The 72,089-nt window shown below is 37.9% G+C and overlaps 4 protein-coding genes and 1 non-coding gene across 6 annotated transcripts; 3 read left to right on the forward strand and 2 right to left on the reverse strand.

Moving 5' to 3' along the window:
* The first annotated feature begins 7,409 nt into the window (after nt 1-7,409).
* On the forward strand, nt 7,410-11,967 carry LOC143568476 (E3 ubiquitin-protein ligase RGLG2-like). Of its 2 annotated transcripts, XM_077054631.1 has the most exons (12): nt 7,410-7,620; nt 8,002-8,315; nt 8,709-8,793; nt 8,882-9,022; nt 9,101-9,214; nt 9,313-9,410; nt 10,104-10,183; nt 10,271-10,376; nt 10,894-11,021; nt 11,114-11,372; nt 11,448-11,504; nt 11,584-11,967. In XM_077054631.1, the coding sequence occupies exons 2-12, from the start codon at nt 8,031-8,033 to the stop codon at nt 11,662-11,664; spliced, it is 1,434 nt and encodes a 477-aa protein (XP_076910746.1). In that variant the 5' UTR covers nt 7,410-7,620; nt 8,002-8,030; the 3' UTR covers nt 11,665-11,967. The 2 variants fall into 2 exon arrangements, with proteins under 2 accessions (XP_076910746.1, XP_076910747.1); XM_077054632.1 differs by lacking the exon at nt 7,410-7,620 and having other exon boundaries at nt 7,988-8,315.
* Nucleotides 11,968-16,919: 4,952 nt separating this feature from the next.
* On the forward strand, nt 16,920-17,807 carry LOC143568465 (uncharacterized). The gene has a single exon (XM_077054618.1). It carries the CDS (start codon nt 16,920-16,922, stop codon nt 17,676-17,678), a length of 759 nt encoding a protein of 252 aa, XP_076910733.1. The 3' UTR covers nt 17,679-17,807.
* Nucleotides 17,808-19,010: 1,203 nt separating this feature from the next.
* On the forward strand, nt 19,011-19,082 carry TRNAT-UGU (transfer RNA threonine (anticodon UGU)). Its single transcript has one exon. It is a non-coding gene; the product is annotated as a tRNA-Thr (tRNA).
* A 211-nt stretch (nt 19,083-19,293) lies between these two features.
* Nucleotides 19,294-22,781, reverse strand: LOC143568466 (glycerol-3-phosphate dehydrogenase [NAD(+)]-like). Its single transcript, XM_077054619.1, has 11 exons — nt 22,625-22,781; nt 22,464-22,540; nt 22,303-22,375; nt 21,500-21,717; nt 21,317-21,424; nt 20,889-20,952; nt 20,223-20,260; nt 20,011-20,131; nt 19,886-19,940; nt 19,759-19,807; nt 19,294-19,676 (listed from the first exon to the last, which is right to left on the reverse strand). The coding sequence occupies exons 1-11, from the start codon at nt 22,743-22,745 to the stop codon at nt 19,494-19,496; spliced, it is 1,107 nt and encodes a 368-aa protein (XP_076910734.1). The 5' UTR covers nt 22,746-22,781; the 3' UTR covers nt 19,294-19,493.
* Nucleotides 22,782-58,295: 35,514 nt separating this feature from the next.
* On the reverse strand, nt 58,296-59,380 carry LOC143568467 (BAG family molecular chaperone regulator 2-like). The gene is made up of 2 exons (XM_077054620.1): nt 58,837-59,380; nt 58,296-58,739 (listed from the first exon to the last, which is right to left on the reverse strand). Exons 1-2 carry the CDS (start codon nt 59,096-59,098, stop codon nt 58,525-58,527), a joined length of 477 nt encoding a protein of 158 aa, XP_076910735.1. The 5' UTR covers nt 59,099-59,380; the 3' UTR covers nt 58,296-58,524.
* Between the last annotated feature and the right edge of the window lie 12,709 nt (nt 59,381-72,089).

Genomic DNA, 72,089 nt, shown 5'->3' on the forward strand with positions numbered 1-72,089 from the left:
AACTCTAAACGCGTGACGACCTCGTAAACCGTGTCAACCCGACATTCTGCCTCGAAGTGCGTGCACGACCAGGCGACTCCCGAACGTTGCCTCGATTTGCGTGCTGAGGAGTTGTTGATCAAGATTCTCAAACTACGTGCAAGCGTCGAAGTGCTACCCGAGAATCTATAAAATAATAAGCTAAGCAAGGTATGAGTTCTGCCCAAATAAAATATTATTATTCCAAAGGCTTAGACCCTAGTCGAGGGTATAGCCTAGACCTTGATCAAAGTATAACAATTAAATAAAATTTCTTTATAATTAAGAAATACAAAATAGTATAAACAAATATTATAGTAAATATATAGTTTCTTTATGATTAAGAAACTTAAGCTTTTACATTTAAAGATATAGTTGAAATTTAATGAAAAGTAAAAGTTTATATATAAAGGTTATAGTTAAAATAGTTTTTCTTTATGATTAAGAAACATAAGATTTAACATACAAGGGTTATAGATAATGACGTTTCTCTAGAAGAAGAAACATATCATAGACATTTCTTCTTGAAGAAGAAACGTGGCACATGGTTAGCAAATATAGAGAAAGATTTCATATAAAAAATATTTCATTCAAACAAAAGATCAATCAAGGTTTAAGTTATCAAACTAGACTAAAAGTCTATAGCCGGATTAAGAGACGATCCGGGTATTTACATAAACCTATTTTATTATAGGTCAATCATACAATCAATCAGTCAATCATTCATTCATTCATTCACAAAGTTTTCAAACGAGATCACCACATCATTCAGAACAGACAATCACAGGTGAATACGTTAAACCTTTTTCAATCAAGATAAACGGGTTGTTTATCTTAAACAAAGACAGTCAAATAAAGATTTATGGGATTACGTGTTCCCTATTAAAATACAAGATAGAAAATAAAAACAACTCAGACCGAGTACACATGTGTCTGGATCCAAACATAATCAATCTAGTCTATCAGTCAAGGCTACGTGGCTGCAGACTAGAGGTCATAATAAAAGTTCTCCAAAGGGTATCAACTCCCGGAGAGCCGTAATTTTGTGTGTATGACAGTGGTACAAATCCCATAAATAATAGACGTTTCTACTGAGATTGTTTCACGAAAACTATCTTGTCAGTCAAAGAAAGATTTATAAAATGTTTTTAGAGTCAACGATTCACCAGCATATCGCTGACGTATTTTCCCCCATGATTACAGGAAATAAAAATTAGTACATGTAGCAAGGAATTAGAGCCACTCACGGAGATAGATGCTCGTAAGGTAGAGATGGCTCAGTTTTAATATTGCAAACAATATTTAAACAAGTTTTATAAAATCAAACAAGGTTTATAGATCAAACCCTAGAATATCTATTATTCGAGAAGCTTGCTATTAAATCATATATTCTATTATATTTTACAAATCAACTAATGTTTCAAAATATAAACTAAAGACTTCCGCTAAAACTCTGATATATTTTCAAAACAGGTACCAACTATTGATCACACACCTAGGCCCTAAGATGGGGTGTGACATTTTTCAAAGCAAATGACACATATCTTTTTATCCAAAAGATAATAGCAACTTGCAAGAGCCTTAGAACTAACACGTGTATTATTAGTCACCTGTTTTAGTTGGTGGAAGAATACAAAAAAAGGACTATTAGCAATGCTATGTTTTAATCATGAAACCAAAGATGGTTAGAGCTACGTAAAACATGAATTCCTTAATTAAACTTCAAGCAAAGTTTTAAGCAAACTTTAATCATGAGTTAACTATCTACTTTTAATCAAGAATGAAGCGGTTTTATAGCAAGTATTGCTTGCTTGAGGAAAATAAGTGGTACTATTTCAGTCTTCAAACACGTTTGATTAGCTAAACGAGTCATGTTCTTGTCGATCTGATGTATTGGTGGCTAGTTGTGTGGAACTTAGAAAGAAACAAAAAAAAGCAAACTAAAAACATAGAACAGAAACATAAAACCACTCATATGGTGTAAACTATTAAATTTAGGCTTAAACATGTCTCAAATAAGATTGGAACCCAAAACATTTTAGTTGAGACTCATACTCTTTTGCCACTAGGTCAAACTAGTTGCTATGTAATTGATTTTAAACATTAAATATAAATATTGTTTTTTATAAAAATATATATATTTTTAAATTCCATGCCTAGCAGGATGTCAGACTGAGGGCCATCGACCATCCAGCCCCCCGGCTATATAACTAGAAAAGTTGTGGGGGGAAATAGAGCCATAAATGGTAAGTTATCTTATAGAAATAATACTAAAGTCCATCCAAATTCCTAGATTGTTTTTCCTTTACTTTTTTCATTTGACTTACAGATTGATGTAGAAAGGTCAATCAAATACATTTATAAAATACATTTACTAGCAAGGACAAGTAAGGTGTCGAATTCACAGAGAGTTAGTGGTAAATGCTAATCAAGTTCAATATTTAATAACTAATTATGCTAGGCGGATAGACGATGTCAAGCAGATTAAATGTTGACTTGGTTGCAAAACAATTAGAGAACAAGTAACCAACTCTAGATTTCAGTTGGTGAAGCAAACTAGACCAATTGAGTAAACCTATTTGGAAAACTCGTTTGATTACACATTTTATTTTAATTAAAAGACTAGATATTTGACCTTATGGATTGACAGAACTTAATCCAAGGAATTGGTTTGGATGAATAATAACCTAATTGATTACCAGTTTTAGGGTTTGATAAATGCAATCGGCTTAATGGTTAAAGATAAACGAGTCAATGACTCTAAGAACCTAATCCTAAAAGTTGATGACCACAAATCAAATAACTAATAAAACTTTAAAGCATTCAATTACGAAAAACTATTTAAAGGCACAAACAAACATCAAAAGTTAACTAACCGAATGGTCAATCAAATCCAAATCCAATACTGTAACATCCCTAAACTTTGGATCCAAATTTGATAACTTAGGAAAGTTGAGGGATCAAAAATAATATATAGACAAGTCATGAGAAAATATTAAATAAGGAAATATAAGAAAAATAAGGAAATAAAAATATTTCATAAGTTAAGTTTTCCCACATAAAGAAAATAATAAAAGGAAACTCCATCCCACATGAAAGGATGTAAGAAAGTGTAAGCACTTTACTTGGTATAAATAAGGAATATAAATTCCATCCCACATGGAAAGTGGTATAGAAATGGAAGCTCTTTATAAGGAAGAGATTTTCCATAATAATATTCTTTTAGGCATAATATGCACCTAGTGGTCCTAGCAGAGGGTGCGGAGCACTCGACGAGCACGGGCACGGGCTTGGGCGAGGACGAAGGGCGCAATGTGGCGCTTTGATGGCGCACTTTGCACGCTCGCATCGCCGCGGCCCGCTTTGAGAGCCGCCTTAGTATTTTTAGACAACGAGAGTTAGACCCAGACATGACAAGCTAATAAAGTTAAGGGACTAAAACTGAAAAATAATATCCAGGGACCCATCACGATACGCGATGAGTCCAAGGACACGGCCATCGCGTATCGCGAAGGTTCGTGACGACTCAGGGACACGTGTCACACCCAGGTGACACGTGGCAGCACAGCAGGCCACGTGGCGACACGTGGAAGACGTGTCAGGCCACGTGGCGACACGTGGCATTCATGAAGAAATGGCGGCGTCGCGATACATGACGCAGTTAAAAGAGGATACGCGATGGGACTCAAAATCAACTATAAAAGGGGAGGCTCCCCATTCCCCTCACACCTCCCACACTTTCTCTCTCTAGAATTACACCTCTCTCTACCTTGTTTTACGTGACAAGCACCGTTTTGCGTGCCACCGGCCCGACAATCATCACCTCGTAATCCGTGCCAGATACTTGGTGTTTTCCTTGAAGTGCGTGCCACCCAAAAGTAACCCAACATTCCGTCTCGAAGTACGTGCACGACCCGATGACACTTGAATATCATCTCGATTTGCGTGCCAAGAAAGGTTGATCAAGAAAGCCTCGATAAACGTGCATATAGAGTAGAAGTGCTGCCCGTATAAACTTAGGAATATCTAACTTCGAATACCTGTGCGAGTTAGGGGTTCTGCCTAAGTTATTATTATATTATCATAAATGGCTTAGACAAGCAAGACAAGATAGAAGATTGGAGAAATAGTCATTAGATGTTATCTGATGGCTCAAATATTTTTTATTAATATATTATAAAGAATCATGTTTTATAATGAAAGATATTTGAAATATCAAACAAGTATTTAAACCCGAGCTTTCAATTATTATAATATTATATTAGACTTCCGCTGAAAAAAATTTATTTTCTTAAACATACTTTGTAAACATTGAAAGGATATTGTAATCCAACATTTTATAAATGAATATTTATAACTAAAGACTTCCGCTAAAATAAAACCCGCAACTCTGATGTATTTACAAAACAAGTACCAACTATTGGTCACACGTGTCACACCCCACTTTAGGGCCTAGGCGTGTGACCAAAGTTGGTACCTCTTTTGTAAATACATCAGAGTTGCGATTTATAGCGTAAGTCTTTAATAAAATATTATTACTTTGAAAACTTATTAAAAGGTCGGGTTTAAATACCCGTTCATCGTTTACAATACATTTCTTTAAAAAAACATAACTCTTTGTAATATTTTGAATTAAAATATCTGAGCCATCAGATAACATCTAATGACTATAACTCCAATCTTCTATTCCTTCTTGCTTGTATGTTCTAACCTTTCTTGTTTCCCTGTAACATGGGTGGGAAAATACGTCAGCACAAAGCTGGTGAATAACGCTGACTCTAAAATATCTTTTCAATACCTTTGTGAAACCAACAATAATACCTTTGTGACTACTCATTAGGCACCCAACTAAATTGTGATCAAATTACCCTAAGTACCATGTATAATTAATTATATACACAATATCATTTCTCTGAACAGTCCCGTATACCTTCAAAGGCATGTTGATGATATGCATGGCCTCTGAAAAATGCCGAGTCACCATGTATGTTTGGATCCAGACACATGTATACTCTTAATCAGAGTGTCCGTTTCTTATTATTGTACACAAAGTTTTAAGGATTCGTAAATCCTATGCAAACATATGGACTCAATATAAAAGGTTTGGGGCGTATTCACCTTGTCTGTTTATAATCAGTTTCTGATACTGATTCCTGATCTCTGTTCTCTTCCTCTTGTTTTGTTACCTCGGACCTATAGTACGAGAATAACCTTTGTATAAATAACTATATCAGCGATCTAGCTTTAGACCTTTAGTCTATTTCGCATAGCTTTTAACCTTGATAAAAACATTTGGACCTTTAGTCCTTTTCTTTATTTACCATTTATATGCTACGTTTCTTCTTCAGAAAGAAACGTCTATTCTGAGTTTCTTCTTCAAGAAGAAACATTAATTCATAATTATAATCTCTTATACTATATTTCTTAGTCATAAAGAAATATTATTTTGACTATAACCTTTACTTAAAAAAGATTATATTATACTTATTCGTAATCAAGGTTCAGCTATAACTTCGACTATGGTCTAAGCCATCTATAATAATAAAATAATAACTTATGCAGAACCCCTTACCTTGCACGGGTATTCGGAGTTAGATTTCCTAAGTTTATACGAGCAACACTTCTACTCTATATGCACGTTTATCGAGGCATTCTTGGTCCACCTTCCTTGGCATGCAAATCGAGGCAATGTTCGGTCGCCGGGTCTTGCACGTACTTCGAGACGGAATGTCGGGTTTCTTGAGTGGCACGCACTTCGAGGAAACACCGGTATTTGGTACGGATTATAAGGTAATGATTGTCAGGTCGGTGACACGCAAAACAGTGTTCGGCACGCAAACCGAGGTAGAGAGAGTAAAAATCTAGAGAGAGAGTGGAGAGGTGTGCTGCAAATGAGCCGATCCCTTCCCTATTTATAGCAAATTTTGGATCCCATTGCGGTACGCGATGGGTTCCTTTTTCAACACTGTCGTGTACCGCGACGGGTACCTTTCTGCATGCCCGCCACGTGTTCTGACACGTTCTGCCACGTGTCTCGTCGTTTTGCCACGTGTCACCAGAGTGTGACACGTGATCGTGAGTCATCACGGCCCATCGCGTATGTCTTGTCTTATTTTTGATCCCTCAACTTTCCTAAGTTGTCAAATTTGGATCGAAATTTTGGGGATGTTACAACACGCCTAGGCCATAAGTCGGGGTGTGACAAATACCAAGGTTTAAAACATCAAAAGTCTAACCACAATCACAACCCTACTCCTGTAGATGGCTACAAATAGTTTATCCTTGCATCTTCACATTGATAAGCATGATTATGGAGTGAAAGGATGAAAGCATGTATGATTATAGTGATCGCTAGGTGTTAGAATGGTGTATGATGGTTCCAAAATCACCCGAAGATGTTAGGATATCAAGAATTATCGATTTAGGGTTTCTCCCGACTTAAATATGGAGCAAAAGAAGCCCAAAACACAAATTCGTCAGACCTGGTCGTAGCCTACGGCCAGGTCACCGTAGCCTACGCCAGGGTCGTAGGCTACGGCCTTCAGCCTCTGCTTTACGGCTCCTATTACTCCATTTTCATATTCTTCTCATCAAGCAACCCAAAATTCATATATTATGGGTTCAGTAACTCATTTTCTAGCCCCGGATATGCCCGTTTTACTTTAGATGCGCACGAATTACTTCCGAACACCCCTCAATTGCTTCCTTTTTGCCCGTAACTCAATTACTTGTCATCCTAAGTGCTCCAAATTTGTTCTTTTTAATCTCCGAGCACATGTAAACATAGAACCACTCAAAATACTCGTGTTCGATACATATAAACAAGCAAAATACACGAGATTACACACTATAAACACATGCTTTCAACCACATATCACTTACCGTAGCGAATCAACTCGTTATCAACCGAGTTCCCACAGTAATGCACATGCACAAATTTTTGTTTTAATTTTAAATCATTTTTTTTAAATTAGATTAAGCTAATGAGACTCATGTATATTTAATAAGAATATTTTATTTACTGTTTTTTTATGTCTCGGAATATATTATTTTTGTTTTATATTAAAATTTTAAAAATAAAAAATTCAATGAAGCATTTAATTGAAACAACTAGTCAACGAAAACAACCAAATAATAACTCATATACCTAGTATATCAAATTTCTTCCATAGATGATAGAACCCAATTGACTCTCACTTTCTTTCGGCACGACAATATCCAAAGAAAGGCTTAAAACTTTTATTTCCTCCGGGATATTAATAATTGAAATTGTTATATTATATACATATATTCTATCCAATTTCACTATCATCACAAAATAAAATATATCCATATTCTAGTGAACGTGTGGCCTAGAAGTCAACTAAACACTCAATTCAAATGATTTTATACTAAACATAATCAATCAAAAGCAACCAAGAAAGAAAGAAAGAAATTGCGTAGACTTTCTTTCTCTTCGTTTATTCCCACCATGTGCTGTGCCTTCTTCCATTAAACAAACACTAACCAATCAATTCGTCTAAAAAGCACTATTCCTTTTAGCAGACAGCCGGAATCAATCCGCCATTGATACCTTCTACCACAACTGCTAACACTATCCAGGTTTATAATTCTAATACGCATTTAATTTCAGATCAGATTTCAGATCTAGTTTGATTATTACCTTGTAATAATAATAATAATTAGTCATTAATAGCGTAAGCGGTAGGTTGACGTGCAACCGACTAATTCCGCTATTTCTATCTTTTCATGAATAATAATAATAATAATAATAATAATAATAATATCGATTTCCAAGTCGTACACGAAATTATTATTAATGCGTGTATAAGTATAATGTCGGCGAAGTTTCTCCGTAACCGCCTCTTAGGGTTTTACTCTCGTGAATTTGTCAGTCAGTCGTCTTTTAAATTCCAGGATACTTTTCTATTTCTGTTGCCGATTAATAATAATATATATTATGTATTCGTATTCATTCTGCAGAGAGAGACTTAGATAGATAATTTGTATTGATGGGGGGAAAGAGTTCAAAAGAGGGTAGTTACAGGCACTCATCATCGTTCCAATCGAGCTCGTCGTTTACCGGAAGCCAGTACGGGAGTAGTCCTCAGCAGTCTTATTCGTATCCACCGCAAAACATTCAGAATTATCCCGTTCAGGAGGCGTATCCCGCGTATCCACAGCACTATGCAGCACCTTTTCCTTCAACTGTTCCTGCACCCGCTCCGTCTAGACCGCAGAAGAAGCTTGACCGGAGGTATTCCAGAATCGCAGATAATTACACTTCTTTGGAACAGGTAGAATTGCTTCAAATGGTATATTAGTTGTATGTATGGATTGATGTCGGATGATGTATAATTTGTATGTATTATGATTTATGATCCTGTGGTCAGTCGGTCCATGTCAATCGTGTTATTGTATTAAGATAATAATATTATACAATTGGATTTTGTCTTTACTATTTGGATTAATCATTGAATCTGGTGATTCTCGGAGATATCTTTATCGAAAATACGTCATGCTTTTGTAATATTATGCAAGTTAGTGCTAATAATTTGTTTCTTTTGGTGGAACTTTTATAATGGTTACATTAGTGTAAACTATTACATTTATGTGTATTGTTTCTTATATGAGTTATAAAAGTTCATTATGAGTAGAATGATATATAGATACTTTCACTTTTTGTGCAGGTGACTGAAGCTCTTGCACGGGCAGGACTTGAATCTTCTAACCTTATTGTCGGTATTGATTTTACGAAGAGCAATGAATGGACCGGTAAGTCGGTAACTATATTATCCTTGTCTTTTTCTGTTAATCACAATACTTAAAGAAAAACATGTTAACTATTTATTGGCTAAAACAGGTTCAAGGTCTTTCAACCGAAAAAGCCTACATTATATTGGAGATGGTTTGAATCCGTACGAGCAAGCAATAACTATTATTGGGAAAACATTAGCTGCCTTTGATGAGGATAATTTGATTCCATGTTATGGTTTTGGAGATGGTATATGACTTTGATTATAGTGATAATCTTTGTCTTAAATCTTAGATATTGCATTTTGATTTTGCTACCAACTTGCAGCATCAACGCATGATCAAGATGTTTTCAGTTTTTATCCAGAAGAGAGATTTTGTAATGGCTTTGAAGAAGTATTGAGTAGGTACAGAGAAATCACCCCCCATTTAAAGCTTGCAGGTTTGATATATACTTTATACACTTTTTTATATTTTGCCTTTTATGTAATTGTAGCTGGTGGTTCTTTTATACTCTGTTCATTCGTTATTTTGTTACAGGACCAACATCATTTGCCCCTGTTATTGAACAGGCTATGACTATTGTTGAGCAAAGTGGGGGCCAGTATCACGTGTTATTGATTATCGCAGATGGGCAGGTACTTCTTAGTACCTGCCCATCCAAGATAAAAAATACTCTTACAAGCTAAATTTCATATACTCTTACGTGTTATTGATTAGTCATGGATTAATTTCATATATACTCTTACAAGCTTGAGAATTTTCATATATACCCGACCAAGATAAAAAATATCATAAACACCCAACTTTAAGGAATTTGATCGACATCGACGATAAGCAAGTGAACTAAACCATCGTCTCTCCTCATTTGTTCTCTGGGTGTCAGATAATCTAACGATCGAATCTTTATGTTCGAATCAGATAATCGAAACAGGTATTATTGCATGATTATCGAACGATAAGCAATCTAAATTTTGAGAAAACCATTGTTCATGGGTAAAAATTAAAAAAAAAATATCAAGTCAAAAATAGCTAAAAGAAGATTAAGATAAAAATGGGCATAGAAATTTTTTTTGAAGTTAAAGATGATATATATGAAATTTTTTAAGTTTTAGAAAAATAAGGGTAGACTGGTCATTTATTAATTTTTTTAAGAATTGTCTAAATTTGATATTTTAATTACTTTGCAAGGGCATATATTATATTTTTAGTTTTGCATGGGTATATATGAGATTGTCCAAGTTTGTGGGGTATACATGAAATTGCCCCCTTTATCTTTCTTCGGTATGAATATAATATGTATAATAATTTCTAATTATATTATCGAGCAGGTAACAAGAAGTGTCGATACCGAGCCTGGCAATTTAAGTCCACAAGAGCAAAGAACCGTAGACGCCATAGTTCAAGCAAGGTGTTTGTTTGCAAACTTTTGTATGCATTATCTTTTACAATTAAAGTTGTTCATAATGAAATATAATTCCCTTTCTTTTGTTTTTAGCAAACTTCCACTCTCGATTGTGTTAGTTGGAGTTGGAGACGGGCCTTGGGATATGATGAGAGAATTTGATGATAATATCCCTGCTCGCGACTTTGATAATTTTCAGGTAAGCAAAAATTTCACGTTCGGTGTTATTTCCAGGCTTGTAAATGAACACGAACGGAGCATTTGTCTGTGTTCGTTTTTATAGCTTTAACCGAACAAACGATCGAGCACGAACAATTAAACGGGTAGTGTTTCATGTTCGTTCATTAAGAAAATGAGCGTGCTACTGATTATCTATGTTCACTTGTTAATAGTGTAAACGGACGGTTCCAAACATAAATGAACAACATAATTGTTCATGTTTGGCTTAAAAGTTCGATAAAACTAGACTAAATTGCAACGGACCTAAATGAACGTAAACAAACGAATAAACTCAAACAAACGTAGAATAACGAATATAAATGAACGAACGTTCACGAACTTAAATGAAAAATCAAAATGCGTTCATACTCGTTTGTTTCACTAAATGAACAAAAAAAAACGTTCATGTTTGTTCGTTTATTAAATAAACACATAAACGATTATCGATCATACCTTGTTGATATATGCTCTTATGTTATTTATTTTTTGTATGTTAGTTTGTTAATTTCACGGAAATCATGTCAAAGAATGTGCCTCCAATACGAAAAGAGACGGAATTTGCTCTCTCAGCTTTAATGGAAATTCCAACTCAGTATAAAGCAACAATTGAACTGAATATACTCGGGTAACCAACATAACTCAGAGTCAACCCGTTTATAAGTAAACAGGTTAAGTGTAACCACTACTTAACCGTCTTTATTTTGTTTGAATTTACAGTGGTCGGAAAGGGGTTTCTCCTAACAGGGTTGCACTTCCTCCACCGGTTCATGCATCATCTTTTAGCAGCTCAAAACCGTCACATTCAAGTAGCTTTCAGAAGAGCTCACTGTCAAATTATGGTCAAACGAGTCCTGTTCATTCTGCTGGGCCTTATTATGGTCAAAAGAGTCCTGTTCATTCTGCCGGGCCCTATTATGATCAAATGAGCTCTCAGAGCACGAGCCCACCTGTTTCAAATTCTACATATGACAATCAGGTACAAATAGCTCTGCTACATATGATGATCAGATGATCAAATGTTATCATATGCTTATATTTACATATGTTGTAGGTATGCCCCATTTGTCTCACTAACCCGAAGGATATGGCGTTTGGCTGTGGTCACCAGGTACTGGATTATCTTCATTTGTGCTCATTAAAGTCAACTGGATCTGTATAGTCAACTCTGTTATGTGTGTTTTTTGCAGACATGTTGCGAATGCGGTCAAACTCTTCAATTGTGCCCTATTTGCCGAAAATCAATTGAAACCAGAATAAAGCTCTACTAGATTTAGGATGTGTTTGTTTGCCATATGCTGTTCTAACTTGTTTTGGTTCAAGGTCAAAATGTTGGTTCTCTGTTTTGTGATTTTAAATTTGTTTGATTGAATTGTTTTGTGGATTGTAAATGAAAGTGGGCGTCAATGTACAGCCCTCCGTTTGATTTTTTATTTTATTGATGGTATTTGATTCTTTAGCCTTTTGGGGGATCGAGTTCACTCTACTGTCTTTGATAATAGTTTGATGGCCTGCGTTCATTAGAAAGATGATTATGAATATAATTCGAGCTCCATATATTGGCCTTTTGTTTCACCACTTGTAATCTCCTTGCTAGACGTTGCTGTGTACTTGCATGTTGTAAAACACCTTGGTGGGGTTCCGATTCTGGCATATACCAAGGGTCATTGGGAGTGAGGAGTTGATCTGTGCTTGTCATAGTATATATGGTGTTGACTGTTGAGTTCTGGGGTAGCCGTTAATTCTACGTAGTCGTTTATGCGGGGTAGACTACGTTATTCGGCTACCGCTATTCCCTGATCTGGACCTGATGTGTGCTTGATGACCCCGACTTGACGGATGGTCTTGAACTGAACTTAACCAAATCTTGATGAATCGGACTTGACGGGCGGATGGGCAGGGTTTACCTGTTGACATCAGTAGACAAAACTAGACATGATATGATGATATGATGATATACCACTAATGCAATCTATCTATACTATTAAAACTAGAGGTGGCAATGTTGCTTATGCTTATGTTTATATATGCTTACGCTTATATATTCGCCAATGTGAGTGGGTTGGGTTGGATTTGGGTGATGGGTCAGGATGGGTATGAGTCAGGATGGGTATGAGGTCAAGATGGATTTTTAAAATAGAGGGTTATGATGGATATGGGTCAAGATGGGTAAAGCTAAACCATCTTGACCCAAGTGAAGGTTAACATACAAAGGGTTTTAAAAACATCTCAAAAAAATATTAAAAAAAACTATTAAAAAAATAATAACTCAAAATATAAATAAAAAACACAAAATGTAAAACAACTAAAATGTTTCCCACGTCATTCTCGTTCATTAAAAAATCCGTTTTGTACAGGTTCAGGTTCGAGTTTTTTGGGGTTTTTTTTTCCGGTTCGGTTTGTTTTTTTTTTTCATTTCGGTCGCTTTCGTTATTTGCTCGGTTTCGATTTCTCGGTTTTTTCGATTTCAGTGTTGTTTTGTTTTAGTCAGTTTTTTCGGTTTCATTCCGTTTTTTTTTGTTTCGTTTCGATTCATTTTATTTTATTTTGGTCGGCTACGTTTCAGTTTTTTTGTTTCGTTTTGGTAAGCTTTTTGATTGCATTTCGTTTTTTTTGTTTTGTTTTGGTCAGTTTTTCGGTGTCATGTCGGTTTTTTTGGTATCGTTTTGGTCGTTTTTTCTATTTCGGTTCAGTTTCGTTTATGTTTTTTTGTTTCATTTTGGTCGGTTCGGTGTTTTTGGTTCGTTTTAGTCCGGTTCTTAAATTTCATTTAGTTTTTTTATGTTTCATCTAGTTTTTCAGTTTCAATTTAGTTTTTTTTTTGTTTCGTTTCGGTCGTTTTTCTATTTCGGTTCAATTTCGTTTCAGTTTTTTTGTTTCGTTTTGGTCGGTTCAGTGTTTTTGTTTTTTTTTGTCAGCTTTTCAATTGCATTTCTCTTTTTTTTCGTTCTGGTCGTTTTTCTATTTCAGTTCAGTTTCGTTTTGGTTTTTTTGTTTCGTTTCGGTCGATTTGGTGTTTTTGTTTTGTATTGATCAGCTTTTCAGTTGCACTTAGCTTTTTTTTTTGTTTCGTTTTGGTCAGCTTTTCGGTTTCATATCGTTTTTTTTATCGTTTTTCTATTTCAATTCAGTTTCGTTTCGGTTTTTTTTTGTTTCGTTTTGGTCGGTTCGGTGTTTTTGTTTTATTTTGGTAAGCTTTTCAGTTGCATTTCGGTTTTTTTTGTTACGGTTTGGTCAGCTTTTCGGTTACATATCGGTTTTTTTTGTTTCGTTTTGGTTCTTTTTCTATTTCGATTCAGTTTCGTTTCGGCTTTTTTGTTTCGTTTTGGTCGGTTCGGTGTTTTTGTTTTATTTAGGTCAGCTTTTCAGTTGCATTTCGCTTTTTTTTGTTTCGTTTTGGTCAACTTTTCGGTTTCATTTCGGTTTTTTTGTTTCGTTTTGGTCCTTTTTCTATTTCGATTCAGTTTTGCTTCTGTTTGGTCGATTCGGTGTTTTTGTTTAGTTTTGGTTAGCTTTTCAGTTGCATTTCGCTTTTTTTGTTTCATTTTGGTCAGTTTTTCGGTTTCATTCTGTTTTTTTGTTTCGTTTTGATCGTTTTTCTATTTCGGTTCAGTTTCGTTTTTGTTTTTTTGTTTCGTTTTAGTCGGTTTGGGGTTTTTGTTTTATTTTGATCGTTTTTTGGGTTTCGGATGAGTTATGTTTCGCACGTGATAGTTTTGGTATTTTAAATTAGATAAATTTTGGATAACTTGGATATTTTGTTTGGACCCATCTTAACCTATAAATGAAACTCACTTGTATATTTCCAACCCATCCTGACCCACTTGAAGAATTTCTATGATCCATCCTAACCCATATTACTTTTAAAGTTTATCTATCTTAACCCAAAACAATCTATTTGGGTTGGGTTTGCCACCCTTAATTAAAACAATTGAGATTGAGTCCACATGACCCTTTCCTATTGGCCTATTTCCTATGTTCTCAATGATATCATTCACTTATCTAATTTTCTAAACAATAAAATAAATCAAAAACAATTTCATTAATTTCCTAACCCATTTGAATATATATGGATTGATCATTGACTAACAATTTCATTAATTCCCTAAATAAAAAAGAATTGACTATTGACTATATTGAATACATATGGAATATTGAATATTGAATATTGAATGAATATTTAATATTGAATTGAATATTAAATATGAATATGGATTACCCACCGGTATACTATACCTGTTTTCACATCCCTCGGTCCATTCTTTTTCTTTCATAATATGGAAACTCTTTTAACCTAATCGCCTAAATCAAGTATTCCTTATCTTCCACCGATCTCGAGCTTCATTTCATTGAATCCGGCAAATCAACCTTTCACATCGATGTTCCTGTTCAACGTCTGGAAGTTTACTCTTAGTGATTTCGTCCGATCTATGCGTCTTCACCATTGATCGACCACATGTCGGCTCACTAAACCATTAGGTATTACATAGTATCTACAATTGTTATTTTGTTTGACAACTTTTGTTATGTTCATTGACAAGAAACGAATTTTTATTTTTTGGATTTCATAATATATTTTTGCCGCACACCAGGTGTTATACCAATTTTCAGTTTGTTTTATTTTGATTAGTATGTTTAATTGATATTTGATCTATATGATTTAATATAAAATTACCTACCCAATGATTACAATTTAAATTTAAATCATATCATAATTTGGGTCTATTTTTAGATATATTGGAATTGATTCATATAATTTAATTGATTGATATGATTTATTAGTCCACGGTTGAAAAAAATTCCTAATTTTATGCTCTAAATTTACTATTTTTATACCTTCCTTTGTTCCTTTGTTATAGAACAATCCCAAAATTCAAACACATTCTATTTATCTATATATACTCTCATCTGCACATAAATATTATCACACCTTCTCACTGTCTTGATCAAAATATTATTTGTTTCTTTGCAAGGTTTATAATTTTGTTCCTACTTATATATTTTATTATTTTTATTTGTTTCGTTCAAAGTATAATTGTTCATTATTCAATGTCTAATCATTTCTTAAATTTGAATATTTCTTAAACAGGAAGATGAAACCATCAAACAATACAATGTTAAATCAGTTGGATGTGACTAACAACGATTGTGTTCTCAAGGTTCGTATATTGAAACTATGGCATCTCAAGGACAACAACAAACCCGGAGAAGATTGGTCCATAGAGATGATTTTTTAAGATAAAATGGTATTCTTATATACAAAAATAATTCTTATATAAAAAAACTTAATTTATCATAATCCGGTTTTTTTGTTTTTGTTCCTCATTACACATTGTAATAATTATTTTGTTCCTCACATTAATAATGTAACAGGGTAATAGAATTCAAGCTTATGTATGACGTTTGGCTTGGTGAGAATAGGTCTTTGATTGTTCGGAAGGCTTCACTTGGAGCAAATCGGTCCACTTACCGATATGTTGACTGCCCACACAAGCTATGCTTCACTGTCGAAACTCATCTTTCAAATTCCTATGAGTTTAAAGGTCACCTATATGGTTTGTCGTTTGTAAGCTTTGATAGTATAGTTAAAACTTTTTAATAATAAATTTTTAATTTAAGCTTTCCATAAATTACTTTTATATAACATTTTTATAACTAACTGTCTTTTGAACTTTCCATCATTGACAATTTTTTAATATTGCCTTTTGACCGATTGATTGAGTTGGTGCCCAACTGGGTGTTGACAGAAAGGACCATATACACACTATTTCTTGCAAAAAGGATTAAAATTCTTATATGCAACATTGGGCTCGTCGGTGATACACATATGGTAAATGAGATATGGATGCCGATGACAAAATGATAAAAAGTTGCCCAATGATGAGAAGTCCGAAGATTGTGCATGGCTCGAGGAGATAGATAAGCCATTAAGCTCGTTGGCTTAGTGGTGGTTGGAGCACCGTACAACGGGCCAAAAATGTTTCGAGAAGTGATGCGATCGTATCATCGGGTTCTTTGGTTATCGGAGATCTTGTACATAATTTGAGCATAAACATCTAAAAAGATGCCTCTTTTTAGCCAGATCGACCACATTATTAAAATAATTAATTTGGTCGATCTAGCGTTGGAAAAAAGTATTCTATCATAAATGGGGAAATAAATAGGGATCTTTGTACTTTCTTGAGTTGTTTTTGGACCAAGATATTTGTTTCTATAAATGTTGTTTTGGTTTAGTATTTCTTGTGATGATGATTTTGCTATATAGTATGTTTCTTGACAAACAATATATTTTTTAGCTTCGCCACTGAAGATCCATATGAATATAAATTCGTAGTAAGATTAGAAATGTCCACAATAAGTTGTTTTAAATCAATCATACCCATTTTCATAACACTTATGACCACACAAAAATATATTGTGCAGTCACAATAAACCCCCCCTCATCCATCATTTGTACATTGGAGGATTGTACACAGCAACAGAGTTTCCATCATTTCCCCCCTTATCCATCATTTCCAGTCTCCACATGAACACCCTTCAACCAACCTTCAAATGGAAGCCAATAAAATCATCATCAGCAGGCAACATCAAACGTACGGTTCTCACAAAACAAGGCAGAACCAAACTCAACATAACTCCCGACAGAGACTTCTACGCCTACCCAAGATTCGTAACCCACGTGGACAACAACTTCATCGACACACTAACCAGCCTTTACCGACACCGCTTAACCCCAGACTCCGAAATCCTGGACCTCATGAGCTCATGGGTTAGCCATTTACCTAAAGAAGTTAACTACAAGAAAGTAGTTGGTCATGGGCTCAATGCACAGGAGCTAGCCAAGAACCCCATACTCGATTACTTTGTGGTTAAAGATCTTAACCAGGATCAAACCTTTGAGTTTGATAATGCTAGTTTTGATGCCGTGTTGTGTACAGTTAGTGTTCAGTATCTTCAACAGCCCGAAAAGGTTTTCGCTGAGGTGTTTCGGGTGTTAAGGCCTGGCGGGGTGTTTATTGTGAGTTTTAGTAACCGGATGTTTTATGAGAAGGCGATTGGTGCGTGGAGGGAAGGGACCGGGTATAGTCGGGTGCAGTTGGTGCTTCAGTATTTTCAATGTGTTGATGGGTTCACTGAGCCGGAAGTGGTGCGAAAACTGGATGATGGGGCTAAGGGAGATGGGTCGGGTTTCGGGTGGATCAAAGGGGTTTTGGGATTGTTGTCGGGTTCGGATCCGTTTTATGCTGTTATTGCTTATAAGAATTTTAAACCGATATATGATTGATCGGTTATTAGTTTGTTGAACGCTTGTTAATTTTAATATAGATGAAAATAAATTTTGTACTTGGCAATTGCATTATGTAATGCAAGCTATAGTCTAGAGGTATTAAATGGGTCGCGTTAGTGGGACACTCGGAAAAACACGACAGGTCAGAAGTTGCGGCGGATATATGAGTACAAACAAGACACAAGTTTTTATAGATTGACACAAAAACACACAGACTCGAAAAATGTATTTTATTTTGTTATTTTTGTATATTAATACTCTAAACTTACAAATTGGGTGGCTGGTGTGGTGGCTCTTTAAGATCGAGATTCCCAAGCTTGTGCAAACTAGAGAAATATAAGCATTAAGCAGTGCAAAATTGGAGATCGGTTTTGGAGGCCAGGATCCTTTTTCGGTTGGGCTTGGGGTTGGGTTAAAAATCCAGTTTCTAATGTTGAAAGGGCTGAATGGGAGAGTTGCATCCGGTTGATTAATGCTGCTAGTTGGAAGGGGGCTCGGATTCGTGGGTTTGGTTGGGTGATTTGAATGGAAGCTTTTCAGTAAGGTCGGTTAAAAGGTTGATGGCCAAAGAGAAAGAAAACTCAAACATTTATACTTTGAATTGGTGTAAGTAGGTTCCGCTTAAATGTAACATTCATGTTTGGAGAGCGGAATTGGATCGAATTCATACAATGGAGGCTCTAGGAAAAAGAAATATTCCTGTGGCAAATTCGAGGTGTTCTTTTTCTGGGACGAGTGTGGAAACTGCTGACCACATTTTTACAAATTGTTTGGCGGCTACTATCATTTGGGAAGGAATTTCTTGATGGTTCATGGTGTCTCCTTTTTTGGCATCTTTGGTGAGAGATTTCTAGACATTGCAAAAGCTTCTAGCCTGGAAGCTCAAAAGAAGAATATGATGCACGGGGTTATCATGATCTCGTGTTGGAGTATATGGAATGCGAGAAATGAACAAATTGTCAAGGTAAAGAAGAGAAGGCGAAAGAGATGGTGAAATCAAGTCGTTAGGTTTTCTTTGCTATAAACCTAAATTGAAAAGAACGTTAGAGTGGTTTGAATGGTTTAATTTAAGTTTCATATAGTGGTGTGTTCTTGAGGCGTCTCTTCAAGTTGTAGAGGGCGTCTGTGTTTTGGGTTTGGTTAGTTGGTTATTTATAAAGTTTACATTTAAAATTAAATAAAACAGAGATGTATATAAAATAACAATGTTTAACCTAATACTCATTTTTATTTCTTGATATAAAGTATTTCATTAATTTAAGCTGTAACATTATTTGGTAAAAGAAAACAGATAACATTTAAAATTCATGAAAACATGTTAACAAACCAGCCCCTATAGCTCAGTGCTAGAGCGCCAGTCTTGTAAACTGGAGGTCTGTAGTTCGATCCTGCATGGGGGCAATTTTTTAATACTTGTGCTAAATTTTTTTTAAATAAAATATACAGATTAAAGGTTGCTGAACATTAACCCAAGAAGAAATCAACTCTAATTAACGGTTTCAGTAAACAGACTAATTAAAAAGCCAAAAATGAAGCTACTTAGAAATCATAATTTTGTCAAACTTGAATTTTAAGATAAGAACAGAACTTGGAACAATAATAAAATGGGGTTTTCATGTATGATTGATTAATCTTGAAACAGGAAAGAGAAACAACAAATAAGCTTTTCCAGATACAAGATCACTTTAACAATATCTTCCTGTGTAGAAACATTTATCTACTTTTTGATTCACCAAAATTTTTTAAAACCCAAAATATCAACTATTCAAAACAACTTCAGCATTACATATATAAAGATAAGAGTCATGTAAGTCACGGAAGTGAATCTGGGCCACCCACGGAAGATCTCTTAGGCGTTTGTGCACTGTACTCAACAATGGCAGACGGTGGAAGACGACCAACACAAATTTCATGAATCCTTGTGAATAATGGAAACATCTCTAACCAACCTTTGTGTTTCAAAACCTCGTACACCTCTTTGGCAGTTGAGACGCCCTTCAAAATCAACGTGTACATGCAGTTTCAGCGGTTTTGGTATGCAAATGCATTTAAATTTATATAATATAATCGGAAGTACCTGCAACTTTTGTCCCTGCAACATCTCAGCTTCAAGATCATCAAAAGACCTATATATCATCACAAATAAATAAAGATCATATAACCATTCTGTTTGTAATAAAATGTTAAAAGACGAAAAACAGAACCTTTTGCCATCGCTCTTAGCATATGCCTCTGCACATCTCCTGTTTCGCCCTCCAACTGCCATAACAAATTCAAAGCATTCTCATGACAATAAAAACAAAAAAGAAAAAAAACTGATCATCCTTACAGCAGGTTGTTATAAGATCAGCAACACCACAGCTTTCAAAAAACGTGCTATCTTTAACCGTAGAGAATAAGAGCTTTGAAAGGCCTTTCATTTCTTTCAATCCAATTCTCATTATTGCAGCCTGGAATCAATAATAATTGTATAGTCAAGATAATAAGAAACTTTATTTATCAATGCTTAATTTCAAGACTTTAAAAAGTTTTTGTATTTACCTTAGTATTATTTCCCATGTCTAATCCATCCACAAACCCTGTTTAGAACACATTAAAATCCGTAAATTGTAATCAATATAGCTGACTGACTAACTGATAATTAATACATAGGCTTGTACACGAACTGAACCTTTAGTGAACGGCTCATGAACCGTTCAGCAATAAGTTTGTTTCTGTTGGGTTATTTAATGAATATACAAACATGAACTGGAGTTTTTGTTCATTTAAATTAAGTTAGGTTTGTTCCTTTACGTTCAATTATGTTGGTTTAAGCTTGTTAGTTTACTTTCGTTAATATACTCATCTGAAATGTTTGGCCCAATTTAGTCTAGTTTTTATAACTTCTTAGGTCCAACACACTGTTCACATTGCTTTTAACTGGCTTTAGCTGAGGTATGCCCATTCATCTACGTTATCCGTCCGTTTACATTCGTGAACTGTCAGTTAATATTGGTTACGAACAAACATAAACGAACACAAGCATGTTAATTTTTCTTAACGAACGAACACCAGCAAGATAACCCTGTTCGTTTAGTTCGTGTTCGATCGTTTGTTTGGTTGAAGTTAAATGAACAATTACAACATGCTCTATTCGTGCTCGTTCAGTTCGTTTACAAGCATAAATTTATACAGAAAAACAACTAATAGTAAAAATAAAAATCGAACCTGCTGCTATGGCAACCACATTTTTCAAAGTCCCACATAATTCAACTCCCTCCACATCTTGACACTGTATTTGAACAAATATGAGAGATGTCTTTACTACATTAATATATAAAAACCACAAAATTAGGGCCAATGAGCGCTTAAATGAACGTTTGAAAGTGATTATCTGGTTGTTGTGACTTCGTGTTTTCTTTAATACTAGCGGCAACAAAACTAATTATCAAATGATAGAAGCAAAATTACTTATATACCCTTAACACCGTGTATTTAAAAAAGAACTCTGTAAATAACCAGAATTTGTTAAACATTCAACACCATCAAAACTGATTATCTAATCTGGTTATTTTATTTGATAATTACTTTCAAATGGCACATTCAAATCCAATCGGTCAATAAATAACTGCTAACGATTAATTAATTGTACTTACAGCTGAGACCGCAAAGTAAGGAGTGGTGAATAATTTCACCCAATTTTCTGCAATCTCTCGGTTTCCTCTATATCCTACAGTTGCTTCACTAAATTTCTCAACTGCAATCTGCTTATACATCATTAGGCGTTAAACATTATGAAATTTGACTAATACTTTTTTAAAAATTTAGTCAACCATCACCTCGTTAGCGATGTTAGCACCCATAAGAACACAACAGTTAACGCCTAATTGTTGTGAAATTAGAGTGGAGATCATACAAGGACCTTCTTTCTTGACTTCCATTCCTTTTATTAAAGAAATTGCTTGAGCATCATCCTTAATCTTTCCAACTAATCTCTTGCAAATACCCTCCATAAATTGATGTGGGGTCACAAACACCAACATGTTTGCATCACTCACTGAAAAATATTAATCAAATTACATACATGTAAAGAAAAAACCTAAATTTTATATAAAAAAATCTTTATAAAGCGCTTTCTTCCCTGGAATTCAAGAACTTTAAAAGAATAATAAAAAAAAATCATCTTCTTCTATCCTTCACTTCAATATTATTAACCAAATAAATTACATACAAACATAGGAAGAGCCCTAATTTTTATAAAATCAAATTTATAAAACATGTTGTTCCCATGAATTTCAAGATCTCTAAAACAAAACAAAACAAAACAAAACAAAAAAAAAAGTCATATTTTTCTATCCTTCATTGCAATATTCACCAAACAAATTATACACAACTTGTATGATACAAGAATAGAAAGAACCCTATTTTTTTTTATATATAATCATCTTTATGAAACATACTGTTCCCATAAATTTCAAGAAACCTAAAACAATCCAAAAAAAGTAATCTTTTTTAAGGCAGAGAAAAGAATGTGTATGGTATGCACGTGACAATAAATAATAATAATAATAATAATAAGAAGAATATAAATTTCATTGTTTTGGCAGAAAGTTGATGATGACAGGTGATGATAGCATAGTACCGGCATTTTCAAGATCTGGGTCAGCCACAACATTAGACCCAAGCTTAATCCCAGGTAAATATTTCACATTCTCCTGTTAATCAACAACCCAAATAAAAAAAATCAAAACTTTATACAAAATCAAGAATCTTGAAAATAAAAAAAAAATAAAAATCAATTACATTGGTACGATTGATGGCTTCGGTGAGTTTTTCACCAGAGGGTAATGTTTCTTCAAACACCCACATCTTCACTTCATCTATTAAATAATAATCCAACAAGATCAACACATAACATGGGTTGGTGAAAAGATATAAAGAAATGTGATTAAAGAAAGACAAACCGTGAAAAGATGGGAGGTTGATGGTGTTGGAGGCAATGAGCTTAGAGGCAACGCTGCCCCAATTGCCGCTTCCGACGATGGAAACCTTAAATTTTGGTGGGTCTTCATCATTAGGAGCCATGGAGAAGAAACGAGAGAGAGGTGGAATGGAAATGGAAATGTGGGAATTGGAATGTAATAATAATAAGGAGCGAAGAAGACGGTAGAATTTGGGCGGAGAAGGCATACACGTAATCGTCGGCAGTTTCGATGCTTAAGGTTACAAACACAATGCTAAAACTAGGGCGATGTCATCTATACCAAACATTATGGAACTTTTTTTAATCAATATTATTTTTCTTTTGTAGTAATATGGTAGTGTAAAAATAAAAAAAAGGAGTGGATTTTTGTTGTATATACGCGTTTTTGGAATTTAGTTTATGTAATTAAATATTTTCTTATTAATTTGTCATTTGTGGTATTTTCATATAGTGGTACGGAGCTTGAGTTTCTCAATCAATAGAGACCCAGGTTTAATTTCCACTTACAAAACTTTGTGGGGAACATGAATGGCTCAATGAAGGAAGACTGAAGTTTATGTGATTTCCAGCTCGATCCTGAGGGCATACAGGTTTTACCATCAGTGGCCATTCCGGCGGGTGGGTTTTCCCCGAAACTGGAGTTAACTTGGATGCGCTTAAGGGCTCCGTACGGCTCTGTTAGGCCAGCTGGCGGTGACGCTTTACCATTGGGTCACCCCATACGAAGTACCTAGGCATTCTATGTTTGTTGTCAGTTTAAAAAAAATTGTTATTTGTGGTTAAAATCTTAGAACGCTATGATTTTCTTAATTTCATTAGTAGGAAAACTTTTAAATGATATCAATATTTTGATGGGGTGGTCAAGAAGTTTTTTTTAGGGTTTCCTTCTAGTAGTGGCGAAACTTGACCATAGTCACAGACCCAAAATTTTCAACTCAACGATTTAGTTCGGGTCGGGTCATACAATATAAAATTTAAATATTTAATTTTTCCTTGTATTATTCAAAGTTCAAACTTTCTTTTACAATAATAAAAGAAACAAAAACTAGTTAATTTTTTAATAAAAAAAGACCTAAAATATTTATGATAATGCGAATAGAAGAGTGAGTACCTAAAAAAAGAATTACATGCTTGTGACTTTGTTCATCATCCTTTCTTTTAAGGAAAAAATAATGAATAGTATCTGTTGGGTGAGGATTTTTATCCTCGGAATTAAGCATAACCTGAGGATGTTGACTTAAGCTGTTATTCTGAGGAAGGTACGTTGACTAATTCAATTGTCCTATATTATCTAATTGTTTTGCAGATAAGAGCACGTGTTAAATATGTTTATAAGAACGTCGATTGCAACGGAATACTACTTGAACTTCTTCAACAAACAACGTGGGCAGCAACGGCTTGTTAAAGACTTAGTCTAGGGTTTCCGGAATAATCGGGATATCAGTTGTAAATCTCTTATTATATATTGAGCTGATAATATCGATAGGTCACACACAACTCACTTGTTAGCTACTAGTACTCATTGTATCACTTAGTTCATGATCACTTATCAGCTCCAACCTTTGTAATCACCGATTTCGTTATTAATAATATTGACGGTGATAGTTTTCACCATCCGGGGGTTTTTTGTGCCGGAGATCATAATAATCAAGCGTAATTCAACCAAAAGTTAAGCTCATAATCTTTAACCGAAGATATTCGACTAAAGATTACGTTGTAAACTCTTGACCGAAACGAAAATTATCATAATCAAGGGCTTTTTCCCTCGTAATCATATCTTTGTGTTCGATATCACCATCATTAAGCACTTCACCTCATGCACTAATTTGATCAAAAGTTGCTTTGCCAATTTTTGACCGAAACAATTTGGCGCCCACCGTGGGGCAAACGGTGCTTTGATCATTATTTATTCTCAAACGAAACCCTACTCTCAATATCCACAACATGTCTTCACATCCCAAGATTATTTCATATTCTGCCGCAGCCTCAGAATCCTCAGCGAAACCTTCCATGCCTCCTCCTCCTTCTTTTGTTGTTATTCCAAAGAAACCTGACAACATTCAGAAGAAAGCTGCTACTCCAGTATTTTCGGGATCGAGATCATCCCCCCAGGATCCCGTTATGGTATCTAATAATGAACTTTTGTCTATTTATAAGCGGTTACAGGAACAGATGGATCGCCAGAACAAGACCAACCATATGCTGGTGAAGGAACTAGAAGATATCAGAAAAGCCAAGAAGCCGGCGGACGAATTCACGCCATTAATCCCGAGATCTTTGGATTTCACTCCTCCAGGATCCTCAGGATTGGTGCGTCCAGAGTCAACCACGACGTACAACCCTAGATCCTCGCTCTTCCAACACTCAGGATCCTTAGGATTGTCACAGTCGGGGGGATCCTCAGGATTGTTCCAGCAATCCGGATCCTCAGGATTGTTCCAGCAATCCGGATCCTCAGGATTGTTTCGACAGTCCGGATCCTCAGGAGTGTTCCATCAGGCTGGTCCTTATCAGCAGGCATTATCCTCAGGATTGTCGCAGCATGGAGGATCCTTAGGTCCTTATCAGCAGGAGTTATCCTTAGGATTGTCGCAGTAGGAAGGATCCTTAGGTCCTTATCAGCAGGTGGTATCCTCAGGATTTCCGCAACAAGCAGGATTCTCAGCATTACCTCCATCAGGGTCCTTCGATCCTCAACAGCCATTTGCTCAGACTCAGCAGTTTGCAGGGTCCTCCGAGATACACCAAGGAGACTTCATCCCGATGCAGGCTAACACCTCGACCACTCCATTTGTCACTCCAGGAAATACTATGTTTGGGAATACGAGCTACATCGCCCAAGCCGCTCCTCAAAATGTTAATCATGGTAACTCTTTCAATACAATTCATTTAATGCTAATCAAGGATTTTTGCAGGATGCAGGCATAAATCCGGGCTTAGCCCGAGAATTGCAGAAGCTAAAGGACATGATATCGAATGTCTCTGGCATAATCCATCCCATAGCTAAAGTTCCCACTGATAGTCACAGGATATCCCGGTTCGTGCCATCAATTAGCGACGTGCAGATCCCAAAACGGTTTCAAACCCCAAATATGAAACTGTATGATGGCTCGACGGATCCTGAGGAACACGTCGCACAATATAGAGAACGTATGGAGATAAATCCAATCCCTATGGAAATCAAAGAAGCATGTCTCTGCAAAGGGTTTGGGTCTACCTTAACCGGAGCAGCCATGAAATGGCTACTGAGTATTCCTCCTAACACTATTAATTCTTTTTCTCATTTAGTTAACATGTTTAATAACCAGTTTTCTTGCAGTAGAACTTTTGAGAAAATGGCAGGTGATCTTTATAGGGTTACCCAGAATCCTAGGGAATCCTTGAGAGATTTCATTACCAGGTTTAGTAAGGAGTCGCTGGAAATTCCGAACCTAAACCCAGCTTCAGCAGTGGAAGCTCTCAAGTTGGGATTAGAAAAAGGCTCCTCTTTCTATGATGATCTCGTTATGACTCCATGCAGGTCATTAGACGAAGCAAGAAGCAGAGCTCTGAGGTTTATCAGGCTAGAAGACGACAAGAAAAACTCTAATGTCGATATCCCAAAATATGATCAGACGAACAGGAAATTCGAATCCAAGGGAAAATCACATAGAGCAAAGCCTTACTACAAGCCTGATAACCCCAATATTAATGCAGTAGATGAGGAAAATGATGAAGAATATCCTAAAATCTCTGAATATTGTTTTTCTATTGATATTGGTGGATTAATGTGTGCCATGCAGGATATAGGTGAAAAAGCCAGGTGGCCAGGGAAAGTGGAGAGACCAGGAGCATGGAAAGACAAATCAAAATGGTGTGCCTTCCACGAAGACTTTGGGCACCTGACTGATGATTGCATTACACTCAGAAGGGAGATCAGCTATCTTCTCAGCAAGGGCCACCTGAAAGAGCTACTTGGCAAGAAGAAGGGAAGAGAGCAGGATCCCGAGAAAATTCCTGAAAAGCCAACTCCTCCACCAGCGGATGCAAGAACAATCATGTTCATATCCGAAGGATCCGACATCTGCGGAACCTCTTATTCTGCTGCAAAGAGAAATGCTGACCAAAGAAAGTTAGAAGTGGTTGACAGGCCAACAAAGACATCTATTCTCACTAAAGAGAGGATTATATCCTTCGATGAAAGCGATAGAGTCGATGTTCAAGATCCTCATCATGATAGTTTGGTAATAACTTTATATGTGGCTAACCATTATGTTCGCATGATCCTCATAGATGGCGGAAGCTCTGTCAACATTATTCAATTAGACGTGCTGAAAAAGATGAATATTCCTGAGGATGAGATCATCCCCAGTTCCTCAGTATTGGTTGGATTCAATGGAGAAACTAAAAACACTATTGGGGAGATTAAGCTCCCAATATATGTCGAAGGGGTAAATAAAATGCAAAAATTTTGTGTTATTGACTGTTTATCTTATTGCAATATTATATTAGACAGGCCCTGGATACACGAGATGAAAGCAGTCCCATCTACTTATCACCAATGTGTAAAACTCCCAAGTCCGTGGGGAGTTATCAAAATCATCAGTGACCAACAAGACGCCAAGAATTGTCACACCTCTTCCATGAAATGTACTGCCAAACCCCAGCAGGCGTAGCAATTACAGAAGCCAGCACGAGGCGTAATGGAGGCCAGGGAAAAAGAAATTAAAGAAGTACCTCTTTATCCCGAGGATCCTGAAGTCAAAGTGTTGATAGGAACAAGCATTCCTGAGGATATTGAGTCAAAATTGCTTGATTTCCTCAAGTCAAGGCGATCAACATTTGCATGGGAACATGAAGATATGACAGGTATTTCCAAAGATATTATAACACATAAACTTGGAATTGATAATTCTTTCAGGCCAATCCATCAAAAGAGAAGAAAGTTTGCATCTGAAAGAAACATAATCATTCAAGAGGAAGTAGAAAGACTCTTGAAGGCGAAAATGATTAGGGAAGTTCAATATCCCCGATGGTTAGCAAATGTGGTGGTTGTACAGAAAAATAATGGCAAATGGAGAGTTTGCGTAGATTTCACAGGCTTGAATAAGGCTTGTCCTAAAGATCCATTCCCTCTACCATACATTGATTCAATGGTGGATGCTACAGCTGGTCACGAGATGCTGACATTTATGGACGCATCCTCAGGATTTCAGCAAATCCAGATGGAGCCCTCAGATCAAGAAGATACGGCCTTCATGACTCCCACAAGTATTTATTGTTATATTGCTATGCCCTTTGGACTTAGAAATGCAGGTGCAACCTATCAAAGGTTAGTTAACATGATTGTCAAAGAGCAACTGGCGGACACAATGGAGGTCTATATTGATGATATGGTGGTGAAGTCCAAAAAAGCTGAAGATCACCTTCAAGATCTCAAGACAACATTTGATATCCTCGACAAATGAATCCTTCGAAATGCCATTTCGGAGTGAAGGTTGGCAAATTCTTGAGATACATGGTCACCAAAAGGGGGATAGAGGCGAGTCCAGAACAAATACAAGCTATCCTAAATCTGAAATCCCCAGAATCGGTCAAGGATGTTCAAAGGCTGACCGGCAGGATAGCAGCGCTCAACAGGTTCATATCCAAATGCAAAGAATTTTATGATATCCTGAAGAAAAACAAAAGGTTCGAGTGGACCAATAAGCATGAGGAAGCTTTAGCATCCTTAAAAGCTTATCTTTCTTCTCCTCCTCTACTGGTAAAACCCGAGGAAGGTGAATCTCTATCTCTATATCTTGTTGTATCAAATAATGCTATAAGTGCAGTTTTGGCTAAGGATCTCGAAGGTCAGCAACACCCCATATATTATGTAAGTAAAAGCCTTTTGGATGCTGAAACCAGGTATTCTTATCTTGAGAAATTAATTTTAGCCCTTATTATGGCATCTACTAAACTTAGACATTATTTTGAAACTCACCCTATATGTGTTAAAACTAACTATCCTATTAAGTCTGTTTTGAGAAAACCAGAAATGTCAGGTAGAATGGCAAAATGGCCAGTAAAGCTAAGTGCATATGATATAACATATAAACCTAGGACTGCTATCAAATCCCAGGCATTAGCAGATTTTGTGGCTGATTTCACCAGTGAGCTTAAAGAAAAGGCAGACTTGGAAGTCCAACAACTTGAAGAAACAAAAAATAAGTGGACTCTATACACTGATGGTGCTTCAAATGTTAGAGGAACAGGTCTCGGGATTCTTCTGAAATCGCCACGGGGGGACATTATACCTCAATCCATATCCTGCGGATTTCAAGCCACAAATAATGAGGCAGGATATGAAGCTTTGATAGCAGGATTACAACTAGCAATCGACATGAAACTCAGGTTTATTCAAGTACATGTTGATTCATTATTATTAACTAATCATTTTAATGGTTCATATACTGTTAGAGGAGAAAGACTAATGAAATATCTAGAGCTAGTAAAAAAACTAGCAAAGTGTTTCGAAATATTTAATATTTCGCAGGTACCTAGGGAAGAAAATGTTGAAGCAGACGCCCTAGCATATTTAGCTTCATCCTTCAGGTACCAGAAGGTGTCAAGATCCCTATCATACACATCCTGAGCCCATCAATAGAAGAGCAAGGTGTCAATGAAATACCAAAAGATGACGAAGATGTGGGAGTCAAGAATCCTGAGGATAATGAAGATTCTTGGATTATCCCAATCAGGAAATATATTCAGGATGGCGTTATCCCCAAGGATTAAAACTCAAGAGCTTTTCGCACAAAGGTAATCCCATATACTATAATGAATGATATATTAAACAGAAAATCTCTTGTAGGACCATATCTTAGGTGCTTGGAGAAGGCAGAAGCTCAAGAAGTTCTTCAAGATATCCATGATGGGGATTGTGGAAACCACGCTGGGGGCAGAGCACTATTCTCCAAAATCCTGAGGATGGGGTATTTCTGGCCAAGGATGAAGAGGGACACTATGAATTATTCTCAGAAATGTGATGCATGCCAGAGACATAGCAACATTTTACACCAGCCAGCAGAACCATTATATCCTATTATATCCCCTTGGCCTTTTATGAAGTGGGGAATGGATATCGTGGGGAAATTACCAAGAGCTCCAGGAGGAAAATTTTTTATGTTGGCTATGACAGATTATTTCTCGAAGTGGATCGAGGCAGAAGCCTTTGTTCAAGTCAGAGAAAAAGAAGTTATCTCATTCATCAAGCACAATATCCTGACCAGATTTGGGATTCCGGCAGAGATAGTATGTGACAATGGCTCGCAATTCATTGGCAAGAGAAAAACTAACTTCTGTGCCAGTTGGGGAATCAAGATGATCACATCAACACCTGTCCATCCTTAAGCTAATGGACAGGCCGAATCGAGCAACAAAATCATCATCAATAACCTGAAGAAAAAGTTGGGATCTAAGAAAGGAAAGTGGGCCAAGGAACTACCTTTCGTTCTTTGGGCAGATATAACCACTTCAAAGAATGCTACTGGTCAGACTCCTTTCTCATTAGTATTTGGAGCTGAAGCAGTTATCCCCACAGAAATGGTTATCCCAACGGCTAGAGTCACTCATCAAAATCCCGAAGATAACACTCGAAGTCTACTCAAAGATCTAGATGCGGTAGAAGAACTCCGGGATTTGGCAAAGATCAGAATGGCTTCTTACCAACAAAAGATAGCAAAGTCATACAACAAGAATATCAGAGTTAGAAGGTTTCAAGAAGGGGATTTGGTTCTCCGAAAAGCTTTTCAAAATACTACCAATCCTACGGATGGGAAGCTCGCACCAAAGTGGGAAGGTCCTTACCTGATCGATTCGGAAGCAGGAAAGGGGGCATACAAGTTGTCTACTTTGGATGGTGACTTACTACCAAGGGCTTGGAATGATATACATCTCCAAAAATATTTCATGTAAGATTTCTATCCCGAGGATAACTGTTATACTAAACAGTCAAGGTATGTACTCAAACCTATACTTTTATTTATTTTTTAATATTATTATTCTTCAAACATGGTACTGACTTAAGCATCGGAGGGGTGTTAGCAAGGCTAACACCCACCCCTCACTTAGAGTTGACTGTTTTGTAGATATGAGGGATTCTCATATGGAATAAAATTAACAAGGCCTTCGTCGCCAGTTTCTAAGGGCCCTGTCGCCAGCTCATTCCTAAGGTATGAGAGGTTTTCACTTCTTCTAAGGTTAAAGAGATCTTCATCTCTTCTTAAAATCGCCTGTAGAGCACATTTATTCAGCCTTAGTTTGAGAGGCGGGGCCAGCACATGAAATATGGTGACTTGTTACCTCGTTATCCTCGGCTATTGGTTTGGATCTTGAGGTTTAAGGGATCTTCGTCTCTTTTTAAGACGCCTATAGCGCATGATTTATTCGGCCCTAGTTTGAGAGGCGGGGCCAGCACATGAAATATAGTGATTTGTTACCTCGTTATCCTCGGCTATTGGTTTGAATCACAATTTTATGGTAGACGTACCATAATCTAAGGTTAAAGAGATTTACATCTCTTCTAAAGGGCCTCGTCGCCAGTCCATTCTTAAGGTTTAAGAGATTTACATCTCTTCTAAAAGGCCTAGTCGCATGTTCGTTTCTAATGGTTTCAGAGATTTTTCATCTCTTCTCAAGGGCCTTGTCGCCAGTTTATCTAGGCCTTGTCGCCAGAATTTCTAAAAATATTTTCAGGATAATGCTAATGTCACAATTCTATTGTTGTATCCTCAGGATTAGGGGAATATTCTAAACAGTGATTTTATTGCAAGGATAAGACGGTCTGGACAATTTCCAGACTAATCGATACACGGTTCTGGTATGATTTACTATTTGCAAGAATTTTATCTTTTATATTATTTAAAGTTTATGACTTAATATTGGTTCGCTGGTAAAACTTAAACTATTACTAAGAGATTTTTCACGAAACTTAGATTTTTCTAAAAACGGAAAAAAATGAAAGCATGCCAATATAAGTCATAAAAAGTTGTACTAATATTATAATACAGAAAAAGATAGTCCGGGTTTCACTCAAAACGGAGCCCATCCGCCCGAACTATCATAGTTGTTCTAAAATGCAGAAAGTAAAAGACGGTTTGGGTTTTGTCCTGAAACCAGGATCCCTCCACCCAAACCATTATCCTGAACCTAATACCTTGTCCTTACACAACCATAATAGAAATTGTTCAAAACAACCATTGAAAATACATAAAAACAACCTGGAAACCAGGTTCAAACCTTTCCACCTTCGACATCGTCACCTTCCTTCTTCTCCAAATCCGTCGCCTCTCCAGCCTTAATCTCCTTTACATCCTCACCAGCTCTAGCATCCTTGACCACTTCAGAAGTCCCAGCCGTCTCATCCTCTTCAAGCTTCTCCCCCTTAGCATCTTGAGCTTTTTCTTCCAAGCTGTAGAATTCCAGGAGTCCATCACTTGACCTTTTGCTTGCACTTCCTCAGACATTTTGATCATCGACTCCAAGATACTGGCAGCTGCACACTTCTTGGCCTCTTCGAGAAACTCAGCCTTCTCCGACTCAAATGAGGCTTTGAGATCTGAAATATCTTTATCCTTATTTTTGAGCAGCTTGTCCTTTGTGTCAATAGCTTGTAGGAGGTCGGCGAGCTTGGCTTCAGCCTCTCTCTTGGACAGTTCAGCATCCTGGGATATCTGACGGTAATTTTCGGCTTTCTGTTATCCCCAAATTAACATTAGTTTTTCTACAGATTACTATTTTCAGGATAAAACGAGAATACTTACTATTCCGAGGAAGTTAGCAAGAGCTTGAAGTTTCTCTAGAGCATCAGTGGAGATCATGTCAGCAAAGGCCTCGGTCTCAGCTGAAGTGGTAGCTTCTCTCTTCTTTTGTGCAGCGCTTTTCTGGCGAGTTGTCTGGATTCTCACCGATGGAGAAAGTGTCTTGGAATGTTCTTGCTTCACCACAGGCCTATCCTCAATGAAATCATCCAAATCAACTAAGCTAAAAGATTTTGGCTTCGGCAACTCTACACAATGATTTATCTAGTTATTTTCAAGATAACAAAATCCCTAGAAAATCTAATATCCCCAAAATACTTACCAGAAGTCATGCTCTCAGCGGGTTTTGCAGCAATCACGCTTGTTTCTCCTGTTTCTTCCTCTAACCAAAACTCCCTTTCCTTTGCTGGAATCTTGAACAATGCCTTGAGCCTTTTCTTCGTGTCCTTCCTAAGCTTTATCAAGTCCTCAAACACCACTGTCAAGAAACAAACTATATCAAAATAAATCATTTGCAAAAAGAAGCTTTATCCTACAGATCTCCTACCCTTATGAACCCATTTGGTAGGCAAGCTCATCCCATCAGGAATAGAATCCCAGCGGACGAAAAAGAAGTGTTTTTTCTAATCAGGGTCGCTACCAGACACCTTAGGAACCATGTAAAGATGGCTGGACTTGGATTGAAGGCAATAGCGAAAGGATCCATGGGTTCGAAGGTTATAATTTGCGTCAATCTCAGGCACACCTATGGATTGTCCACGGGTTTTTTTCAAACGATCTATCGTTTCCAAAACCCTCCACACCATTGGCATGACTTGTGAATACGAGAATCCGGTCACATCAAAGAACTCTTGTACGGGCGGGGAAAACGGATATGAAAGGCAATCGAAAAGGGGTAATAGAAAAAGCAGGTCCAGGTTTTAGAAGAAAAATCGGCCTTGACTTTGGGATCGTATGGCCTAATGACGGTTTCGGCAGGTAGTTAACCCGATTCTTTCAGAAACCTAACATCTAAATCTTTAAAAAGACATTGGTCTTCGTCGGTCGCCGGAATGAGACCTTGGTCGACGAAATCATCTGAGGTTGCGAAGGAAAAAGGATTGGGCGCCCGAGGGGTTCTCTTTCTCATTATCGTTTGGTTGGAAGGAAAATATCAAGAAAATAAAGAAGAAAAAGAAGAAGGACTGAGCTGGCTTTGAATCGATGGAAGAAATATTGATTTGAGATTGGGAAATGGTTTAATTATAACCTGGAAGGGCGGTTATAGGCTTTCCTCGATCCGCGTACATGTCCTTTCAGTTGACAGAAGATATTTTACTTTTCAAAATTTGAAATTTTTACAGCTGTCCCTCCTTATCTGTAAAAATTGGGGGCAATTGTTGGGTGCGGATTTTTATCCTCGGAATTGAGCATAACCTGAGGATGTTGACTTAAGCTGTTATTCTGAGGAAGGTACGTTGACTAATTCAATTGTCCTATATTATCTAATTGTTTTGCAGATAAGAGCACGTGTTAAATATGTTTATAAGAACGTGGATTGCAACGGAATATGCTTGAACTTCGTCAACAAACAACGTGGGCAGCAACGGCTTGTTAAAGACTTAGTATAGGGTTTCCGGAATGATCGGGATATCAGTTGTAAATATCTTATTATATATTGAGCTGATAATATCGATAGGTCACACACAACTCACTTGTTAGCTACTAGTACTCATTGTATCACTTAGTTCACGATCACTTATCAGCTCCAACCTTTGTAATCACCGATTTCGTTATTAATAATATTGACGGTGATAGTTTTCACCATCCGGGGGTTTTTTGTGCCGGTGATCATAATAATCAAGCGTAATTCAACCAAAAGTTAAGCTTATAATCTATAACCGAAGATATTCGACTAAAGATTACGTTGTAAACTCTTGACCGAAACAAAGATTATCATAATCAAGGGCTTTTTCCCTCGTAATCATATCTTTGTGTTAGATATCACCATCATTAAGCACTTCACCTCACGCACTAATTTGCCAATTTTTGACCGAAACAGTATCTTCCTTTCCCATGATTTATCTAATTATTAAAAAGATTCTATTATATTGAGTTAAACCAAAATTTCACCATACAATACCAATTATAAGCTTAATCGGTCGATTTCCCTAAATCCTCAATTCCATAATTATAAACCATAATTTTATAATCCTTGAACAATAATCATTATAGATGCAATACAATGTTTAACAACTAAACAATGGTGAATAATAAACTAAAATTTAACAATTACCTTGTTGATATTACTCGGTGTTGTGACGTGTGTGGTGTCTTCAAGGCTAAAGGCGTTATCATGTGTGTGGTGGCTGGTGGTCTCCAAGGCAGTGGCTGACAGTGGCGGGTGGCGGTGTGTGCTTAGTTGGTGCCCGATGATCTCTAGTGAGACAATGACTTAATTTCTTAACTGAATGAATTTAGATGGTTTCTAAACCTTAACCCACGGGCAATACCTTTTTTTAAACAAGTTTATTATTATTGTTACAAATAGCCTCTTCAAATTTGGGTTTTATAAAAACAAAACTTTTAGTATTTAACGAGTTTTGTTAAAAATGTGAGGTTTTATAAAAACAAAGATCAAACGTGGGGTTATAAAAAAAATCAGTGATGGCAGTTAGCTTTTTGAATAAAATACATTGGTAGTTGATTGATGTTAAAAGGTCAATTAAAAACATTTATAAAATACCTTACTAGCAAGGGCAAGTAAGTGTCGCATCCACAGGAAATCAATGGAAAGTGCTAATAAAATTCATTATTTATGAAATATTAAACTAAATGGACAGAGGATGTCAAACGGTTTGAAATATTTGTTAAGTGAAAACAATGTTACTTTGATTTGTAAACAATTATGAGGAAATAACCAGTTTCCAGGTTTCAGGTTGTGAAGTAAGTTGGACAAGTGATTAAACCTATTTGGAAATCTCTTTGCTTGAATCAATAAGCAAAAGACTAACTATTTGGCTCTGCTGATTATCAAAACTTAATATGAACAATTGGCACAACTGAATAATAATCTAATTAATTACCAATTTTAGGTATTAATGAATGAAATCAATGCTATGTTAATGATAAACGGGTCAATGACGATAAGAACTCAATCCTAAATGTTGATGACCTCAAACCAATTAACTGATACAATCTAAGCATTCAATTACGAAAAACTGTTTAAGCACACAAACAAATGTAAAGATTCAACTAACCGAATGATTAACCAAACCCAAATCCAATATTATGGTTCAAAATACCAAAAAGTCAAACCACAAACACAACCCTACACCCGGAGATGGTCATGGAAGCTTTAGCATAGCATGAGCATCTTGGAAATCTTAATTCTTGGTTGAGATGATGAGAGCATGGATGTTTGTGGTCATTGGTAGGTGCTAGGATGGTGGAGAATGGCCCCAAAATGGCCCTTGGTGGCTAGGTATGAAGGATAACCGACTTAGGGTTTAACCGAACTTAAATATGGAAGAAAATAAGCCCAAAACACACTTCCCGTTAGACCTGGCCGTAGCCTACGGCCAGGCTTGGCCTCTGCATTACGGCTCATATTATTCCATTTTCATACTCTTCTCGTCGAGAAACCCAAAATTCATATATTATGGGTTCCGTAACTCATTTCTAGCCCCTGATATGCCCGTTTTACTTTAGATGCGCACGAATCACTCCCGAATGTAACACCCTTGGCAAACACAACATTGTCCCACTCTTAGGCTATCCCACATCGGCCGTGGAGAAGAGAGATCACTGGTTCATAAGTAATGTCCTGCATCTTCAATCACCAACGCGTTTAGGCAACCAAAAACAAATCCGTGAGCTCTTCGTGGGCAGAGCGGACAATATTGGTGGTGTGAGGGGCCGGATGTTACAGTTGGTATCAGAGCCACTCTTGTGCCGTTCGGGATGTTGGGACACGCCTCATCGAGGACGATGAGTCCAAAGGGGGGTTGTCTGTAACACCCTTGGCAAACACAACATTGTCCCACTCTTAGGCTATCCCACATCGGCCATAGACAAGAGAGATCACTGGTTCATAAGTAATGTCCTGCCTCTTCAATCACCAACGCGTTTTGGGCAACTAAAAACAAATCCGTGAGCTCTTCGTGGGCAGAGCAGACAATATTGGTGGTGTGAGGGGCCGGATGTTACACCGAACACCCCCGATTGCTTCCTTCTAGCCTATAACTCGATTCCATGTCATCCTAAGTGTTCCAAATTAGTTCCTTTAAGCTCCGGATACCTGTAAACATAAAACCACTCAAAGTACTCGTGTTCGATATATAAAAACACTTAACATACATGAAATTAAACACTTAAAACACATTCTTTTACCCACACATCAGTGGTGCGCTCAATACCTATAAATTTTTTTGGATAAAAATCGCAGAATTTACTCTATTAACCGAAAAATGGCAGTGGCCGGGGTCACCCTGGTCACCATAAACCTTTGCCCTTGTTTCAAGGTTTGAATTTTGAGTCATGTACGTTCTGAAATATGGGTAAGGGGATTCAAAATTGGGTAATTGGATATGACAAATGTTATGACCATTTATGAGACATTGTTGCCATTACATCCAACTTTTTTAAAGAAAAGAAATGCTTTAAATATGCTAAATTTTTAGGGAGAAACATACATCAACTTGGCTCTAATTGGGTAATTTCTATTCTGTTTAATTTAAGATATGTTTTGACTGGTTAATATGACTTTTTATTTTATTTTATTGATTTATATAACTTTATTGATAAAGTTTAATGCTACATAAAATAACAACAGGAATGGACGATGCTGTTTATTTGGTTTTTAGTCTAATATGCGGTTTTGAGTTCATTTTGATGTATAATTGTATATCTTTCATGATAAAGCAACATCTCACATGATGCCTATGATGTATCTATGAGTTACACAATATGGAATTTGAATAAGTTTTCACGTCTCTTGATTGTTTATAACCCAAATTCTTCTACTTTCTATACACAGGCGAACTTGCTGGAAGGCGAAAATAAAAAAAAAAATCATCATCCAATTATTTGGGTTCACTGTAAACTAATATAAAGAAAATGTTAAGTACATGTTAGTCGACCTAAGCTTTTGCAATTTCTTTTTTTGATTAGTTATATTTTAATTTCAAGTGTTTTACACAAAGGCAAAGTTTAATAGTCTCAAAGGTCTACCTTTAGCTTTCAACATGTGGTTAAAATGATGCATCGGCTAAAGATAAAATGAAGATATACAACATGAAATTTGATTGAAATTAAAATAGCTTAAAAAGTTAGAATGTTCGGCCGATTTTCAATCATATTGAGTTATGGTGATTGGTGTTGTTTTCTTTATGAACTTATGTTATGAAAGATCAAAGTCCCCACATTTAAAATGAAGGTCATTTTTTATTGGGGTATACGATATGTAAAATCTGCAAAGATGACGCCATATCGGGATTGGAGTATACCAAAAAAATTTTCATAATAGGAGACAAAAAAGCATTTAGGCTATATGGTATGGAACCCGCTCACCGCCAGACCCAATGTAGCATGGGTATGGATGTTGCTACCTCCACCGCTCACCACTTATTACTCCATCCATCGTCGCTTATCTTCTTCCTCTTTGGGCCTTCTTCAATACGGGGGCGATCTTCACGCAAACGTTACCGCTACATGACCCTCGTAGCAGCCACATCATTATCAATATAATTACGGTGATGCGGCTTCCATACTGGATAGCCTTATCAGATGACCACCTCAAAGAAAATTATGTTCATGGTCCCTAGCCTATGACCACTAAACATTGATTGTACCAAACCTATTACGTACACTAAATAAAATGAACTATATATTAATGACAGGCAGTACAACAATGAAGGTGCTATTAAAGTAAAATAGATAAAAGATACTCTTTATATTGTGAAAAAGGATAAGATACAATAAATTACAGATGATATATCAATTGGTGTAAAATACATAATGTATAAACAAAATGAATTCAAGCCGCTTAGTATCTACTGCTGAGGAACAACCAAATAAGAGTTGTAAGATTTTACAGAGGATTTGTGTTTGACGCAAGTATTTTAAAACATTTTTTGTGTCTTTCTTAGATAAGTGGTAAAGTTATGTTCCCAAGTTTAATAAACGGATGAAAATAAAGATAAAATAATTAAGGAGTGAAAATAAATGAGAGAAGGAAAAGATATAATTAATTACCGTGGTTTTAAATTCGAATGAAATGAAAAGATAAATAAGATTTTAAGCGTTGAGAATCCTTTCTTTCTAAATCTCTCCAACTTGAATGGACGAAATAAGCACCAATTTTCCTCCATTTTCTCTTCGTTTGTTTCCTTGTAAAAAACTATGGAACACGATTTTTACTGGCATCCTTTTCAATTCCTTTCGTTTCTCTCGTCAAATTAGAGTCTAGAACACAAATGAGCTAAAACGTAAGAGATAACGCCCTAGTTTTAATGTGTTCGATCATTTATGTATGAAAAAGAATAGATTTCTTAATCAATGAACAATTTGGTACATGTTTTACCAATTTTCTTCTTACAAATTGTATCCATCTTAGTTTGTTGAAAAACTATTAGAAGGAGAATGCAAACCTATAAATTGTTAGTTATGTAATTCATATAAATATAAGTATTATTTTCAGAGTTAGTGACAAAATCATATTTTCCAACTTCGTGATACGCTTTTAACAACCTCACCAAAGTAAGACCAACACAAGACAATAAAATATGTGGTAAAGGCATGTTCAAATACAGAGAAAAACACCTTAACAAACACCGAATACATCCAAGCAACCGTGAGGTAGCAATATCCTTGCATTGCACTATGAGGCAATTGATTATGTTGGGATACATCATGGATTTAACCACTTCCCTATGATGTTATGCTTTTATAAACAACCTTTTAGAAACACAATAAACAACGAGTATCATCGACAAACAAATTTCATCGGTAATTACCAACAGACTAATGACGGAATCCAAGCTTTTTTAAGCCACACAATTTATTTTAATAAGCATGCTTTATGTAAAGACAAATCCTATAAACACCGCCAAACATGTTCTTCTATTTTCGCCAATAAAAAGCATTTGACGCATAAAAACCATTTTCACCAACTTTAATCTTTTTGTTATAACCCCTTGTATGTGCATATATGAAACATGCCGCTTTTGTCTGTTTTTTTTGTTTTGTTTTGTTTTTTTTTGCGAGAACACGATAGAGTGTAAGTTTATGAGATTCTACTAATACCCGCTCCGCTAACTATGTAATCAAGTAAAATACAACCCACGTTGGAGTAAAGAAGGTTAAAGGCATGAAACCTTTTAAACCTAGATGCAGACCTTGATAGAAGATTCAAAGAAAAATATTATTTTTGGGTTTGTTATCTAGCTTGAAAATGAGAAAGACAAATTTTGGGGAAAGCAATCCATCTAGGTACTTTGAGACATTTCATGCGTGTTTATAAAATTTCGGACTACTTAGGTACAATGGTCTATTCACATAATTACATCAACACATCGTTAATTCCAACCAAAAGCTTAGTTCCTAATTAAGAACATATGCCCTCATCTATGTCTCCCTACCTCTCAAACTAGAACCATAGAACCGCCACCATCGCCCAACGCCTAGAAAAAAATGAAACCGTCAATTGGTACCAAACAAAAAATAAACTTTTATATTGAAACCGTTATTTTAATCAACCACAATGACGAAAAATGTAGTTAACTCTAAGATGAAAGTTAACAACATAAATACGATTTGGATATACTCTTTTACGATCTCGAATAAAACACTATTTGAATGAAATTAAACATGTAGTCATAGAAACAACATTTTAAAACGCATGTTCAGAAGTAGAGATGTTCTTGAAACTAAATTTGTCATGAAAACGACATACGTAGAGGGAACGACTAAAGATCCAAATTTGATTGAAAAACTGAATTTCAACCGGACAAGGGCATCAGTTAGGTAACGATTAAAGGGGATGCCAAACTTAGGATATGAAATTAATATCTTCATAGTTCTAAATGATCACGATGTTTAGTTTTAAATAAATTATATATAACAAGAAGAATAATGCTTTTTATTAATTATCATAGTTAACCATTTACTTCACAAATTAATATATAAAAAAGTATCTGCTTGGGTCCGTAGGATTTGCGAATATTTATAATTAAGGTCTTGCACTTGCCTCCTCAATTCATAATTTTCTCACATAAAAAAGTATTTTATCGCGTCTGTAAGATTTGCGATCTCAAGAGTTAGTGTTGTGAACTCTTTGACATACTCTTGGATGACGTTTGAGTTTATGCAATGGGATCTTTGTTTCATGTTTGGCATTGATCGATCTTTGAGTTTGGTCGCCATCGTTTATCTTCACAATTTTATGTGCGATACTATATATCTACTAAATTCAAATTATCTCCAATATATATATTTGCAGCTAGTAAAATCGACTTACCATGAAATGTGATATTAAGAACACTTTACAAGATAGCTTTGAGGTAGCATTGGTGGTGTTTTGGCCAAATGAGATTCTCACTTATTAAGCCCAGATATGGCAATAGTGTGCTTGCTTCATTCTATTTATTTATCTTCATGTGCATTGTATATTCGAAACAACATGAACAAAATCTAGCAACTTAACATTGTTTCGAACACAAAGGTTAACACTCAAAAGAACTGATTTCACACATCTTTACCAGTGGTATTAATTCCTACTATTCTAAATACGGCATGGATTATGTTACATGATTAGTTGGACTATAAAAGCAAACCATATTAGTTTTAAGTCACATGTCCTAAATACACAAAATAACATACAACTCACAATCTCTAAATCTACTCCAAAGTTAACACATATATTTTCCCACCCACAAGACTTGAACCGTCGATCACTTAAAAAGGCAAATCCGTATCTATCTCGTTGGTACCGCAAGGCCAAAGCCTCTTTGGTACATATCAGTTAAAATCCAGAAAAGATCATAATCAAGCTTACATGTTTTCTCATTACTTTTTATTGTTTTCACATTCGAGAATAAATACTTCCATTGAATCATAGGACTAGTTGAATTCAGATACGCATATATAATTCTAATATTAAGAACAAATAACTTGCTAAAATAGGAAACTCCATCCAGTAAATCGAAAACCTAGACTCGTATTACACAGCTACCGATACATCCTAGATGGTTCATTTTGAAGATCAATATATATGTAATATGTCATAGATTTGAACTTGGAACTCTATATAGGACCACTTAAAACTATTACAGTACTAAATCACTAATAATATATAGTGTTTAAAACATATGGAGTTCTCATGATTCATCATGCATGCCCATTTCACAACTGGATTCTTTTATGGCTTGAGATCATTGTGCATAGGAATACGTCGATGAGGTAACGAATAATCTTCCTCTGACCACCAACGGCTTTGTCCATAACCACCACCACCACCCAATGCTTCTGTTTTATGATTCGTTTGATGGTTTAGCACATCTGCAAGTTTCAACGTTTAGACGAAACGGTGTCGTTCAAAATGAGATCAATACATGAGTGAAAGACCAAACCTGTGAAACGATGACGGGGAAGCCGAACAATGGTAGCAATGTTGTGACATGGGTGTGACAATAAACAGAAGCAAGTGATGACAATCTTGATACGCTTCTCCATGCAGCTAAACACTTTTATCAAATGTGTGTGTGTGCTTAAACCTTGATGATCATGTGAGTATTTGTAACTGAGGTTTGTCCACTGTTTGGGATTAGAACATGCTACAGTAATCTCGATTGAAGAAACAAATTAAACAAGTGGGGTCAGATTAACGTGGCAAAAAAAATCTAAAGTTTGAATGTTGGGTGGTGTGTTTCTTTTTGTTCTTTATGCGACTTCTAATTAATGCATTTCTTTATCTATGAAAGACCCAAGAATCAATTTAGCAAAATATAAGCAGTTGGGCATATACACTTTGCTACTAATTTCTACTTTTCTAATAATTAATGCATCAAATGTGATTATAAAATTATTATTGTGAGAGAAAAAACCTAAGAGTGTTAACTATTGAAACTGAACTAACGTGCAACCCGAAGCAAACCAGACAGTTCGGCTGATTTGAGATTTAAATTTACAGGGCTCACCATTGAAACTTGAAACCGACCGTGTAAACCAACTAGCAGTTTGCTTTTGGTATTTATTTGTTTTCTTCTTATACTTCAAATATGCAGTTATGCATAGCATATGTATAATATTCATAAGCCGTGCTTACCAATTTTAAAAATATAATACAAACCAAAGACCTTGTATTTCCAAAAAAACGGTTCAAAACACCAACCGAACCGTTTGGCCAGCCTGGCAGACCCAACCAATCTAGTAGGTTGGTTTACTTTTTCAAATTATAGTTGGTTATTCGATCCAAAATTTATGTCAAGGCCGATTAAAGAGACTATGAACACCCCTCAATAAAACTAAAAAGGTTTTGTATGACTAATGTCAATTCATTCAACCCATTTGACTGGTGCGCCCCTTGATGGTTAAGTCACTTGACTCAAAAGTCATTTGATCCATAATTAAAAGACAGAATTACAAATTTTGTTCTTTAAAAAAGTCAAATTACGGTTCGTGTCCTTTTTTGAGTTTTCTTGCAGACGGTGTCCTTTAAACATTTTTTTCCTACACGTTATGTCCTTTACGCTAACTGGGTTAGAAAAACTCAGTTAAATGACAACATGTGCATGGCATATGAGGGCTTTTTGGTCATTACAACGAAGTAGTTCAAATATCCACACACGCTCTCTCTCTCTTCTCATCTTCTTTCTCTTCTCGTCTTCTTCTCTCTCTACACCACCACCACCACTACCAACCCCCTTCTCTCAGCCGTAACCACCACCAAACCAACCCCCTTTCCCGTCGTTGTCTACTTAGATTGAAGGCACAACCTCAATCGTTAAATTTCATGGTGGCTCGAGATCTACCCGGAGCTCGCCGGAAAATCAATGGTGGTTCGAGATCTGCCCGGATTACCACCACCACAAATCTCAGCAACGGTTTCCATTAACACATCCTCCTCAGCAACGGTTTCCGTTAAACACATACCCGTTATTAACCACTACCCGCCGTAAAACACTGGTTCTGGTGGGTAAATTGACCGACAAGTTGACCAATTTTGACTTCCACCCGTCGGATGAAAGCTGGAAGAACATGGCGTCAAACTTGTTAATGTGACGGACCCACAGGATTCGTATACCCAGTCGGATAATAACCGGAGCGATGACTCGATTTGTGACTTGGATAGTATTTGACTCGGGGGGCTTTTTGGGGATTTTAGATTCGTATACCCGGTCGGATAATAACCAAGCTCCTTTGCCTTTGATTGCCTTTGTACGGACCATTACGAGTCCTTCGTATCGTTTGGTGAGTGTGTTTGCCGCTGTTGACTCTGTTGACTCCGATGGTGGTGGTGGTGACTGTTGTGTCGCCGTGGACATTATTATCTAGAGGTTGAAGACTTTTTGATTCCGACAAGGTGTAAGTTTTTTAAGTTTGCCGGAATTGAAAAGTGAAGGTGGCCGGAATCGGAAGAGACGGCGGAGAACCATGGTGGCTCCGGCGGGGTGAAGGTGTGGTAATGGTGGCTCCGGCGAAGAAGGGTATCTTGGCCGGAGTGGTTAATGGAAACCGTTGTGGAGGATGCGGAGGATGTGTTAATGGAAACCGTTGCTGAGATTTGTGGTGGTAATTTGCAGGTGATGGTGTGGTGATGGTGGTGGCTTAGAGAGAGAAAGAAGAGAGAAATGAGGGGAAAGTGTTATAAATTTGCAGGTACAGACGAAAAGACAAAAATGCCCTCACATGCGTCTCACGTGAGGGTATTTAACTGAGTTTTTCTAACTCAGTTAGCGTAAAGAACATAACGTGTAGGAAAAAAATGTTTAAAGGATATTGCCTGCAAAGAAACTAAAAAAAGGACACGAACCGTAATTTGGCTTTTTTTAAAGAACAAGATTTGTAATTCTGTCTAATTAAAAATATAATAAAAGATATAAAAAGGAAAAGAAGACAAATTTATACAGTGCAGTACTTGAATTAGAAAACAAAAGAAATGCCCAAGACATGTGAAGCTATCACATAGCCAAAAGTAGTGTAGTACTTTGATGTTTACTTAAATTAAATTAAATTAAATAAGGATTAAAGATGACCCTCCAATATTTAATAGGTGAACCAGAAACCCCTCAACATCAGAAACTATACTAAAGATAATATTCTAAAATGAACAGGGAAATCATTGCAGGAAATCCTCAAATAAACTTGAAATCACCATGTAAATCAATACCGAGTTGGTGCTAAGGGGCTCTAGCGAATGGTTTAGTATCATTATAACACGTAAATCACCACGTAAATTTATAACACGTGTCACAAATAGCTTCCATTGCATCTTTAGCAGCTGCTGCTCAAGCGTAGGGATTGTTTGCCAACGATCGACTTCATTACTATTCTTCTCACACAGTGAAGAAACACTAATTGACCCCGGGCAGATTACAGATAATCTGGGGGTTAAATAGATGTTTCCCACGAGGGGTTAGGTCCGGCAAAGATGGTTCTTCTGATGACCTGCAAAACAGACACCGTGAACTCGTCACTGAGAAGGGGGGGTACCTCCTTGTGACCACCCTCCGGCGTGAGAATCAGACTAGATTGCTCTTGAATATAAGTGTATATTAAGAGATTGCTAGAGAAGATAAGATAAGATGATATAAGATAATGTGTCCATACCATTCCAAGGTGTTGGAGTATTTATAGCCGAAGGTAGGTTTCCAAGAAGGTACAGCCGGCTGAATAGTATTCCTGTTCTGCCAACTGTGAGCTACGCACATGCCATGCTGGTGGTTGGTGGGTAGGCAGCGGCTGATAGTGACCAGGCCGGCTGTGTACTATTCCTTTTCCACCAACTGCAGGCTATGCACGTGCTACGACAGGTTGGTGAGTAGGCAGCGGCTGATAGTGACATTAAGTAATAGAGCATGCTGCTCGTTGTACTGTTGTCAGTGAGCTGTCGCAGCTTTGGTCAGATCTTTTGTCCATACCTCGTCAGGTACAGTACAAAAGATCCTCCAGTAGCGTACGGACTGGCTCATTTGGGCGGGAGTTTTCCCGGCTTTGTGCCGGAGTATTCCCGGCTTGCTCACTCCTTCTTCAGGTGACATTACTGAATTATTTAAGAGTTAAGTGCCTTGCGTGTGTAGCCTTGCTGCGCGGGTAGCCTTCCCTGATGGCTAGTATCCGTTGCTGCGGGAACAGGCGGAGTACGTCGACCATTGGGAGGCTTTTCCTGCGGGAACAGCTTGCGTACTGCGCGTAAGGACGTCACGTCTCTGAGCATGGTGGGTCCTGCGGATCCAGTTGGTTTCTGCGCAGACGTCTCTCTTCAAGGTGTCTTGCGAGTTTAGCCTTTGCGCAGACGTCCCTGTTGAAGGTGAGTCTTGCGGGTTCAACTGCGCAGACGTCCCTCTTTGAGGTGAGTCTTGCGGGTCCAACTGGGCTCTGCTGGGACCTACCTCTTCACATAGTCCTTTAGTAAAATAAAACATTTTATTATGTTGGAAGATGTAACACCAAATGATACAGAATTGATTTAAAATAAAAAGAATCTCAACTAGAGTTGGCAAAATGGGTGGGCCGATAACACACCAAATAAGTAATTTTGTTATTGGGTTGGGTTGAGCCTAAACTCCTTTTGTACAAAACTTAAAAAAAACAAAATTAGTGTCATAAAGGGTGATCAACAACCGAATCGTTAACCGAAACCGAACCGACGAAACCGAACCGATATAACCGAAAACCGAATTAACCGAAATTAACCGAACCGAACTGAACTCTTCATTTTTTAATATTTTCAAGCATTTTTCCTTCTATTTCATGTATTATATGCATTACTAGTTTAATACTATCATTTTTATGTATTTATATCTCCATTTCATGTATTAATATCTCAATTTCATACATTTAAACCTTCATTTCATGTAGTTATGCATTCATTTTATGTATATAAACATTCATTTCATAAATTTTTAAGCAAAATTTTAGCACAAGTTTGATACTGGTTATTAACCTAAATTAACCGAACCGAACCGATAACCGATCGGTTAGGTTGGGTTTGTGACATCTGCCCAATCCGACCCGACCCAGGTACCCGTTTTCGAATCCGATTCTTTTTATGATTTAAAATTTGATTATTAATCTTTGTAAATTTAACATTTAATAAATCATATATATATATATATATATATATATATATATATATATATACTAATAATAATAATAGTATTAATTTCTTGTCGCCGTCCCGCCTCTTTTTCTCTCTTGTCGCCATCTCGTCCTTTTTCTCTCTTGTCGCCATCTCACCCTTTTTCTCTCTTGTCGCCGTCCCGCCCCTCTCCCTAACCCTTACGCCTTGAACCCCTTTTTCTCTTAACTCTTTGCTTGTCCTTTGGTTCTTCCCGCCTAAGGATGTCTGCGCAGCTCCACGCGCCAGACTCCGTACAAGGAAGCCTGCGCGAAGACCAACTGTTCCTGCGATACGCGAGGCGAACTGTTCTCGAAGCGCGCTAAGAATGGTAGTTCTTCCCGCGGCGTGCTAAGGATTATAGTTCTTCCCGCGGCGCGCTAAGAATTGTAGTTCTTCCCGCGACGCGCTAAGGATTGTAGTTCTTCCCGCGGCGCACTAAGGATTGTTCTGTCTGCCTTCGCCCTCGCGCGCGCTCGAGTCTTCTCGCGCTAGACCTTAAGTCTTTTCTTCAGTTTAGGTCAGCCTGTATGCTTTTGAAATATCTTATCTTTGGTATGAGCACTGTAGGTCAGTTCCGACATCTGTCCGAAAAGCCACTTTCGGCGCAGCATGCGCACCAATCCTATTGGTTGACAGAAAAAGTGACTGACATAATCTTTTGAAATCTTCTTTTGCATGTCTTGAACAGTGTTTTATCTGACACCTCCCATGCTTTGACCTGTAACCTGTCAGCTTTTCCCCATCCCCTGCAGCTGCCGGCATATCTTTTGATATCTTTTGCTTTTGGATTCTTGTGCTTTTTAATATCTTTTGCTTGATTTGATAAGATCTTTTCCCCCTTTCAAGGGATTGTGTTCCCTTGGGTTTTCCTATAAATTAAGCTAAATTCTTGTTTATTAACACTACACACACTACACTCAAACACTCCCCAATCTCTCTCCCTTTGCTCTCTGCCGTAGATCCTCAGCGACGTCTCCAACTCCTCTCTTTGCCTCCGTCTTCTCTTCTGTTCTGCCCAGAATCTCGGTAAATAATTAATATATAATTTTTCCTTTTAAATAATTTGTTTAAGTGACTTGCATATATTCAAGACATAAAAACCAATCGTTAAACCAATAACCTCTTATTTGTAGGTTAACTTTCGCTTGTTAAAAGTTGGTTCTTGCATTATCTTTCAACACACCTTTTTCAGGTGAGTAATCTCGTACATAATCCCCTTTTATTTTTAACGTTTTTGGATGTTCATGTGTTCGTACAACTTGAGTCTTAAACTTGTTTATGAAATTTATGCGCAAAACCCCATGTGTTATGGACGTTTACTTGGCTGTTTATTTGTATGTGTGAATCATTAACCGCTTTGTTCGGCCTATTCCGAAGTTTTCATGGATCCATTAGATGAACACGGGAGACCTATCGTTTACGGTTTTCTTGTTTTGTTTACACATGCACGTATGATTATTTGTTTTTGTGCTCGATTGGGAGCACGGATTGAACTATGAGCTATGATCTATTTAGGTTTGATCACAATCTGATTACACCCTATGTTAAACCCCAGTTAAGCACATGTTGCGCGCAGTGTTTGTTATTATCTATTTATATCTATTAAACTTGATTTCTCACCGACACGCAAGTGTTGACGTTTTATTTTAACACATGTTCAGGTTTGCTGTAGCTGCTTTTGGAATCTCAAGGACACGTAGGATGTTTTCTTTTTCTTTGGACCTAGATTAAAATGTAACAAGACAAATTATGTTATTTGAATATTTTGAGTTATGATATGATTTATGTTACTTTATGTCGTGTTCTGCGCGTGCGCAATGAAATGTATTTATTAAATATGGACACCCAAATAGTGTCGCGAGTAATGAAACAATACGTGGCGCCCCTATGTATAATCCGCCATCGGTCGGGGTGTTACAGATTGGTATCAGAGCTCCGTGACTTTAGGATAGGTGGTTAGACGTAACGACCTAGAATACCTAAGAGTCCCTTCTCGCGCATGAGAAATATCTCATGTTTGCGCGCTAATTGTTAATTACTCGATAATTATAAAATATGCTTGCGCATACGCAGCACATGATTTCGTGTTTTATCCGCGATCTTTCGATTTTTATTGTTAAATTGCAATTTATTTCTTTACTTACATATTCGTTTGTTGTTGGGATTTAGCATTGAAAATCCGAAAAGTCATGGTGATACATGAATAGTTGATTTACAATCCCCATTAACTTTATGTTTTAAATTGAAGATTTGAAAAGTCATGGTGATACATGAATTGTCAATCTCCAATACTCATTTACTCGATATTTTAAATTGAAAATTCGGAAAGTCATGGTGATGCATGAATTGTTGATTTTCAATTCGAATTCATTACCTGTATTAAGTTTGCATTTAAATTTATATTTTACTTCAAAATTTGATAGCATTTAACTCCGCGAAACAAGCTTTACGACGATATACTTTGCGCTAAAACGATTTCCCATACCAAGATATTAACAAAAATTAAAACTTTTATAGAATGCCTCCGCTATCAGCTCGTCGTCATCAGAGGAGAGAAACCGCACGCAGACGTATGCAGCGTCGTTCCCAGGAAATGGCCGCCGCAATAGCCCAAGCCTTAAATCAAAATAATACCAACCCCTCTGGATACAATATTAAATCCTTTAATGCGGGTAACCCTCCGAAATTCACAGGGCTTGAAGGAGCCACCGTAATGCTCCAATGGCTCGAGAAAATTGAGAACACCTTCCTCCATACCCATTGCCCTCCAGACCGACGAACCTTATACGCCTCAAGTGTCCTGGAATCAAGGGCGCTTACTTGGTGGAACGGAGTAGCTCACGCGCGTGGCGCAGAGGCTGCTTCTAGCATGCTCTGGGAGGAATTCAAGGAACTTTTAACTAGAGAATTCTGCCCTCCCAACGAAATAAAGCGCCTTGAGGAGGAATTTTGGAACTTGAAGCAGTGCAGTGGCGAAGCGCGCGAGTACGCTACGCGCTTCCACGAACTAAGTTTGCTTGTCCCGCACCTAGTTACCCCTTCCCGCCGAGCCATCGAGAAGTTTCTTGGGGGTCTCCCCATGGAAATTCAAGATTCTGTATGGGCCAGGAACCCAGCAACCCTCTCTGACGCCATCGAGTTGGCCGCTGTGCTCAGCGACAACCATGTCAGGGCAGGAACCCTGTTCCTGCAGGGAGCCGAAAAGACCAAACTCACCAAGACTGTCCCAGAACCAACATAAACCAAGCCAGAACCCTCAAACCGTAACAACCTCAAGCGTAGGCGCAGACCCAATCATCAAACCTACGCGCTTACCAACCCGCTCATTGTCCAGCAACCCGCCTACCAACCTCCAGTACACGCTCCTAACCTAATGTCAACCTACCCAACACCCCCTGTAGTCCATAACTATGCCATAACCAATCCCGCACTCCCTGCCCCGTCAAGTAAGAAACCTTACATAGGAAACCAACCCTTTTGCCCAACCTGTAGACTTCACCATCCAACTCAAGTCCCGTGTCGACAATGTAACCGATGTGGCCGTACTGGTCACACTGCTGAGAACTGTAGAGTCCTTTCCGCCAACCCAATCGCGCAAACACCACCAACTTACCCGCCAAACCCACAACCAACATACCCTAATCCACGACCCAGGTCGTGCTATAACTGCGGTGACCCCAGTCATTTCCGGAACGCGTGCCCGAGACTGCAAGTACAAATTACGCAAGCTAATCCGGTTAACCAAATTTCAAACCAAGTGACGCGCGGACGAGCTTTTAATATAACCGCGCACCAAGCGCAAGCGAATAATGACGTGGTTAATGGTACATTTTTACTTAACGGACAATATGCATCTATACTTTTTGATACTGGCGCCGATAGAAGTTTTATTTCTCGCGCATTTGAACAAAAACTTGCGCGACCGCGAGTTAACTTAAACGAAAACTTTTCGGTTGAATTGGCTAATGGTGAAACTATTTTAATAAACTCCGTGATCAAAGATTGCACGCTTAACCTTAATGAACATGATTTTCTAATCGACCTCATTCCCCTGCCTCTTGGAAGTTTTGATGTTATTATTGGTATGGACTGGCTCTCGCAAAATCGCGCCGAAGTAATCTGCGCCAAGAAGTTGATTCGCATTCCTCGGGATAATGGTCAAGATCTTCATATCTACGGCGAGAAACCATCTAATGGTCTTAAACTTATGACATGCACTGAAGCCCGAAGACTTTTGCGGAAGAAATGTGTCGCGTTCTTAGCTCATGTGGTCAAACCCGATGAAGGAAAGAAGAAACTTTCTGAAATCCCCATCGTGCGTGACTTTCCTGAAGTCTTTCCTGATGATCTTTCTGGTTTACCTCCCGCTCAAGAAGTCGAGTTTCGTATTGATCTTGTCCCTGGTGCATCCCCCGTAGCCAAATCTCCTTATCGACTTGCACCCGCTGAAATGCAAGAATTAGCAAGTCAACTTCAAGAGTTGACCGATAAAGGATTCATTCGCCCTAGCTCTTCGCCGTGGGGTGCTCCGGTGTTGTTCGTTAAAAAGAAAGACGGTTCGTTTCGCATGTGTATCGATTACCGCGAGCTGAACAAGCTCACCATTAAGAACCGGTACCCCTTACCGCGTATTGACGACCTCTTTGACCAACTCCAAGGTGCCTCTTGTTTCTCCAAAATCGATCTCCGTTCTGGCTATCACCAGTTGCGTATCCGCGAAGAAGATATTCCCAAAACTGCTTTTCGAACCCGCTACGGTCATTTTGAATTCTTGGTCATGCCCTTCGGTTTAACCAACGCACCCGCTGTCTTCATGGATCTAATGAACCGGGTGTGTAGGCCTTTCTTGGACCAATTCGTGATCGTGTTTATCGATGACGTTCTGGTGTATTCCAAAACCAAGGCCGAGCATGAACAACATCTTCTGATGGTGTTGCAAAGCTTCGAACCGAACAACTCTATGCCAAACTCTCCAAGTGTGAGTTTTGGTCTGATGAAGTACAGTTTCTTGGTCATGTTGTAAACAAGATGGGTATTCATGTCGACCCATCCAAAATTGAAGCAATCAAGAACTGGATTGCACCGACCACTCCTACCGAAATCCGTTCCTTTTTGGGCTTAGCTGGTTACTACAGGCGATTCATTTCGAACTTCTCAAAAATCGCCTTGCCTTTAACAGCATTAACGTACAAAGGCAAACCGTATATTTGGGGCTCGAAGCAAGAAGAAGCCTTTCAAACGCTCAAGCAATTGTTGTGCGAAGCTCCTGTTCTAGCGTTACCTGAGGGTACTGACGAATTTGTCGTTTATTGTGATGCCTCCAACCAAGGTCTCGGTTGTGTACTTATGCAACGAGGCAAGGTTATCGCTTACGCGTCAAGGCAACTCAAAATTCATGAAAAGAATTATACGACTCACGACCTCGAACTTGGTGCAGTTGTATTTGCCTTAAAAATCTGGAGACACTACCTCTATGGGACTAAGTGTATCATTTACACAGACCATAAAAGCCTTCAACACATTTTTGATCAAAAGGAACTTAACATGAGACAACGCCGATGGAACGAACTCATCAGCGATTACGATTGTGAGATCCGATATCACCCTGGAAAGGCTAATGTGGTAGCCGATGCGCTCAGCCGCAAACCCAGTCAACTCAACTGTATCTTGCCGCGCACGCAGCTTCATTTCGCGCCGATCCAAAGCGATCTTGAATCGCGCATTCGCGACGCGCAGCGCGCATCGATCAGCAAAGGCAACCTACGCGCCGAGTTAGCGTGTGGTGCAGAAGCGCATCTAGTCCCTAACCTGAATGGAATTCTCTGTTATCTCAATCGCATCTGGATCCCCAATGATGAGAATCTTCGCTCTGTCATACTGAGTGAAGCGCACAAAACTCGGTATTCCGTTCATCCTGTCGCTGACAAAATGTACAAAGATTTGCGCCTTTCTTATTGGTGGCCTGGTTTGAAAAAGGATATTGCTGTGTTCGTAGCTAAATGCCTAACTTGTTCTAAGGTAAAAGCTGAACATCAACGCCCATCTGGTTTGCTCGAACAACCTGAAATTCCTGCGTGGAAATGGGAAAGTATAGCAATGGACTTTATCACCAAGTTACCCTTGACCGCAAGCAAACATGATAGCATTTGGGTAATAGTGGATCGATTGACCAAGTCTGCCCACTTTCTGCCCATTCGTGAAACCTACCGTGTTGAACAACTTGCGCATCTTTATGTCAAAGAAATTGTCTGCCGTCATGGTACTCCCCTTGAGCATCATATCCGATCGCGATGGCCGTTTTATATCTCGCTTTTGGAAATCTCTCCAATCTGCGTTAGGAACTCGTTTGGACATAAGTACTGCATATCATCCTCAGACTGACAGACAGTCTGAGCGAACCATCCAAACCCTTGAGGATATGCTTCGATCTTGTGTTCTTGATTTTGGAGGTAATTGGGATTCACACCTACCTCTGATCGAGTTCTCTTATAATAACAGCTATCATTCCAGCATCGGTATGGCCCCATTTGAAGCACTTTACGGTCGAAAGTGCCGCTCACCGATTTGTTGGAACGAAGTGGGTGAAGTTCAAATCACAGGACCCGAACTAGTTCAAGAGACAACCGATAAAATCGCCAAGATCCGTGATCATCTGCTGACTGCCAGAAGCCGACAGAAGAGTTACGCAGATCGCAGGCGGAAGCCTCTCGAATTTCTAGTTGGTGATCTTGTTCTCCTCAAAGTGTCGCCCTGGAAGGGTGTTGTCCGCTTTGGGAAGAAAGGTAAGCTTGCACCTCGTTATGTTGGTCCGTTCAAGATTCTTGCGAGGGTGGGAAAAGTTGCCTACAAACTGGACCTGCCGCCCGCGCTCAGCAATGTGCATCCAACTTTCCATGTATCCAATCTCAAGAAATGTTTAGCTGACGAGAACCTCCACATACCACTTGATGAAGTTCAAGTTGATGAGTCTATGCATTTCGTTGAGAAGCCTGTTGAGATTATGGATCGCGAGGTAAAGCAAACCAAGCGCAGTCGCATCCCTATTGTCAAAGTTCGTTGGCAGTCCAAGCGCGGAGCCGAGTTCACTTGGGAAAGGGAAGATCAGTTGAAGATCAAGTACCCGCACCTTTTCACTGCGCAACCTACTTCGAGATAAATTTCGGGACGAAATTTCTTAAAGTAGGGGAGACTGTGACATCTGCCCAATCCGACCCGACCCAGGTACCCGTTTTCGAATCCGATTCTTTTTATGATTTAAAATTTGATTATTAATCTTTGTAAATTTAACATTTAATAAATCATATATATATATATATATTACTAATAATAATAATAATAGTATTAATTTCTTGTCGCCGTCCCGCCTCTTTTTCTCTCTTGTCGCCATCTCGTCCTTTTTCTCTCTTGTCGCCATCTCGCCCTTTTTCTCTCTTGTCGCCGTCCCGCCCCTCTGCCAAACCCTTACGCCTTGAACCCCTTTTTCTCTTAACTCTTTGCTTGTCCTTTGGTTCTTCCCGCCTAAGGATGTCTGCGCAGCTCCACGCGCCAGACTCCTTACAAGGAAGCCTGCGCGAAGACCAACTGTTCCTGCGATACGCGAGGCGAACTGTTCTCGAAGCGCGCTAAGAATGGTAGTTCTTCCCGCGGCGCGCTAAGGATTATAGTTCTTCCCGCGGCGCGCTAAGAATTGTAGTTCTTCCCGCGACGCACTAAGGATTGTAGTTCTTCCCGCGGCGCACTAAGGATTGTTCTGTCTGCCTTCGCCCTCGCGCGCGCTCGAGTCTTCTCGCGCTAGACCTTAAGTCTTTTCTTCAGTTTAGGTCAGCCTGTATGCTTTTGAAATATCTTATCTTTGGTATGAGCACTGTAGGTCAGTTCCGACATCTGTCCGAAAAGCCACTTTCGGCGCAGCATGCGCACCAATCCTATTGGTTGACAGAAAAAGTGACTGACATAATCTTTTGAAATCTTCTTTTGCATGTCTTGAACAGTGTTTTATCTGACACCTCCCATGCTTTGACCTGTAACCTGTCAGCTTTTCCCCATCCCCTGCAGCTGCCGGCATATCTTTTGATATCTTTTGCTTTTGGATTCTTGTGCTTTTTAATATCTTTTGCTTGATTTGATAAGATCTTTTCCCCCTTTTAAGGGATTGTGTTCCCTTGGGTTTTCCTATAAATTAAGCTAAATTCTTGTTTATTAACACTACACACACTACACTCAAACACTCCCCAATCTCTCTCCCTTTGCTCTCTGCCGTAGATCCTCAGCGACGTCTCCAACTCCTCTCTTTGCCTCCGTCTTCTCTTCTGTTCTGCCCAGAATCTCGGTAAATAATTAATATATAATTTTTCCTTTTAAATAATTTGTTTAAGTGACTTGCATATATTCAAGACATAAAAACCAATCGTTAAACCAATAACCTCTTATTTGTAGGTTAACTTTCGCTTGTTAAAAGTTGGTTCTTGCATTATCTTTCAACACACCTTTTTCAGGTGAGTAATCTCGTACATAATCCCCTTTTATTTTTAACGTTTTTGGATGTTCATGTGTTCGTACAACTTGAGTCTTAAACTTGTTTATGAAATTTATGCGCAAAACCCCATGTGTTATGGACGTTTACTTGGCTGTTTATTTGTATGTGTGAATCATTAACCGCTTTGTTCGGCCTATTCCGAAGTTTTCATGGATCCATTAGATGAACACGGGAGACCTATCGTTTACGGTTTTCTTGTTTTGTTTACACATGCACGTATGATTATTTGTTTTTGTGCTCGATTGGGAGCACGGATTGAACTATGAGCTATGATCTATTTAGGTTTGATCACAATCTGATTACACCCTATGTTAAACCCCAGTTAAGCACATGTTGCGCGCAGTGTTTGTTATTATCTATTTATATCTATTAAACTTGATTTCTCACCGACACGCAAGTGTTGACGTTTTATTTTAACACATGTTCAGGTTTGCTGTAGCTGCTTTTGGAATCTCAAGGACACGTAGGATGTTTTCTTTTTCTTTGGACCTAGATTAAAATGTAACAAGACAAATTATGTTATTTGAATATTTTGAGTTATGATATGATTTATGTTACTTTATGTCGTGTTCTGCGCGTGCGCAGTGAAATGTATTTATTAAATATGGACACCCAAATAGTGTCGCGAGTAATGAAACAATACGTGGCGCCCCGATGTATAATCCGCCATCGGTCGGGGTGTTACAGGGTTAATGCTAATAACCGAAACGAACCGTGCACACCCCTAGTGTCATATACTTGATTATAAAAAGTAGCTTTAGGTAGCTAGTAAACCCATTATAGACGACGACACATAACCTGAATCAAGTAAATGGGCGAAAAATCTTAATCTATAAACAATAAATAAGAACTAAGCTCAAACGAGCCTGATCAAAGTGAGGTTTCTAGTGATAATGAAGATAATCAGACATGTCAAACTAATTACTAGAACGATTACCCCCTTCTCCAAATGCTCCCGTGGCTGTAAAAACTTCACAGACAGAGCTCATATATAGGATCAGTGGCGGATCTAGGAATTGGTGCACTACTTTTATATGCTTAAATTTCATAGAGTCGGTCGGGTATAAAAAATTCCGGGTCGGTTCGATGATTCGGCCAAAGCTCATTACATAATAAAAATACGATAAAATAATAAAAAAGATACCGTCATTAAAGTGTCTTAATTTACCAACTAAATTGGTTAGAGGAAAATCATGCCCGGTTTGTTGACACGTACCTCTAAGTAGATATGTCCGTCTAATTTCATCTTTTTGACTTCGCTGATAAGATGAAATGGTTTGCCTTTCGAAAGGATCCCATGAAAGATCATCAAAAATTATCTTTGACGGTTTACTACTTGAAATTGATGATCCAAGGTTCGATGGTTCACTTTGTAAATATCTCTTAATATTCAAAATACCTACAAATCAACAATTACAAACCAACAAATTAAAAACTATAAGAAACTAACAAATTCTAACAAACTAAGAAATTAAAACCAACAATCTAACTAATTAAAACTAAAGTAACAATCAAAAACAATTAACAAGAAGTCAAGAACAATTAAAACTAAAGCAACAATTTAACAAATGGATGATCATTTTATAGAAAACTTTCTAAGAAGCATTTCATCGAACACCTTGTAAGCATAATTGTTACAATAAAAAAACATTTATTCATCTCATTCTACCACCAAATTAGAAAGATTTGAGAGCTGAATGTGAGAGTTAAACAACCAAACCACTTATTAACACAACCTAGACCATATAAGACAATAGAAGAAAGCAAAAATCCCAAAAATTATTTCAACATATCGATGGGAATTGGGAAAGAACATGGAAGATCGAACATACCTTCAAAGTCGGAAGAAGAGAACGGCTGAACGGGGACGAGGGGTCAGGGGAGATAGGCTGTCTGTGTTTGAAGAGAGGTCAGGGAAAACTGAAGAGGCGCCAAATTTGTTGTCGTGGTCTTAGTGTTTTAATAAAACCCATAAGGTAAGTTGGTAAAAAAAAATAAAAACAAATCTATCCTTCAACAAGAATGGAACCTGAGACCTTAAGGTAACCAAACAAACACCATACCGGCTGAACCAGCACTTCTTTTATGTAGTGGTTCCTTTCCTATTTATAAGGTGGTTCCTTTTATATTTTCTATATATAAATAGACTATTATTTCGAAACTCGGGTGGTTTCGCGGAACCACCCACTTCTACTATAGATCCGCCCCTGTATAGGATTCGATTTTTAGTTTTTAACATGAAAACTTATAAAACCAAACCTTAAAGATAGAAAAAACAAGGTGCAATTACATATATAAATTAAAAACTCATATTTTGAGGACAATCAATCAATCATGCCCAGTAATATTTTGAGGACACCATACATTAAACACTTGTATTTGGAGGAAATATGCAATTCTGTAAGTATAGAGGAGAATATATGGAATTCATATCACTGCCATGTGTCATGTACCATCTCACGCTTTAACGCCTCAAACACCGTTACGTGGGTGCTAACCTTTTTTTTTTTTTTTTGGGGAGAGGGGGGGGGGGGGGGTGTTGGGGGCAAAGATGAGTTATAAAATCACACCATTTTGATAAGTATGCCCTATATATTAACTCATTTAACACTATTACTTAAATGAGCATGCGTCATAAACATTTTATACCTGTTAAACTTTTTTTGACTATTTTTAATTGTATATCTGTCTATTACCAAAACCTATTTAATATTGTGAAATGTCCTGTCCTGTTAGTGAGACATGTCACAAATTGTCAGCTTTACTAAAAAAAATTAAAAATAGGGATATGTGTTAGCGTTGTAGGCACCTAAAGTTGTTTAACCTCATCTCACCCTTCTATTAAAAATTATACTCGACTTTTATTGAAGTCTAGATTTTGATTTCACATCTCTATATCCAATTAAATAATAATGATATTCTTTATTTCAGTAAATAATATGATCATAACACAAGTTTTATTCTTTAAATCTTTATAAAACGTAGTAAGAATTCAAGAAATATATATGTTATACATTACACATCAAATTTGTCTAGTTCTCATTCTCTTAGTATTATAATATCACATTTCCATTTTATATTTATACAGTACCCAATAATTGGGTTTATTACGTACATACAACAATCTCCTAATTATACAAACAATTAACATTTTACCCTTGTAAATAAGAAGGTAAAATAAGAGTTGAACTTGTACGTTAAGAAATACAAGTTCACCACAATTACGGGTTATTTGTTTAGCCCTATTATACAGTAATCGTACGATAAATATGTGGCTTGGCTAATTTGCGAAGCTTCGTCACCTTGATCGCCGGATCTTGTAATAACAACACTTTGTCGTTGTCTCTAACCCCGACCATATGCAGGTGTTCTCCATCTTCTCTTTCTTTCCCTTTAAACAATAGTCTTTGCTCTTTAGCCTCCAAATTTGTTATTGTTGATAATGTCATCTTAAGTTCTCCTGTAAACGACGAATTTAAAGGGCTAATTAAAATCATTGTAACACTTGTTTCATCCAATAAAAGTAAAATGTAGTGATAGTGTAAAAAAGTGCTTACCAAAAGTAGACGTGGCGCGGATAGATATATCGTGCCACTTTGAAACCGTTGTGACCCGAATAGTAATGACACCTTCCATTACATTGTCTCCACCCATCTCTCTCCTTTGCACAAGCATACCACCAGGACGTAACTCCCATTTGACTTCACCCATTAATCTCATGGTAGTTGCATCACCACGATTGCCACCATTACCGCCGCCACTGCCGTTGCGTAGCTTAGAAAGGCCCTTTGAAAGTCTGTTTGATTTCAGTTTGATCATTTTTGTAGATTCTTGTATGTCTATTTTTTTCTCTTTATGAAGAAAGGTTAGTAAAGAGTTGTATTTATAATAAACTTGAGGACCCTTTGGATGACATGACAAGAGTAGGGGGCAACCAAACAAAACATAAAATAATTGAGCGGTGTTAGTTTAGTTTGTCTGGGTTACATGGGACGAATCAACATGAGACACGTGTCATACTTTGAATTTATCTGGTGCTAATGCACATGGGGGGCAATGACATTTCTTAAACGCGGCTTTCGCTAAATAAGCGGACCAGACACAAACTGTCGGCTCCAAAATGTTTTCTTAAACATTGATAACCGCTAATAATATCATGAATTATCTATCATGACTTTTTAAATACAAAGACTTGTACGTACATTTAATTATCTATGTTAAATAAATTAATTATCTATTGCTAAGTTTAAATTTAAAAAACGTTTTGGCCATACCGTGTATGCCGTGAGTCAAGATAACTCCACATAAGCCATTAACCAGCTAAAGCCTAACTAGTCCCAGAAATACTTTGACGCCCATTAACCAAGCAATTAACCTTTCAATTCTCGTCATTCACCCTTTTAACATTCTCTAAGGACTTAACACATCTAATGTTTAATGCCCCTTAACGCATGTGAAGAGTGGTATTACATCATGTTAGCACAACCAACTCAGCTACAAAATAGGATATCCCAAGTCCTTATAAATTTTAAAACTTATCATTTTTCTACACTAACTTCCACTCATGTGGGCATTCAAGATCCAACAAACAATATTAATGTATAAGGATTAAAATAGTAAGGGTTCTATAAGGCCATGTTCTACCACATAGATTGATATATGGTAACATAAGATTGGAAGGAGGTCGATGTACAATTGAACACTCGGCACAATCCAATCTACATCCCGTCTAGGTATAATTTGTTAGTGATATTAGTGTAATTGGGAATTAATTTGTTGATCAAGTTAATTGTAATATGAATCTAAATAAGTCGGGTGCGGGGTGCACACTTATTTGATCTTATTATAATTGGAACTTAGGGGCGAAACCCCTAAGTCATGAGGATCCAAGGGGGCAACGCCCCATTGGCGGGGGTCCAGGGGGCAGCTGTAAGGCCCAGTTACCGGTAACCCTACTTTAGTGTTGGATTTACTCATAAACGCAGTTCTAAATATCAGAGTTAATTAAAACTTTACGCGGAATATAAAACTTCAATCATAATATCTTACATAACCTTCAAATCTTGTCTTATAAAACATTCATAGTCATTTAAAACAAAACACAGTCTTTTAAAACATCACAACATTTCTTCGAGATGCCAGTATCTTCAATTCCATGCCATATGTCTTCAATCACGCGAGCTGCCTCAACCTATTTGCCTGCATGCATACTAAAAGGCAGCTACGCTGAGTGAGTTCTAGTTAATCACATAACTTACTATACATACACATATACGTGCCCGTAGGTACGCATTACATACTTAACATGTCTATCATTCTTTCATATACATTCATAACTAACCTTACGTTATAAAGAGCATTCGCCCTACATACCTCGGATATTATTAGGGTCCGGTACCCTCCATCCTCAGATGTTATAGGGTCCGGTCACCCTTCATCCTCAGATATTATTAGGGTCCGGTCACCCTTCATCCTCGGATATTATTAGGGTCTGGTACCCTTTCTTCTACATCTCCATAGCATACTTTTCTATATACATAATTGTAAGTTTCATACATACATACATCATTCAATCTTCATCTTAGAACATACATACAACGTCAAACCATTACCTGGCAGTACATGCAATTCCGAAGATCGTTCATGTACCGACAAGAAAGCATTCATACATTTCACATAATACATATATGGCATACACTTATCACTTAGGATAAGTGTATTAACTAATCACATCGAGTATGCACACAGCCCCGAAAACATAACAAGGAATGGGGCTAGAAACTCACCTGAACTCGGTTACGTTCACCGTTAATAATTATTCCTTTCTTCAGTTGGGCACGGTTAACTGTATAATAATTACATGCATCAATTAACTATTGCTACTCATATCGTACATCTATCTTTATATAACCCACAACGAACGGGGGTCCGGGGGCAGCGCCCCTGGCAGCGGGGTTCTAGGGGCGGCAGCCCCTAGCAGGGTCCAAGGGGCGGAGCCCCTGGCTGGGGTTAAGCTTGGAAAAAATTTATTTCCATAAACTGTCTTAACACATTTTCCTTTAACATTTTAAGTTATTTTCTAAGTTGGGATTATTTGTTAAGCCTAAGATAATGGGCTTAGCATCCTGTGGACTTAGTTAAATCTGGCCCATCTGTCCATTAAGTAACTGGGCCTAACTGGCCAGGCCCAAAGTCCACCTCAAGTCACTAACTGGCCGAGAACTCAAGACAGAGAACTCAGCCGAGAACTCGTGACCGAGAGCACTTGAGACCGAGATCATTGACCGAAATCATCAACTTTGACCGAGAACATCTTTTGGCCGAAAACTCGTTTTGGCCGAAAACCCTCAGGTTTGACCGAAAACTCTCAGGTCAGATGTTTCAGCTCATTTTTCTATCTTATCATTTCTATCCTTAGCTCAGTTAACCGTTTTTATGGTTTAAGCCATGAACTTAACCACTTTTCTCCACCATTTTAACCGTTATACACCCCTTATCACCATGGCTCCAAGATCTATCCCGTTTTAGGCATAAAGTTTGGACCTTTATAAGTGTAAAACGTTCTAGGCTAGATCTAGGGTTTATCATCTAGCCGTATACTACCATAAGTCCATTTCGTCCATTTTAAATCATCAAGTTTGCATTTTTATGATGTATCTAGACCTGATCTACTCTAGGGTCAAGTTTCATGGCAAATCTATCACAAAAGCATAAACTTTAAGGTTAAAGCACATACCTTTAATTGTATTTAGGCCTCGGGTTAGCTTGTTTATGATCTTGAATCGTGTATCTAGCTTGTATCCCAAAGATCAATTAATAAAAGGTTTGGTTTTGATCTTGTTTCCTTGATCTAGGTGGCGGTCGAAAAAGGAAAGGGTTTGTGTGTGTTATGGAGGTGTAGGGAGAATAAGATGGATAAGATGGATGAAAATGGAAAGATTTAGGGTTTAAGGTGTATTTATACTCCCTTAAGCCCATGGACCTAAGGCCCATCTTTCCCTTTTAGTCCATGATTAATTATCTTTAATTAACCTCCCCATATTTCCCTTTTACCTTCTTACTATATATCTATTTACTCAAGTAACTTTCCATTATAAGAAATAATATGTGAAATATTATTATTTGAAAATTCGGGATGTTACAGCAGCGCCCCTGGTAGCAGGGTCCAAGGGACGACAGCCCCTGACAGGGTCCAAGGGGCAGAGCCCCTGGTTGGGGTTGAGTTGCCAGGTTAGCTTGGAAATTTTTTATTTCGGACATTTGTTGCTTCATTAAAATAGTGTTAGAATTTAATATAATTAAACTTTGTAACAAATAATATTATTAATTTTTAATGAAACATCAGGATCGTCTTTTATGTTTTTGAATTTCAAACATGTTGTTGTGATAACTGCTAAGCAGTTATAACTGACCCAACCCTAATATATTATTCATCTTGATCATATGTAACATCTTCTGGTTCATCATTACATACACAAATTCATACTTGATTCTTGCTCAGAATTCTGAGTTTCATCAAGTCAAAATATTTGAAAACCACAAATAATTTTGATCTGATAGTGTTTTCACGACTCTCAGATATCCAAAGATAATCATTTGCAGAATTCCCTGGCATAATTGTTTGGTGAAATGTTGGCATTAATGTAAAAGTTAATTGTTTGTAGATCAATGTAAGCTTTTCTACTAGTGGTGGCATAAGTTTGTCTGCCATTCATCTTAACACCAAATATAATCAACGAGTTTCTACCAAGTTAGGGCCTAAGGTCAATCATAGAGTCAGGAAAATGACAAAATGGGTCAAGGACACATGAAGGCAACAACACAAATGTTCGAAATCAAATGTGCCTACATAAAAGACTATGAAACTGTTTGTATGAGGAAGACCAGCATATGTTGCCTTTTGTTTTGGCATTGCTGACTTAGAATTGTTGTCTTGCTGTCTTAACATGTCCTTATACTATTTCAAGCTCTTAAGGGCTAAATTTAGTTTCTTAGTTACCTTCGGTAGAAGAAGCTTGCTGATTGATACGGTTAGAAAATGAGACAATATATTTTCCAAATAAAACTTAACAATTTATTGACATCATATAATCTAAATCTATCATAGCATATATATATATATATATAAAAGTAATCTATATTTGTGAGTTTGATTAACCATATAAAACAATAAATTAGCTTGGATAAATGCTTGTAAAAAGCAGATATTTACATTATGAAGACTCTAAATCTACTATGTGAGAAACAAAAGTAATGAGAGAAAAATATCCAAGATTAGGTGTTGTTTGTTTTTTATGACAAAAACTGTCTTCAATCTGATTTCATCTGATTTCATTTGATTTCATGTCTGCAACTAAAGATGTGGTCAGAAGGTCTGCAATCTGAAAATATAATACTGTTTGTTTTATAAACAAATGTCTGCATAATGAGTGGAAGTGAGTGGTGGTGTACGAACTATAGAAGTGGGTGGTGGTAGATGACTGTGGTAGGCGGTGAACGGTGGTGGTGGACAGTGGGTAGTGGCGGTGGATGGTGGTGGTGGATAGTGGGTGGTGGTGATGGACGGTTTTGGTGGGTGGTGGACGGTGGTGGTGGTGATGGGTGGTGGTGGTGGATCGTGGTAGTGGCGGCGGACGGTGGGTAATGGCGGTGGATGGTGGTGGTGATGGACGGTTTTGGTGGGTGGTGGACGGTGGTAGTTGATGGTGATGGCGTCCGACAGTGGGTGGTGGTGATGAACGGTTGTGGTGGGTGGTGGACGGTGGTGGTGGGTGGTGGCGGTGATGGACAGTGGTGGTGGTGGCGGACGGTGGGTAGTGGTGGTGGATGGTGGCGGCGGTGGATGGTGGTGGCGGCGTACGGTGGGTGGTGGTGGATGGTTGTCAGACCCCGACTTAGGGCCTAGGCGTGTGACCAACAGTTGGTACCTGTTTTTTAAATATATCAGAGTTTTAGCGGAAATCTTTAACTTATAATAAAATATTAATTTATATTTTGAAACATTAGTTTATTTGTAAAATATTTATTTATAACAATAATAATATTTGATTTATTAGACAACTTTTCGAATAATAAATGTTCGAGAGTTTGATTTGTAAACCTCGTTTGATTTATAAAATTTGTTTAAATATTGTTTGCAATATTTTAATAATTTTAAAACTGAGCCATCTCTACCTTACGAGCGTCTATCTCCTTGAATGGCTCTAATTCCTTGCTACATGTACTAACTTTTATATCCTCTAATCATGGGGAGGGGGATACGTTTAGCGATATGCTGGTGAGTCGTTGACTCTAAAAACATTTTATAAATCTTTCTTTGACTGACAAGACAGTTTTCATGAAACAATCTCAGCATAAACTTCTATTATTTCTGGGATTGTGCCACTGCCATACACACACAATTACGGTTCTCCGGGAGTTGATACCCTTTGGAGAACTTTTATTATGACCTCTAGTCTGCGGCTACGTAGCCTTGACTGATAGACTAGATTGATTATGTTTGGATCCAGACACATGTGTACTCGGTCTGAGTTGTTTTTATTCTCCATCTTGTATTTTAATAGGGATCATGTAATCCCATAAATCTTTATTTGACTGTCTTTGTTTAAGATAAACAACCCGTTTATCTTGACTGAAAAAGGTTTAACGTATTCACCTGTGACTGTCTGTTCTGAATGATGTGGTGATCTCGTTTGAAAACCTTTGTGAATGAATAATGATTGATTGATTGAATGATTGACCTATAATAAAATAGGTTTATGTAAATACCCGGATCGTCTCTTAATCCGGCTACAGACCTTTAGTCTGGTTTTGATAGCTTAAACTGCTGGGAGCATATTTTTTATCTTCGGGATTGATCACGATTTAAGGATTACGACCTATCCTGCCGATGCAAATATTCTGAGGATTATATTTGACTAATTCAATTGTCCTTTATTATTTTTGATTGTTTTGCATATAAGATCACGTGTTTAATATGCTAACATGAACGTGGGTTTACAACGGCTAGTGCTTAGACTTTGTCAACTCGAACTTGGCCAGCAACGAATTATGGAAGAATTAGTCTAGGGTTTTCGGATTATTCGGAATTTCTGTTGTACTCTTTTTCTTATATAAACGAGCTGATAATATCATTAGAACACACACCTTCACTCACCTAGCTACTAGCATACACTGTAACACATAGTTTCTGATCACTTATCAGCTCCACCACTTGTAACCACCATTTTACTATTAATAAAAGTGACGGTGATAGTTTTCACCGTCCGGGGGTTTTTTGTGCCGGAGATTATCATAATCAAGGGCTTTTTCCCTCGTAATCAAATCGTTTTGTTCATTCATTTTAATCAAGCACTCTGCCTCACGTACTAATTTGATCAAAAGTTATTTTGTTAATTTTTGAACGAAACAATTTGGCGCCCACCGTGGGGCAAGCGGTGCTTTGATCATTATCAATTCTCAAACTAAACCCTACTCTCAACATCCACAACATGTCTTCCCAACCGAAAATTGTTTCTTCTTCTGTTGCGGCTTCGGATCCTTCTGTGAGGCCTTCTATGCCTCCTCCTCCTCCTGCTGGTGGTATCCCGAAGAAACCTGAAAACACTCAGAAGATACCTGCTACTCCCGTGTTCTCGGGATCAAGGCCATCTCCCCAAGATCCCGTTATGATATCTAATAATGAACTTTTATCTATATATAAGCGATTACAGGAACAGATGGATCGCCAAAACAAGACCAACCAGATGTTGGTGAAGGAACTGGAAGATATCAGAAAAGCCAAGAAGTCGGCGGAAGAATTCACACCATTAATCCCGAGATCTCTGGATTTCACTCCTCCGGGATCCTCAGGATTGGTGCGTCCGGAGTCAACCACGGCGTACAACCCCGGATCCTCACTCTTCCAGCTCTCAAGGTCTGCAGGACTGTACTCATCCGGATCCCAAGGATACTTGCATGCATCCTTTGCTGGGTCGTTTCAACATGCAAGATCCTCAGGATTATCGCAGCAAGGAGGACTCACAGGATCGTTCCAGCATCCGGACCTTCAGGATTGTCCCACCAGACAGGATCCTCCGGTCCTTATCAGCAGGTGGTATCCTCAGGATTTCCGCAACATGCAGGATTCTCAGGAGTGCCTCCGTCAGGGTTCTTCAATCCTCAGCAGCCGTTTGCTCAGACTCAGCAGTTTGCAGGGTCCTCTGAGGTGCACCATGGAGACTTTATCCCAATGCAGGCTAACACTTCTACCACTCCATTTGTCACTCCAGGAAATACTATGATCGGGAATGCAAGCTACAACCCCCAGACTGCTCCTCAGAATACTAATCAGGGTAATACTTTCAATACAATTCCCTTTAACCCTAATCAAGGATTTTTGCAGGATACAGGCATAGTTCAAGTTTAGCCCGGGAATTACAGAAGCTTAAGGACATGATATCAAATGTTCCTGGTGTAAACCGCCCCATAGCTGAAGTTCCCACTGATAGTCACAGAATATCCCGATTTGTGCCATCGATTGGTGATGTACAGATTCCAAAACGGTTTCAAACACCAAATATGAAACTGTATGATGGTTCAACGGATCCTGAGGAACACGTTGCACAGTATAGAGAGCGTATGGAGATCAACCCAATCCCTACGAAAATCAAGGAAGCATGTCTCTGCAAGGGGTTTGGATCAACCTTGACCGGAACAGCCATGAAATGGCTACTGAGTATTACTCCTAATACTATCACTTCCTTTTCTCTTTTAATTAACTTGTTCAATAACCAGTTTTCTTGCAGTAGAACATTTGAGAAAATGACAGGTGATCTTTACATGGTTACCCAGAATCCTGGGGAATCCTTGAGAGATTTTATTACCAGGTTTAGCAAGGAGTCACTGGAAATTCCAAATCTAAACCCGGCTTTGGCAGTGGAAGCTCTTAAGTTGGGGTTAGAAAAAGGCTCCTCTTTCTATGATGATCTTGTTATGACTCCATGCAGGTCATTAGACGAAGCAAGAAGCAGAGCTCTGAGGTTTATCAGGCTAGAAGATGATAAGAAAAACTATAAGATCGGTATCCCGAAATACGATCAGACGAACAAGAAGGCCGAATCCCCGGGAAAATCATATCGATCAAAGCCTTACTACAAGCCTGATAACCCAAGGATCAATGCAGTAGATGATGAAGATGATGAAGAATATCCTAAGGTCTCTGAATATTGTTTTTCTGTTGATATTGGTGAATTAATGTGTGCCATGCAGAATTTAGGTGAAAAAGCCAGGTGGCCAAAGAAGATGGAAAAACAAGGAGCCTACAAAGACAAATCAAAGTGGTGTGTATTCCACGAAGACTTTAGGCACTTGACTGATGATTGCATTGCACTCAGAAGAGAGATTAACTATCTTCTCAGCAAAGGCCACTTGAAAGAGCTACTTGGTCGGAAAGGGAAAGGAACAAAATCCTGAAAATACTCCTGAAAAGGCGACTCCTCCACCAACAGACGCAAGAACAATCATGTTTATATCCGAAGGATCTGACATCTGTGGAACCTCTTATTCTAGTGCAAAAATAAATGCTGATCAAAGGAAGTTAGAAGTGGCTGACAGACAAACAAAGACATCCATTCTCACTCAAGCAAAGACCATGACCTTCGATGAAAGCGATAGAGTCGACATTCAGGATCCTCACCATGATAGTTTGGTAATAACATTATATGTGGCTAACCATTATGTGCGCAGGATCCTCGTAGATGGTGGAAGCTCTGTCAACATTATTCAATTAGATGTGTTGAGAAAGATGAATATTCCTGATGAGATCGTTCCCAGTTCCTCAGTATTGGTTGGATTCAGCGGAGAGACTAAAAGCACTATTGGGGAAATGAAACTCCCAGTATACGTCGAAGGGTAAATAAAATACAAAAGTTTTATGTTATTGACTGTTTGTCGTGTGCAATATTATATTAGACAGGCCCTGGATACACGACATGAAAGCAGTCCCCTCTACTTACCACCAATGTGTGAAACTCCCAAGTCCGTGGGGAATTATCAAAATCATTAGTGATCAACAAGATGTAAAGAATTGCTACACCTCTTCTATGAAGTGCACTGCCAAATCTCAACAGGCGTAGCAATTACAGAAGCCAGAACGATACGTAATGGAGGCCAGGGAACAAGAAATTAAAGAAGTACTTCCTTATCCCGAGAATCCTGAAGTGAAAGTGCTGATAGGAACGGGCATTCCTGATGATACTGAGTCGAAGCTGCTCGATTTCCTCAAGTCGATACTGTCAACATTTGCATGGAAACATGAAGATATGACAAGTATTTCCAAAGATATTATAACGCGTAAACTTGGAATTGACAATTCTTTCAGGCTAATCCATCAAAAGAGAAGAAAGTTTGCACCTGAGAGAAACATAATCATCCAAGAAGAAGTTGAAAGACTCTTGAAAGCAAATATGATTAGGGAAGTCCAATATCCCCGATGGTTAGCAAATGTGGTGGTTGTGCAGAAAAAGCATGGAAAATGGAGAGTTTTTGTGGATTTCACAGACTTAAATAAGGCTTGTCCTAAAAATCCATTTCCTCTACCACACCTCGGTTCAATGGTAAATGCTACAGCCGGCCACGAGATGTTGACCTTTATGGACGCATCCTCAGGATTTCAGCAAATCCAAATGGAGCCCTCAGATCAAGAAGAAACAGCCTTCATGACTCCCACAGGTATTTATTGTTATATTGCTATGCCCTTTGAACTTAGAAATGCAGGTGAAACCTACCAGAGGTTAGTTAACATGATGTTCAAAGAGCAACTGGGGGACACGATGGAAGTATATATTGATGATATGGTGGTGAAGTCTAAGAAAGCTGGGGATCATCTCCAGGATCTCAAGACTGCATTCGATATCCTCGACAAATATAACATGAAGCTGAATCCTGCGAAGTGCCATTTCGGAGTGAAGGCTGGAAAATTCTTGGGATACATGGTTACCAAAAGGGGAATAGAGGCAAGTCCAGAGCAGATACAAGCTATCCTGAATCTGAAATCCCCAGCATCAGTAAAGGATGTTAAAAGGCTAACTGGCAGGATAACGGCCCTCAACAGATTCATATCCAAATCCTCAGAAAAATGCAAAGAATTTTATGATATCCTGAGGAAAAATAAGAAGTTCGAATGGACAAGTAAGAATGAGGAAGCTTTGATGTTCTTAAAAGCTTATCTTTCTTCTGCCCCTCTACTGGTAAAACCCGAGGAAGGTGAAACTCTATCTCTATATCTAGTTGTATCAAATAATGCTGTAAGTGCAGTTTTAGCCAAGGATCTCGAAAGTCAACAGCACCCCATCTATTATGTAAGTAAAAGTCTATTGGATGCTGAAATCAGGTATTCTTATCTTGAGAAATTAATTTTAGCACTTATTATGGCATCTACTAAACTTAGACACTATTTTGAAACTCACCCTATTTGTATTAAAACTAATTATCCTATTAAGTCTGTTTTGAGAAAACCAGAAATGTCAGGAAGGATGGCAAAATGGGCTGTGAAGCTGAGTGCATATGATATAGCATATGAACCTAGGACTGCCATCAAATCCCAGGCATTAGCAGACTTTGTGGCTGATTTCACCAGGGAACTTAAAGAAGAGGCAGTCTTGGAAGTCCAACAACTTGAAGAAACCAAAGATAAGTGGACTCTATACACTAATGGTGCTTCAAATGTTAGAGGAACAGGTCTCGGGATCCTGCTGAAATCGCCACAGGAGGACATTATACCTCAATCCATATCCTGCGGATTCCAAGCCACAAACAATGATGCGGAATACGAAGCTTTGATAGCAGGATTACAACTTGTAATCGACATGAAAATCAGGTTTATTCAAGTACATGTTGATTCATTATTATTAACTAATCATTTTAATGGTTCATATACTGTTAGAGGAAAAAAACTAATGAAATATTTAGAGCTAGTCAAAACACTAGCAAAATGTTTCGAAATGTTTCATATTTCACAGGTACCTAGAGAAGAGAACGTTGAAGCAGATGCCCTAGCATACTTAGCTTCATCCTTCAGAATACTGGAAGGTGTCAAGATTTCTATCATACATATCCTGAGCCCAGCAATAAAAGAGCAAGGTGTCAATGAAATATCAGAAGATGATGAAGATATGAGAGCCAAAAATCCTGAGGATAATGAAAACTCTTGGATTATCCCGATCAGGAGATATATTCAAGATGGAGTTATCCCCAAGAATGAAAACCCAAGAGCTTTTCGCACAAAGGTAATCCCATATACTATAATGAATAACATATTTTACATAAAATATCTTGCAGGACCATATCTTAGGTGCTTGGAGAAGGCAGAAGCTCAAGAAGTTCTTCAGGATATCCTCGAAGGAGATTGCGGGAATCACACTGGGGGCAGAGCACTATTCTCCAAAATCCTAAGAATATGATATTTCTGGCCAACGATGAAGAGGGATGCTATGAAATATTCTGAGAAGTGTGATGCATGCCAAAGACATAGCAACATACTGCACCAACAAGCAGAACCATTGTATCCTGTTATATCCCCTTGGCCTTTCATGAAGTGGGGTATGGATATCGTGGGAAAGCTACCAAGAGCTCCGGGAGGAAAAGTCTTTATGCTGGCAATGACAGATTATTTCTTAAAATGGATTGAGGCTGAATCTTTTGTTCAAGTCAGAGAGAAAAAAGTTATATCATTCATCAAGCGCAATATTCTGACAAGATTTGAAATCCCGGCAGAGATAGTGTGTGACAATGGCTCGCAGTTCATCGGCAAGAGAACCACCAACTTCTGCACTAGTTGGGGAATCAAGATGATCACCTCAACACCTGTCCATCCTCAGGCTAATGGTCAAGCCGATTCAAGCAACAAAATCATTATCAGTAACCTAAAGAAAAAGTTGGGGTCTAAGAAAGGAAAATGGGCCGAGGAACTACCTTTTGTTCTTTGGGCAAATAGGACCACTTCAAAGAATGCTACTGGTCAGACTCCTTTCTCATTGGTATTTGGAGCTGAAGCGGTTATCCCGACAGAGATGGTTATCCCTACAGCTAGAGTCAGTCATCAAAATCCCGAAGATAAAACTCAAAGTCTACTTGAAGATCTAGATGCAGTAGAAGAACTCAGGGATTTAGCAAAGATCAGAATGGCCACTTATCAGCAGAAAATAGCAAAGTCCTACAACAAGAATATCAGGGTTCATAGATTTCAAGAATTGGATTTGGTTCTCCGGAAAGCTTTTCAGAATACTACAAATCCAGCGGATGGAAAGCTCGCACCAAAATGGGAATGTCCTTACTTGATTGAGTCAGAAGCAGGAAAGGGGGCATATAGATTGTCTACTTTGGATGGTGACTCGCTGCCAAGGGCTTGGAATGCTATCCACCTCAAAAAATATTTTATGTAAGACTCCTATCCTGAAGATAACTGCTATCCTGAGGAATGTAACAGTAATGTTAAACAACTAAGGTATGTATTCAAATTTCTATTTTTATTCATCTTTAATATTATTATTCCTTTATCATGATACTGACTTAAGCATCGGAGGGGTGTTAGCAAGGCTAACACCCACCCCTCACTTAGAGTTGACTGTTTTGTAGCCTGAAGACATGTGGTATCCCCACATAGGATGAAGTATATTTGGGTATTGTCGCCAGTCTTTTTGGGTCTTGTCGCCAGTTTATTTGGGCCTTGTCGCCAGTTAAGGTATTATTCAATGCCTTCTAAGGTTTAAGGGGTTTTCACATCTTCTTAAGATCGCCTGTAGCGCACGATTATTCAGCCGTAGTTTGAGAG

Source organism: Bidens hawaiensis, unplaced genomic scaffold, assembly GCF_021521415.1.
Source record: "Bidens hawaiensis isolate Kalapana, Puna unplaced genomic scaffold, B.hawaiensis_p1.1 tig00023994_1, whole genome shotgun sequence".
Lineage (NCBI taxonomy): Eukaryota > Viridiplantae > Streptophyta > Magnoliopsida > Asterales > Asteraceae > Bidens > Bidens hawaiensis.

Excerpts from the sequence above, each read along its gene's own strand:
- LOC143568476 (XM_077054631.1), top strand. The coding sequence starts at position 8,031 with ATGGGGGGAAAGAGTTCAAAAGAGGGTAGTTACAGGCACTCATCATCG. Across the intron at positions 8,316-8,708 it reads ATTACACTTCTTTGGAACAG|GTGACTGAAGCTCTTGCACG; the intron begins GTAGAATTGCTT and ends CTTTTTGTGCAG. Across the intron at positions 11,022-11,113 it reads ATTGAACTGAATATACTCGG|TGGTCGGAAAGGGGTTTCTC; the intron begins GTAACCAACATA and ends TTGAATTTACAG.
- LOC143568466 (XM_077054619.1), bottom strand. The coding sequence starts at position 22,745 with ATGGCTCCTAATGATGAAGACCCACCAAAATTTAAGGTTTCCATCGTC. Across the intron at positions 22,541-22,624 it reads CAACCTCCCATCTTTTCACG|ATGAAGTGAAGATGTGGGTG; the intron begins GTTTGTCTTTCT and ends ATTATTTAATAG. Across the intron at positions 20,132-20,222 it reads ACATGGGAAATAATACTAAG|GCTGCAATAATGAGAATTGG; the intron begins GTAAATACAAAA and ends TATTGATTCCAG.
- LOC143568467 (XM_077054620.1), bottom strand. The coding sequence starts at position 59,098 with ATGATCAAACTGAAATCAAACAGACTTTCAAAGGGCCTTTCTAAGCTA. Across the intron at positions 58,740-58,836 it reads CCGCGCCACGTCTACTTTTG|GAGAACTTAAGATGACATTA; the intron begins GTAAGCACTTTT and ends CGTCGTTTACAG.
- LOC143568465 (XM_077054618.1), top strand. The coding sequence starts at position 16,920 with ATGAACACCCTTCAACCAACCTTCAAATGGAAGCCAATAAAATCATCA.